We start from the raw sequence: 72,089 nt of genomic DNA on the forward strand, positions 1-72,089 counted from the left end.
CTCGAAATACCCAGGCAAGTTTACGAACCAAACTCCATTTACTGTTGTGTTATAAAAGGATTGTTTTATTATCATTGCATAAATACCATGCTTGCCATGATACGTAGTAATTGAATTTTCGCATAATATAGCGATGTTGTACGATAAGTATATATCGTGAAATGTTTAATTCCGCTATAAGCGTGACATATTATTATAAGACCGAGAGTCGGTCGGGATTTCAAAATAAAAACCCTGGAATCATTCCGATGATATTACGGGATGATCAAAAGTCCATAGTAGTTACGTATTAAGGGACCCAACGTCCACTTACAAAATATTAAACACCTCGAACTTTTATTAAAACGGTTTCCAAAGATCGTATTCCCTCAACTATATTTTATTATTCGAGTAATAACTATCATATACCTACTCATTTATTATGGGAGAAGCATACCCCAACGATTATTTATTTCAAAACCGATTAATCATCAAAGGTTATTAAATTACGTAAACATAAATTAGTTGAGGAATATTATTTTAAATATTCTTTTAAAAGTAAACTCCTTCGAGGTTTAATTATTTATCGATTATCATTTAATTAAATATTATTTATTAAAGGGTTTATTTATGATTTAAAAATCATAAAACCTGATTTAATATACTTTCAAATTTTCAGAAAATCATTCGAATAATTTCAGATCATCGAAGAATAGTATCTCGAATTATTTAAATATTTGAATATAGTTTCAAAAGAAACTCCCCCCTTATTTAATTATCTGTTGATAACGGTCAACTCACATCCTTAGTACTTCCTCCGAAAAATTCGGAAGTACGTATACATATACATATATACACTAATAAAACAAGTTGTTTCTATCGACAAGCAAAACGCTTGGGGGAACTTCGATGTGGTTCGAGTTCTCGAGATATGATAGAATTCTTTTAAAGGACAAGGGAGGGGTAGACTCTGGTACTATGTGTGCTAGATGGACTACCAAAGGTACCCCAGGCGAAGGTACCCTGTGTACTCAGGAACTTGTAAAGTATGTGTATACCCAAAATGGGACACGTAGCCCGAATGCGGCCAGGGTGATAACCGGGATACGAAGGTGTTGTCCTTCTACTAGTAGAAAAGGTTACTGGTATCATATTACGACTGATCATCGTATGCGGTGGCTCCAACGAGTGTCCTATTCTTCCAATTGGAATTGTGATGCAATACCTTAACCCAAGCCTAGGTGTTGGGTTTACTATTAAGGTATTCGCAGGATAATAAAATCCACTAAAGAATTGTTTTCATAAGAAGGTGTGTATCACCAAGGAAAACTATTTTCGAAAAAAACATAATTATCATATATGATGTTTTACGTGAGTTTATCATACAGTCATTTCATACTGTACATTATTATGCTGGGCATTATAGCTCACACTTGTTTTCTTAAATTGACACAACACAATAGTGAATCAAGATGCCTACCATGAGACTCACAGCCAGGAAATGGGTAGGAAATGGTTAGCTGTTCCGTAGGTTGTTTGGTGCTATACCACAGGTAGTCCGAATAAGCTGGATTGGCTTTCAGTTATTTTTAGTTCGACTTATTTATAAGTATGACTTATATAAGGTAATAAATAAGAAACGTATATTCCCCAATAAGACTTAATTACTTTTAGGTTGTAATAATTATCACTTTGTGGCTGATTTACTCTAGTAATGAATTGTTCGTTTCCAAGATAATAAGATGTAAGTGTGTGTGTGTGTGTGATAAGTGTGGGGTCATAAAGTGTGAGTATTTATATAATATGATGTGAGGTATGTGGTTTATAGTAATTTAGATGGCGTGGCCTCCGAGATTTCTGACCCCGGATTTTGGGGCGCCAAAGTTGGTACTTTTGATTTTGATGAGGATGACTTTCCTTGCTCCAAGGCCATTAGTACATAGTTTTTAACTTCCTCATCTTCATCATTATCAGAGTCATCTCAACTCTTTCCCTCTGCAATATAAGCTTTGCTTTGTTATTTCTTCAGAAGAGCTTCATACTTTGCTTTCAGTTCAAGGTAAGCTTTATCTTTCTTTGCTTTCTTGGGTTTACTGTATTCTTTAGCAAAATGGCCTAGTTCATCACAATTAAAGCACCTTACCTTTGATCTGTCAACAGATCCAGTTTTGTAGCCATCTTTGCTATCAGATGCGTACTTCCTTTTCCTTTCCAGTTGTTGTCTTTGTTGAATGATTGTCCTTTACCCTTAAAGAATCTTGGCCTCTTTACTCTAATGTTAGAGAACTTTCTTGCTAGATAGGCCATTGACTGATCAAGCTCATCAAGTTCATCCACGGTGTAGTACTCATCTTTTTCCAATTCCAGAATGACTTATTCCTGTGATTCATTGGTTCTTTGCTCACTTGTTGAGACAACTAAGTCTGGGATCTTGGCTCATCATTAGAGGTCTGACTTTCATTGACAATTAGAGCACTTGAAGCATCTACAACATGCCCTTGACTAGTTGTTAATGATTTTCTTTGAATCATTCTAATTCCTATGTTTTTAAGATTCCATACAGAACTTCCAGAGTTATTTTGCTCAAGTCTCTCCCTTCTCTAATTGCTGAAATTTTCTGTTCTAAATGATCAGGATGTGTAAGCAAAAATTTTAGATTCACTTCTTCAGCTTCGTAGTATTTGTCATGGAGCTGTTAGTCATTTATCAGTTTATTAAACCTTTCAAACACATTAGTGATACTTTCTTTTGGCTTAGCCATGAAGCCCTCATATTGTAAAGTCAGTATCCTTCTTTGATTAGATCTAACTTCCTCAGTTCCTTCACAGAGTATTTCAATCTTTTCCCAGAACTGCTTAGCAGTGTCACAATTGACAATATTATTGTACATTACATTGTCAAGTGACTCTATCAATATCAGCTGTAAACCACTATCCTGGGAAACTTTCTCTTTCTCAGGCTCAGTGTACTCAGAAGGATCTTTTGGAGCATAATGAGCTGGAATGATCATATCACCATATGTAGATTCCTCAACTCTAACCATAGGAGTGAAAGGCCCATTTTTTAGAATCTGAATGTAGAGTGGATTGGCCATCCTGATAAACAGAAACATTTTCTTTTTCCAAATAGTGTAGTTAGCTTTGTCAAAAGTAGGAATTTTGATGTTACTGATTTTCTGTGTATTCATTCTTCCAAGATCTTGAATCTGTTTACTTTCAGATTTTGCTCTGATACCACTTGTTATGTAATGAATTACACACAGAGGGGGTGAATGTGTTTTTGTGTTTTTTATGCTTTCTTGAATCTTTTATGGTTGTGAACAAAGTAAATCAAATCTTGTAGTGATATGTGTTTAGACTGAATTTAAACATACAACAATGACTAACACATATCTTTCAAAATTCACTTAATTTTATATTAAAATTAAGAATGTTTTGCTACAAAATTTCTAGGCTCTTTGTTGATAAAGAGCTTAGCTTCAATCTTGAAAGAGTACAAGATTTTCCTGATCTAAATTGTTACATCTAACAAAGGACCAGTGTTAACTTTATATCATAGTTAACTACTGGTTTACTCAGTATATAATAAGAGATGCTATTCACTTTAGTAAATTGTCACTTATCATTTCCATTTTAGGAAAAGTATATCTTCCATTTCTGGCTTAGCATATCTTTGCATACCGTGTTAATCTTGATCTTCCTTTGTCAGTTAATCTTCACCCTTGATCTTGCACACTCTTCAAGCTACTTTTTGTAGACTTGTCAATCCAACTGGTTAGATTTTCTGTTATTGTTAATCTTGGATATTGAACTGGTCTGCAAATCGTACTTTGAGATTTTACCTCGAGATCTCCAGTTAGGCATATAGAGATCTTGACATCTCGATAAGTATATTGACTTATCGAGATCTCTAATACTCCATAGTTGATTTGACTTGTAGAGGTCTTTGAGTTCTCTATAAGAGAATTTGGCTTATCGAGATCTCTCATCTTCATATCTTCACTTTGGCTTATCGATATCTCTGAGTTGTCTAGTGACTTATTAACTTGTCGATAACTAAGAGTTCTCTAGTCAAATTTAACTTGTTGATAACTCAGAGTTCTCTAGTGAATTTTGGCTTGTCGATATCTCTGAGTTCTCTAGGGAAATTTGACTTATCGATAAATCTGAGTTCTCTAATTGTTAGTCGCTAAACACACGCTAATAATACACGCAAGTATACGTGTTCGCAAGTAATATAGAATTATTTCTAGTTCGTTCCCACAGAGACTGGATTTGTTTACAATGTAATTTATGCACTTATGCACCGATGATATGGTTATTATCCAATGCTAAGACGATAACAATTTGGGTTTCTGATTATAACTAAGAATTTAACTAACAATTATAACTAACAGAGTAAAGAGAGTTATATATTATCTGAGACAAACATGAGATTCTAACTTCATTAAATACTTCATTCAATAGCCTTATTGTTCTTAACCTTAGCATGTAATGGTGATGACACTAATCAGATAACACGAAACTGCTAAACGCCAACTTTCGTTGCACGAATAACATACTACCAGACATCCACAAAAGAGATAGAAGCTGAATAGACACCAATTATATTGAGACCCTATATGTTTAGAATTTGACAACATAAAGGTTTAAAGCACAAGTTATCTATCGTGATTACATAGGGAAGTAATATGGTTAAAATCACCTACGAATCATGCATAACAATAACACGTGAACCTATGCTAGCATGGCAAGTTCTAAATCTTTAAATTTACTGTCGCTTCATTAAAGATTAATACGCTATCTTATAAGTTCGCGACGCTCATAAGACGAATAAGCACAACCAAAACTAGGTTATCATACAATAACCACACATTAAGGTATCGAAATAATTTAACTAAAGAAATCCATAAATAAATCCGCTAGAACCCCACGATAACGAGTAGCCCGTAATCGGACTCATCATCAACGTGGGTTCCGATGAAAGCATGGTATAATAAATGTAGTCTTTATATTGAATAAATAATAAAACCAAGTACGAAACAAGAGTAAGGTTCACGAATAAGAAAACTAGCATCCAAGTTACAACGTAGAACAAAGATTCACAAGTAAAAACAAGATCTTCTTTGTCTTTGTTGAATCGTGCTAACACGGTCTTCTTATGGCTCTCCCTGTGCTCTGGTATATTCGTCTCTAGTAAACGTCCTTTATTTAAGTATATATAGCAGCCCATGCAAGATAGACGTCCTCCAATTGTAAATCAATTAGAATCAGGATTTTGGGATCCCGACCTGGCGTGGCCGCGCGCTTCATCAGCGCTGGCTCTCTGACAAATTGGCGCGGCCGCGCGCTCGACCAACACGGGCGCACCGTGCTTCTGGAAAAACTTCTGATTTTCTTTGATTCCTGATGTAATCGAGTTGGCTTCCGGAGCTTTATTCTTTGGACATCATCCTAACACCATATTAGCACCAAAACAATGCTAATTCACCTGATTCTTAGAATAATGTCTGAAATGCAAAAACACTAGAAAACACATTAAAACACCAACAACTTGAGCACATTTACACCAATTCAAAGCTTTATGGAGCGTAATAAAGTGTCATAAATGCCACTCAACATTAATGAATGTTGACTTGTCGATAACTCTGAGTTCTCTAGTAAAGAATTGACTTTTCGATATATCCAATCTTCATGTCTTCAATTTGGCTTGTCGATATCTCTTAGTTCTCTAGTAGCTTTCCTGAGTTCTCTATAAGTCATTCTGGAGTTCTCGAATGACTTCTCTATAATACTAAATATGTGACTTGTAGAGGTCTTGACTTAGAACATTTTTCCTAAAACAGGTTTATTCTACTCAAAGCTTCTTCATAATTCTTCTGAGGCATGATCTTCTTGATCTTCTTCCAGATAGAATTCTTAGGCTTGATACTATTTAAAGAAGAAGACTCCAGTCTGCTCTTTTGACATTTTTACTGACTTTAAATGTTACAATAAAAAATGCAAACTATGATTACAATACAACTTACCTGGGGTTGTCAATTTGACTTAGTCTTGTTAAAGTACAAGCATGTCTTGCACAACATCGATAACTCAGAGTTCTCTAGTGAAGAAATGACTTGTCAATATCTCCATTCTTCATGTCTTCAAATTGGCTTGTCGATATCTCTGAGTTCTCTAGTAGCTTTTCCTGACTTGTCGATAAGTCATTCTGGAGTTCTCGAATGACTTCTTTATAACCGTTAATCTGTGACTTGTAATTCTTCTGAGGTATGATCTTCTTGATCTTCTTCCATATAGAATTCTTAGGCTTGATACTATTTACAGAAAAAGACTCCAGTCTGCCCTTGAATATTTTTACAGACTTAAGTGGTACAATACAAAATGCAAACTTAGATTATAATACAACTTACTTAGGGTTGTCAATTTGACTTAGTCTTGTTATAGTACAGGCATGTCTTGCACAACACCGTGTTCCTCTGTTTTTCTTCTTTTTGCTCAACTTGTAAGTGTTGCCCAGTAATACTACAATTGTTTAAAGGGGATTGGATACAATTGTATAAGTATTTCGAACAAGTGTAAAAAATATAACAGTTCTTTATATTTCTGATAAAAACTGTTACAAACTCTCTCAAGAAATACTGATGTTCTTGAGAGCTGCTAGGTCGTATAATACTCGAGTTGATTCACTATATGATGACCTAAACTGTGTTTATATAATACACATCTGCTACAAATCAATCTAAGATAAGCATTATCAATTACTAACAGAAAATGATACATATCTTTAACTGAATATATAAAATCCTATTACTCAGAACGTAACAGATATCCATCCCTCAAACTAAGGAACATAATCAATCTTCACAGCTGATAACATGCAAATACTGATGATGCATCAAATCCTGACGACATACTAAATACTGATGACATCTAAAACGCAGTCGGATTCTAAGCTTCTTCTGATCATTGAGAATAGGAACGTAATAATATCCCCCAATTTATGCTTAATGTAATGAAGCACAAATTCCATTCTCAATGATTCCAAAACTAATTACAAAATGTACAAGGAGTAAAGCTTACTTCAATATCCTAAGATAACTGACAGTTGTTTCCAGAAATTTGTTCAACCTTTCTTCCTCCTTGTCTTGAAGGACTTTAACAAGCTTTTTCTTCAACTCTCTCTTTTCTTCAGTATCTTCTCCAAGCTGATAGATGGCTGATCTCAGTTTAGAAATTGAACTTTTATTTAACTCAAGATCGCTAATTAGTATAAAGCTCATACCAACATCTTCATGATCAGGACTGAAGGATAACTGAGGATTATTGAGAAAAAATTTTAGAACTGCAGCTCCCTTTTACATCTTCATTTCTTGACAAGTATAAGTTTTGTACATAGGAACATAATCATCATTATATTTATCTTCTTTGTTCATTACTCTTCTTTTGATACTTTCAAGTATCATAGAAGACCAATTTCTGGTGACATTATTCTCAACTCTAAGAAGATAGTGAATGTATTTCAACTCTGTCACAGTCTTCATCAAGAGTTGCTGCAAGTTAAAACTCTTTACTTTACCATCTCTCAAAAAGTACAGAATCTCCTTTCTGACGTCATCATTGTTTATCTTTCTATATATAATCTTCCCAGCTTCAACTTTTTCAAGATGTGATGGAGTAACTCTTTCACCAAGATTGTCAGTCAGAATATTTGTATCCATTAATTCAGACCTCAGAATTTCTATTCCAGAATGGCCAATACATCCTCTGGTTCCAGTTTTGACAAGCTTCAGCCTTTTATTGTGTTCCACCCAAGAAGGTTTCTTGATGGACTTGTCAACATCTTTCTGTTCTGAAACAGAATCTCCTAGTCCCGCAGACACATATTTAATATGTTTGAACCCTTTAGGATAACTGAATTAACCAACATATTTCCATATTTTATCCTGTTTTATGATAGGGCATAACTTTTAGGTAGATCATAAATCTTCCCTTTTGCTCTATGCCATTGTTCTCTCTCTGAATTTAGAATTCTCTGCATATAATCATTAAATGCTTGATCAGCTTTTCTTCTGTCAATTCTTTCTTGTTCATCAACCTCTGAGTTATGAGAATCAACTACTGTAGTAAGAACCAACTGTTTCAGTGCTTTGACCATTTTTTCATCAGTGTCAAAATTAGCTATTAGATTTTCAGTATCGGGATTTGCTTTATCCTCAGGATTCGTGTCTGCTTCAAGAGTTACATTCTGATTTGTTATATCAGCTTGATCAATGTCATTGGCTGATCTTTTCTTCCTTTGAACAATCAATTCTTCAGTCTTCTGAACTTCTTCTGCTAATTCATGTCCTTGTACAGCAACATAACCTTCTCTAGATAAGACATTCAGAAATGCAGAATCAATTGCAACCATTTGACATGGTTTAGAAGACCTTCATCTTCCTCTAGCTCTTGTAGATCTTCCACCTCTTCTTCCTCTTCCTTTAGAGATGTTGACTTCAGCTTCAATTTGAGCCATTAACTCCTTCTGTTGCATAACTGCTTCTTCAGTTGTTAGATCAGGAAATTCTTCAGTTATCATTCCAAGAGCACTCCTAGCATTCTTTTGCTCAAACTTTTTATCTTTGTAGTACAGAATAATCTCTTCACCTGCTTTCTTGTGTCTGTAAGGGAAGGATAACCCTTTAGCATCTGCTAAGTTAGATATTGTAACATCACCAGTCTCAGGAGCATCATCAGTAGTCTTGTACTTAGCTTCATGAGCACCAGTAGACTTCCCTTGTCCCGAAGAAAAAGACTTTTTAGAGTGTTGAGGTTGTTACGTAGTAGGAACAATTGGAACATTGGTAACTGGATTTTATCATTTTTATCACCATCACCATCAGTATTTTTATCCTTCATCTGAATAGAATCTGGTGTACATTTTGTAGCAACTATCTTCTCCGCCTTTCTGGCATCAGTATTTGAAAGAAGAAAAAACATAGCATCCAGTTTGTCAGCCATAGAAGATACTTCATCTTCCAAAGAAGAAAATCGAGAATCCGTGCTTTATTGAGATTGAACCACAACTTTAATGGCAGTTTTCACACTTGTGAGTTTAGCTGAAGTAGATGAATTAATCATGAATGCATCAATCTTGTCCTTTAAACTAGCATGAGATTTCTTCATATCAGCAAGTTCAGAATGAATTTCTATCACATAAATAGTAGAGGCCTTAAGATGCAATTTTAGATCAGGTGTTTGAATTTCATCATAGGCCCTATGAATATGTTACATACCAACAGCAGATGAGATAAAAGTATTTGCATTTCTCCATTTAAAATCCCATTCATTCTTTTGAAAGTTCTCAACATCAGCATTGTAATAAGAAGGATTTTCACTGAAATGTGAAGAAGAACCAACATTGGACTTCTTAGATGCATTAATAACATCCTTAACCCGAGTTGTTTCAGAAGCATCATCATCACTATCAGAATCAGAACTAGACAGACCCTTAGAAGAATTTGCAGAACTAGGCAGAATTGCTTTGCTTTTAGAGGAATCATTAGCAATAGGTGTCCATTTCTGATGAGATCCTGAAACATAAACAAGGTAACACCTAAATCTCACTTTTCTTTTCAAGTGATCTCATAACTTCTCACACATATATTACATTTTAGAGTAATATTTTTCTCACGGAAGAAATTTTTCAAGTAAAGAAACACTTATAAAATTCTTTTCTCAAAACTACCTCTCCTTTTGCCAGTACCGGAGACTGCCACTCAAAAAAAATTATTTTCTCTCATAATATTTTAACACAGTCTCACAGAAAAGCACAGTCACACATTTCTCAAAGAAATAAGAGATGGCTGAGAGGAGTAGTATGCTTGCCTTATAAATAGAGGTAACCTCAAACAAGAGACTATTTATAATCATACAAACATGAGGAACAATGTGTAAGAGAAGAAGCAATACATGAAGGTGAGTCCTCAAGTGGAAGTAATGATAGTGGAGGAACAAATAACACATCAGGATGCTTTAGCAAGCTAGCAATCAGCAAGGGATCATCAGTAGTAGTTGTTGTAGTGGAAGGATGAACAACATCAGGATTTGATATAACATCAGGATTTGACTTGTCTGGAGGATGAGATATGCCAGCATCAGTACTTTGAAATGATGGTTCTTGTGGGGCCTGAGGAGTATGAGCTACTTCAGTAAGTGTTGGTGAAGGTTCTTGTGTACTCTCCTCAAAAATAGGATCATTGATAACTTCATCCACCTTTGACAATTCATCCTGATGAGCCTTCTTTTCCTTCAGTAGTTGCTCAGAATCAGCAAGAAGATCACCTTGAGCAAAGTCAACAATGATTTGTGCAGCCTCTTGGTCTGCATCTTCCCTTTGAGAAGATGGTTCTTGTATGACTGGATGTGTCACAGTTGCTAAATCTCTTTGAGACTTAGGTTCTTGTGGACTGACATCCATAGCAGAGGACTGAGCCTTGTTCTTCTTACTGATGTACCCAACTAATGCTCCACCTTTTCTTTTCAAGCAGCTCTTTTCAACTTTTTTGTTCACGTCAGTTTCTTTGATCACTGGAATCTTTTTGAACACAGCACTAGCATCAGTAGTTGGCTCATTGGTACCAGTAATGTCAACAGATTCTTCAGGATTTGCAACTGTTGATTTCTTGATCTTTAACCTAGATCCACTGGGCATCTGATCATCAGAATTAGAATCATCATTCATGATCAGTCTTCTCTTCCTTACTGGAAAATATTCTTGTTTCTTCTCACTCTCACTCAATAAGGCTTTTAGAGCTTTCTGTTCAGAATTAACAGATTTATTAACTAGCCTTTTCTTTGTTACAACTGATGCCTTTTGGGAGACATTAGAGGAGGCTAATTTAGGGGATGGATGAGAGTGTTTTTAAGAGAAAAAATGCTTGGGTTAGAAACAAGATGGGTATTATCTTGTCCCACAGCATCAGGAAGTGGTACAAAGGTGCCAGCATCAGGATTTGCAGGCACTTATGTAGGAGTAGCTCTATTTCTTAACAGAAATTGCCTGACCTCTCTAGGCAGGAAAGGAGGTCCTGAAAAGTCATTCTTTTCATCCCTTTTAATGTGATCAGTGATAGCTTTTTCAGAAATTTGAAACACAAGGAGCAATTCATCATTATCAAATTTAGCATTAAGGCATAGAAAATTGAACATCAATTGAAGGAATCTAGTATACCCTATAACTCCTGATGTATCTGCTCTCCTAGAAATTATGAATTGAAGTATAGTATTACCATAGTCAAAATTACCAGAGTAAAGGAGAGAGTACCCAATTTTTAGAGAAGTAGATAGAAGAGCATCAAAAATTGATGTTTTTTTCAAGAAATACCTGTTGATGCAGTCAAAGAAGAAATTCCACTCTCTCTTCATTTTTTTCCTTGTCAACTTGCCAATGGTTGTGATTTCACCTTTATAGCTCAGTGTCCTTAGCATGTCAAACAATTGCTCAGTTGCATAGTTATCAGGAGCACCATCACAAGCAGGAAGTCTCAAGGCTTGAACCGGGACATCAACATTAGCTTCATACCTGCGTCCCTTATATTCAAAATAGAAAGCAGCATTTTTTCATTAACAAGAGTTGTATTCCATACCTGCATTACAGCCTTGTATGATACCTTGGTAGGATTTGTAAGAGCATACCCAATTGGACATTGGAGTAAGAAATCCTGAATATCATGAAAAGATTTTGGAAACTGTTGATGTTTAAGCAGAGCCACATAGTTATTTGTGCCAAAGGTGTTTCCACGAATGATAGCAGTTTGGTTGAAGAATGGTGAAACTTCAAAAGATGGCATGATGTATGTATGAGTTGAGTAAGGATATGGGTGAGTTGTGGAAAGTGATGTTGTATGTATGATGATTTGTGTCACTGAAGTTCTTGTGAGTATATAAGCTTGCAGAGTTAAATTGTGTATAACATACACATATGAAGAAGGAGGCTTATATAATTAGACTTCTAACAGAGGAAAATTACTGAGTAATACGAATAAAAGTGGAGTAAAGTGCGTAATTAGCAACAAAATACGCACAACTTTTTCAAGAATTTACCATGTGAAATTGTTCAATATATAATCCATAATTAATCAATAATTGAATAAGATATTCAATTACATCCTTAAACAACTCAGAAATTATTGAAAAATAATATTCTAAATTAGAGTATGATGACCTGTCGTCAGTATTTGAAATTTCTTACCCTTCAGGATTTGACAGTCTCAGGAATTGTCGACTTCAATTCATCAGTATTTGTCAAAAACGCAACCTCATTAGAATACCACAACTTATTCTCACTAACCATCAAAATATACAGGATAAGTGTATGATTTAGAGATTAACAGGCTACAAACTAGAACAAACACATGCACACACAACTAAATAACAGAGATTGAATCTTGTAAACAAAAAAATCATTAATAGATCAAAAGATTACATTTCATGAAATTTTGATTACATGCATGAGAGATTACAAGAGTATCCTAGTCGAGTAGATAAGAACTTCAGCAGCCTTAGTCTAAGAAGCCTGAAAAAGTTGACTGTGAAGAGAAACAGGAAGAGGATGTTTGTCAGGAGGACTGAGGTGGTGGATGATCAGGACTTCTTCCTGCTTTCAACAAAGAAAAGTGCAAGACGGATGATCTTCTCTTGTTGACGAATGGTGGAGAGATAAAGTGCTCCCTGAAAGCCTAGAAAGTCAGTTGTGGTGACTTCTGGGAGCTGAATCCAAATTTCATTTGGAATAGCGGTTATGTGCCATGAACTTGGCACCCCGCCACGAAAGAGTGTCACCATATTTGTGTCATGGCTTTAAAACCAACCGAAGTTCTCCATTGTTTGAGAGTGAAGGAGATGAAAAATGATGGTAATTAGAGAGTTTTGTGTTTGGGAAGATATGATTAGACTGGATGATGAATGGTGGTTTAAATAACCAAGAGAGAGGGAATATGAAAGGACTAGGGGTTTGGTTAATAATTAACTGGAGAGTTAACTGAATAATTTAACCCAAAAAATCCTAAGTGATACGTGTCTCCCTAGACTGACTTGTAATGATGACAAAGATATATGTATACATGCACACTTAGAAAATTAATTACTTAATTGAACATGTATATAGAGAAATACAACATTAATTCCCAAAATAATATCTCTAAAATGTTTAGGACAACATCAGGAGTTGATCAATTTATATCAGGATTTGATCAAAATAAAAAAAATTATTTGTCCCAACTAACCATACCAAGTTCATTGACAAGCTTTGTAAATGTTACTTCAGGTAATGGCTTTGTGAAGATATCAGCCAGTTGCTGATCAGTAAGAACAAAATGAAGCTCAATTGTCCCTTCCATGATATGCTCTCTTATAAAGTGATATATGATACTGATATGTTTAGTAAGAGAGTGTTGTACTGGATTTCCTGTCATGGCAATAGCACTTTGATTATCACAATAAATAGGAATTTTAGAAAATGATAATCCATAGTCCATGAGTTGGTTCCTCATCCATAATAACTGAGCACAACAGCTTCCAGCTACAATATATTCAGCCTCAGCAGTTGAAGTAGAAATGGATTTATGCTTCTTACTGAACCATAAAACTATTCTTCCTCCCAAAAACTGACAACTTCCAGAGGTACTCTTCCTATCTACCTTGCATCCAGGAAAGTCAGCATCTGAATATCCACACAATCCAAAATCAGCTTCTTTTACATACCATAGACCAAGTGATGTAGTGCCCTTGAGATATCTAAAGATTCTCTTAACTGCAATAAGATGTGGCTCCCTAGGATTTGTCTGAAATCTTGCACACAAACAGGTGGCAAACATAATGGCTGGCCTACTAGCCGTTAGGCATAAGAGGGAACTAATCATACCTCTGTAGTTTGTGGCATCAACTGTTATATCTTCATGTGGATCAAGCTTTGTAGCAGTTGCCATGGGAGTAGTTACAGTTGCACTTTCTTGCATATTAAACCTTTTCAACAGATTTTTCGTGTACTTGGACTGATTAATGTAGATGCCATTATCAGTCTGCTTAATTTGCAATCCCAAGAAATAGCTCATCTCTCCCATCATACTCATTTGATATCTTGATTGCATCAACTTAGAGAATTTATCACACAGTTTTTGATTAGTTGATCCAAAAATGATATCATCCACATAAATTTGAACTAAAAGCAAATCTTTACCTTTATTCAGATAAAATAATGTTATTGTACCTCTTTTGAATTGACTTTCAAGTAGAAATTGATCAAGGGTTTCATACCAAACTCTAGGTGCTTGTTTTAGTCCATAAAGTGCTTTGTCAAGTCTATAAACATAATCAAGAAGTTTGGGATCCACAAAACCTGGTGGTTGTTCAACATAGACTTCTTCTTCAAGCTCTCCATTGAGAAATGCACTCTTGACATCCATCTGAAAGACTTTGAACTTCTTGTGTGCAACATATGCCAAGAAAATTCTGATTGCTTCCAGCCTAGCAACAGGACCAAATGTTTCATCATAGTCAATGTCTTCCTTTTGGGAATATCCTTTAGCCACTAACCTTACCTTGTTTCTGACAATGGTTCCATCAGAATCAGTTTTATTTCTGAAGACCCACTTTATCCCTACAATTGACTTGTTCTTAGGTCTAGGCACCAGCTTCCATACTTCATTCTTTTCAAACTCATTCAACTCTTCTTGCATAGCTATGACCCAATCTGCATCCTTAAGTGCATCTTCTATTTTTTTGGCTCTTCCTTTGAAAGTAAATTGTGGTTCGGACATTCATTTTGAGTTGCACTTCTTGTCTTTAAACCTTCATCAGGATTTCCAATGATCAGATCAGGAGTATGATCTTTGGTCCATTTTCTAGCATGAGGAAATGTCTTTCTTGAGCTAGATGGTCCCCCTGAATCATGTGCCTCATCAAATGCATTTGAGGCTCCCCTGAATCAGTGTTGTTAACTCTTGATGAAGAGTTAGGACTTGACTCATGTTCTTCTGTTGTTGAATCAACATTAGATTCTGAGTGATCAGATTGAGAAGAATCTTGAGTTGACTCTTCAGTGTTAGTACTATCAGTTGAACCTTGTTGTTGTTCCCCCTCAATATGTACAAGTTCATTAATACAATGATCATCTTCGGGATCTAAAGGAGTATCAGGATTTGGATCATCAGTAATTGATAAACCATTAGAGTTTGATGCAGATTCTAACAATGCATTTTCATTTGCAAAGATCAAACTTTCATGAGTCTTCTTCAAAACCAGGAATCTTCTTATCATTAAAAGATACATTGATAGAGATGACTACAGTATTTGTTCTCAGATTGAAAACCTTGTATGCTCTTGATGGTGAGTAACCAACAAAGATTTCTTCATAAGCTTTTGATTCAAATTTTCCTAGCTGATCAGTATGAGTTCTCTGAAACAAAGCACTTACATCCAAACACATGGAGATGTTTGAGACTGGGCTTCTTTTCTTTCAGCATCTAATAAGGAGTAACACCATGCTTGTTTATCAGTGTGATATTATGAGTATAACAGGTTGTGTTTACTGTTTTAGCCCAGAAGTAAGTGGGTAGTTTGGCTTCTTCTAGCAGAGTCCTGCCAGCTTCAATCAAGGTTCTGTTCTTCCTCTCAACAACACCATTTTGTTGAGGTGTCCCAGGAGCTGAGAATTGTTGTTGTATACCTTTGTACTTACATAATTCCTCCATTTTTGAGTTCTTGAACTTAGTGCCATTATCACTTCTCAGTATTTTCACTTTGAAGTTGGTTCCATTTTCAATTTGTTTTACATGATCCAGAAGAATTTCTGGATTTCATCCTTCCTGTGTAGAAAATAAACCCAGGTATATCTAGTGAAATCATCAACAATTACAAGTGTGTACCTTTTCTTGTTGATAGACATTATGTTCACTGGTCCAAAGAGATCCAAGTGTAGCATATGATATGGTTCAGTGATAGAGAATTTTGTTTTACTTTTGAAAGATACTCTTCTTTATTTGGACTTTTGGCAAGCATCACAAAGACCATCAGATGAGTATAGCATATTTGGTAATCCTCTTACTAGCTCCTTCTTGGCAAGTTTATTGATAGAATTGAAGTTGAGATGTGAGAGCTTCTTGTGCCAATTCCAGCTCTCATCTACTGATGCCTTAGAGATAAGGCAAGTAGTTTCTTGCTCAAGACTTTCATGTAGCCTTGCTTCATATATGTTACCATGTCTGTATCCTATCAATACCACTTTCTTTGTCTTGTTATAAACAACTTCACAGTGAGAGTCATAGAATACCACATGATAACCTTTGTTAGTGATTTGACTGATGCTCAGTAGGTTGTGCTTCAGTCCTTCCACTAGAGCTACATAATCTATTACCACCTTTCCAATCACCAAGTTGCCATATCCCAGAGTGTGTCATATATTTCCATCTCCATAAAATACATCTGGGCCAGCCTTCCTCTCAAATTCTGACAGTAGGGATTTATTTCCAATCATGTGTCCTGAACATCCATTATCCAAGACAAGTATATTTTTCATGTTACCCTGCAATCAGAAGAGTGATTAATTAGAAGGATTTTTAAGGACCCGCACTTGTTGGGCCCTCATTTTGGACAACTTAAGTCTTTGTGATTCAGACTTACTTCTGACCCTTTTTTCCTTGTCAGAATTTGTCTTATCAGAAGTAGATTTTGTAGAAATAGAAATATTAATCACATAAGCAAGTATATTGAATTTTGGCAAAGGTTTATAATAATTATAATACAACTTATGATAAGAACAACAAGTGTAAACTGAATGCCAACTACTAACACAATGAAAACAAGGGTTTTGTGGCTTGTAAAATACTGACCTACCCCTAACATCAGACTCTAGAATAACGGTTTTCTTTTTCTTACTCTTTCTACAATAAATAGCAAGATGATTAGTATTACCACAGTTAAGACAAGTTTTTCTAGGAGCATTGGGAACAAACTTATAGTTAGATTCTTTAGAAAGACCTTGCTTACCATTCTTGTTCCTTTTTGGACTTTTTACTTGAGGTTTATCAGTAACCTCAGATAATTTCTTTTTCAATTATCCTTTAGACAAAAGTCCTATGTTCTTTTCTTTCTTAACAGTCTTAATGGTCTCCTTGTTTTCCTCTTTTTGAGTTTTATCATTTACTTTCTTTTCTTGGGAAGCAGAGGTTGAACCCTTATCAAAAGTAGATTTGGGTTCATCAGCTTCTGAAGAAACAAACTTTAAAGGAGTCTTAAGGGTAATTTCATTTTCAGTGTCAACATCTTTAATTCCATCTTTATAGCCAAGACATTCTTTCCGGTTTTTCTTAGAAATTATCTCATGAACCTTTTTGCCTGAATCAGTCCAGACTTTAAGGTTTTTCCTCTTATTTTCTAAGTCTTTTTCCAACATACTGTACCTAGCCTCAAGTATCTTTACTGTATGTTTAGGTTTCTCACATTCTTTTTTAATTTCAATCTGATTTATTAAGTCAAACTCTAACTGATCATTCCTAGATTTTAAGACCTCAATTTCAGTTAACAGTCTATTATTCTCTAGAGTCTTATTCTTAAATTTCCATGGAGAGACTTGAGAATAAATTTCAATTCAAATATATCTTCAGTATCAAGAGAAAAGAAAGATGTTGATACCTTAGAATCAGGAGAAACAGGATTATCAAAACTAGCCATCAGTGCACAGTTTGTTCCTTCATTTTCAGAATCAGTGGAATCCATCCAATCCTTGCTTGATGTAATCAATGTTTTGTTCTTCCCTTTGTCATTCCTTGCCTTTCTGCATTTAGTAGCAAAGTGACCAGGTTTATAACAGTTGTAGCACTTGATCTTTGATCTGTCAACTTCTCCAGCTTTCAAATCCTTTCTTTCTCTTCTTCCAGAAGGCTTCCTTTCTCCTCCAATAAACTTCTTCCTGAGGCTTCTATTCTTCTGAGACTTCCTGAACTGCATCCTCTTGAATCCCTTAACCATCATTGCAGTCATCTGCATGACATTAGAATCTGTCATGTTCTCATCAGTTTCAGAATCATTGTCATCATCAGTATTTGATTCTGCCAGATAGTTCTTTTTCCTTGTAGCTTCAATTTTCTTGTCTTTTGAAGCTTTAGCGTTCACTTTTAAGGCAGCTGATTTTCCCTTGTTGCTTTTCCTCTATTTTCTTTGCTGAACTTCCGAATCATGAGTCTTCAGCATGCCATAGATTTCATCCAGAGTGACTTTTTCCAAATCATATTGATGTCGTATGATTAAAGTCTGAGTCTCTCATTCCTCATTCAAAGCTCTCAGAAACTTGGTGTTTGAATCTTCTAGATCGTACACCTTCCCCACCAAAGATAGGTTGTTAAGTAGAGTGAGAAACCTATCATAGATGTCGGTGAGACTTTCATAAGACTTGGCCTCAAAATGTTCATATTCTTAAATTAGAACAACCCTTCTGTTCTTCTTGATGGTCGTGGTTCCTTGACATTGAGTCTCAAGGGCATCCCAGATCTCCTTGGTAGTCTTGTAGGCTATAACCCTGTTTGACATTACAGAGTCAAGACTGTTATGCAAACTGTTTCTTACCTTTGCATCCTTCAGCACAACAGCTTTCTCTTCTGGTGTCCAATCACTCTTCTCCTTCAACTGAAGGTGTTCATCAACAGTAGGAGTTGAAGGTACCAATTTTGTTGACTTGTAAGGTCCATCTTTGATTACGTCGAGGTAGTCTGGATCTGTAGCTTCCAAGTGCATTAGCATCTTCACCTTCCATGTAGGATATTCAGTCTTTTTCAGAATGGGGATTTTGATACTTTCATACTTGTTTAGAGACATGTTTAGATCGTTTCTGATAGTAAATTATCAGTTCACTCTGATACTAATTGTTTCCCAATTAATACTACAATTGTTTAAGGGGGAATTGGATACAATTGTATAAACATTTCGAACAAGTATAAAAAATATAACAGTTCTTTATATTTCTGATAAAAACTGTTACAAACTCTCTCAAAAAATACTGATGTTCTTGAGAGCTTCTAGGTCGTATAATACTCGAGTTGATTCAATATGTGATGACCTAAACTGTGTTTATATAATACACAACTGCTACAAATCAATCTAAGATATGCATTATCAATTAGTAACATAAAATGATACATATCTTTAACTGAATATTTAAAGTCATATTACTCAGAACGTGACAGATATCCATCCCTCAAACTAACGAACATAATCAATCTTCACAGCTGACCGCCTCCAAATGCTGATGACATGCAAATACTGATGATGCATCAAATCCTGACGACACACCAAATACCGATGACATCTAAAACGCAGTTAGATCTTGAGCTTCTTCTGATCATTGAGAATCAGCACGTAACAGTAAGTCTTCAACTCTTCTATCTTCGCTTATTACTCACGAATTTATCTTTGAATTTCACATGCATAAGTTCTCTATTATTTTCGTTTTTGTCATTTCGTTTGAATTTGATATTGATGTATATTGTTGTTTGCAAAATATGGGTGTTTTTGTGATGTGTTTTGGGTTTTGGGGTTTTTGGGTTAAAAAATTGGTGATTTTCTTTTTCTGGGTTTCTTGTTGTTTTTCTTGATGTTCTTGATGTTCTTGTTGAAAATAAGTGTATGTATTCGTGAAAATAGCATATTTTGGTTTTTGATTCGTGTTTGTAACTGTTTGTGGGTTAGGGTTTTTGGTTATATCCGAGTTGGAGGGTTATACCAGGGTATGTATTATAGTGTGTTTTGTTGTATTGTCTCGTGAACAGTGTGTTTTTGGTTTAGGGTTTATCCCGGGTAAGGGTTGTTTGCAAATTTGACTTGGCTCTTTTTTTGGTTGGGAGGAATAACTTAATCAGAATATTGCTAGTCCGAACTATACATCAAATATTTCTAGTCCGGACTAGCGATGTATAGCCGGATTCGCCTTGCATTGCCGATCCGGATTGGTAGGTTACGAGAGAACAAAAATAACGTGTCAGGTCCGGACCACTTAGTTAAAACATAAAATTGTAGAATTTCAGACTAATTCATATTGATCTTGATAGGTATATGGTTCGGACCAAGGCTCTTGTAAAAAGATATATGTCGTGTTACCCGGGTTCGTCAAGCCAGGAGAGCGATCCTGATTTATTGGAGAGGAATCTGTCCCAGGTCGAGATGGGTAAATCGGTCGCCATTTCGAATGAAATTATTAGTAGGCTCCGGGTAAATTATTACATATTGAATTTAAAAAAAATAATTTTCTCTTATACGAGTAAAACTATGATTTTAAATTTTAAAATAATTATAACAATATGTGAAAATATGTTTATATGACATTTAAAATAGTGAAAAATGTGAAGAAACATGTCACCGAGTGCGCCAAATTAATTTGCTAACTTGCGACTTGCACTGTTTGTTTGTTGTAAACGTGAAGTTAACTAAAGGTTTTGTAAGTGAGAAATGTTATTTTAAGAGTAATTTTCTTATTTTTATTGTAAAGAAATAATGAAAAGATAAAATTGTTCCTACATTCGCAATAAAAAAACTCTTGAAAAATATCATGTTAGGGATAATTTGATAATTTAACATATTTCAATTCTAAAAATAGAAAAATAGTTTTAATATTTTACTTTTTAACTTGATCTGAACAAATCTACATACTTAAGTTGACATTTTGGGTTGTTAGAAACAAGACACTAAAATCCTAGATAAGAAAAAAGCATGTGTACATGTGATAGACAGCTAATAGTCAAACTACAAGTTAGGTATACATCGTTAATGTGAGCAAGTATTAATAGTTATATGCAGTACTGATGAACAATAAGCTAACTCTCTCGAGTCTCTTCTGTTATTCGAGTGATCCATATACAGATATAGTAGTAGTATTTCATGGCTCTCCTCGATTCCAAAAACGTGTCGGAGAATACGGCTGCCGATCAACCCAATGAAAATGATGAAGCTGCAAAAAAACCTCCTCTTCCTAAAGGTGTCACCGATCTTCATAATGCAATTAAAAGGCGCAATAAAGGTAAATGCAATCACTATTTAACTTATTTATGCAGTCATAGATCAGAGGCTTCTTGAAAATGGGAACCGCCTTAGCTAGACTAGAACAGAGACACTGAGATAGTGACGGAAATTATATTTTTATCAAGTTTAAATGTGGATTGTGTATTGTTTTTTCATGACATTAATGGAAAAATCGTGTATTCAAATATAATGATATATATTAGTGTTCTAAAAATTCCCGATTTTTAAAAAAATCACCGACTAATCTCCGATTAATCCTTAAAAAATATTTGGCCGATCTAGTTTTTAAAATCCGATTAATATTTATAAATTATTTTTGAATTAAATATTTCATAATTAATAAGGTAAATATATTAAATATTATTAAAATATTTAAATATATCCGATTTTTATTCCGATTAATCCCTCTGATTAATCCCCGATTTGCCGATTAATCCCTAATCAGTACCTCAACCGATTAGTACCGATTACCAATTTTACGACCATGATATATATATATATATATATATATTTAAATATTAAAAATATACAGTAAGTTATAATTCATTTATTTCGGTTGATCATGCGCATATTATATTTTAAATTTTGTATGCTTTTGTTTAATATTGTAATTAACATCTAGTTGAATTCACTATTTAGCTTTTCTTATTCTTTATTATGCTGGTTTAAATCACGTACGATACACGGGTTCTGTTATTATTTAAATATATTTTAAAAATTCCTTTATTTAATTATATATTTAAATTTAATATATTAATATAAACATATAATAATTATAGATTTATAGTAAAAAAATTAAATGAATTAGGAATGAACTGTGATCGTAGTTTAGTAGGATGAATTTTGATGTACTATAGCGAAATAATGAGACTATATCTAGTAATTTAACAATTTATTAGTTTAACATGTGTATAACATTATTTATTTATTTTTAATAACCAAAATAATAAGATAACCGTTAAATCAAAATATACCTCATTCCAGTATTAAGTAATCTCAGCAATTACCGACCGATTGACTACCAAACTTTTAATGTTTACATATATTATAATATAGTAAATATAAATTAATGTAAATAAATATTTATATTCTAGAGAGCATTCAAATTAATTTGATGTTCGATATTGATAGGGAAGAACATAAATCCTGATTACGTAGTTAATATTGCATTAATTACACATGATTTGGGCTACAAGGCCCAATTAAAAGATGTTTGACATTCAGACCAAAAAGGTTAACACATTGATCAGGCCTGATGGACCAGATCAGGCCTGATGGAACAAAGAAGGCCTAAAATTCTGAATATTAATTAATTTCATAATTAATTAATAAGGGAGAAAAATAGCTATTAAGATAAGTACTAGTGGGGATATAAATCTTTGTAGATTGGCCTCCAAGGAACCTCATGGGATAAGGAATCGGCTTCCTACTTCCTAGGACTCCAAAGTCCATTCTAATTCAGAGACTTGACCACCAAGTCTCCTATACCAAGTCCAATTCGAGGACTCCCAACATCTATATAAGGGGCCTCACCCCACAAATCAGAACTACGGTTTTTGACTTGATCATTGGCAATCAGCAAGGTACGTAGGCATCTTGTTAAGTCAGATTGAGTCACGAAACACAAGAGCAGTCAAATCGAGCCTCGAAGCTCACGTTCCTTAGTAATAAATACAGCAATTATATACCTTAGTTTTTAATCCATAACATTTGGCGCCGTCTATGGGAAAAGCACAACAACAACCATGGCGAGAACACGGAGAACAATTAGAGCTCTTGAGGAAGGAACACCATCGGGGACAACCCAAGTGATTTCGTCAAACGTGGAGATACCTCCTCATTCAACTTATGCAGCTACCCAAGGAGAAGCCCAGATAGAGGCAACTCAACCTCAGCCACAAGGGATGATTCCCTCGGCTATTCAAGGTACGAATCCCCAAGTTCAACAACTACATGCACCTGTGAATTCTCGACCTATCGGGTACGAATATTCAACTGTTGTGACTACTAACCCCCTTATGGGATGCCCCTTTACCACGGGGTTGGAGGAAGTGGACATGCTGGATGGAGTGAAGCACGAGGGCAATCGCCCCCATACATACGAGGTTTGGCTCCTATCCTTGAAGATCAGGAATTTTCTGGTCCTTACACTGAGAGGGGCTCTGAATCTTCGGATGATGAAGTAACCCCAAGAAGGAGACGTTCTGGTAAAGGGCCGATGGCTGATGGTAGCCAACGTCCTCAAAGCACCCAAGGGTCGAATCCCCAAGAAGTGCAGGAAAGGATCAGGGCTCACGAGGCTGAGATTCAAAGGCTGAGGCGCGACTTGGAGCCGCACCAGACCACCAGACCCCCAGTACCTCCTAGGGGGAGAAATCCTCCTCCTATCATAGACCTGGATGGTCCAGTACAGAGAAGGGTTGTTGTCCCAAGGGCTGATCCAAGCAATCTTCTTCCCCTTGGAGATCCTGATGATCCTACTCCGCCCTTCACTGAAGATATAATGAATGCCCATATCTCAAGGAAGTTCAAGATGCCAACTATCAAAGCTTATGATGGCACGGGAGATCCCGCTAATCATGTTAGGACATTCTCTAATGCATTGTTGTTGCAGCCCGTGAATGATGCTATTAAGTGTCGGGCATTTCCTTAAACCCTGTCGGGTATGGCTCAAAGGTGGTATAGTCGTTTACCCCCAAACTCTATTGGGTCGTTCAGAGAATTAAGTCAGGCTTTCATTAAACAGTTCATCAGTGGGAGAGTGCATGAGAAAAGTTCAGCATCCCTCATGAGCATTGTGCATGGAGCAAAGGAATCCTTGAGAGACTACCTTAATCGTTTCACAAAAGAGGCTTTAAAAGTCCCGGACCTTGATGACAAGGTCGCAATGATAGCACTGCAACAAGGAATTAGGGATGAGTTTTTCAAGATATCCTTGGCCAAACGCCCTCCTGAAAGCATGTTGCAGCTCCAGGATAGGGCAGGGAAGTACATTAAGGTGGAAGAGAGCATGAGGAAGACCGTAGTGAGTAATGAGCCCACTGGAGGCAAGAAGCGGAAAACTGATCTGAAGTATATCGCTAAGGATAAGTATCCTAGAACCGAGCAAAACCCTGATTCAACCCCCAAGAAGGGAGGACCTGGGCAAAAGTTCACTGAATACGCTAAGCTGAATGCTTCTAGAAGCCAGATCTTGATGGAAATCGAGAAAGATCGAGATATTCGTTGGCCTAAGCCTTTGAAGGCTAATCCTGCCAAGCTAGATAAGAGCAAGTATTGCAGATTTCACAAAGATGTTGGTCATGACACCGATGAGTGTAGGCAGCTGAAAGATGAAATTGAGTTCCTCATTCGAAAAGGAAGATTGAACAAATACACTGGAGAAGGAGGGGATAGGAGTAATAATGGAAGGAAAAACTTTGAAGATCGTAGGAGGGACCAAAACGATCAGGGGCGGAATCCCCAGCCTAGAAGACCGGTTATAAACGCAATTTTTGGAGGGCCGCGACCTCGAGGGCCTGTGATAAACACGATCTTTGGAGGACCAACTGCTGCTGGATTATGCAGGAACTCCATAAAAGCATATACTAGAGAGGTTATGCATATTGTTGGAGAAGCCCCGAAGAGGGACAGGACAGAAGTGACATTGGCTTTTGATGATTCTGACCTAGAGGGTGTGAAATTTTCTCATGACGACCCGCTGGTCATAACACCGATAATAGGAAATAGCCCGGTCAAGAGAGTTCTTGTGGATAATGGTGCTTCTGTGGATATCTTGCTCCATGACGCCTTTCTAAGGATGGGATATAACGACTCCCAGTTGACCCCAACCGACATGTCGATATATGGATTTGCGGGAGTAGAGTGCCCCGTGGAAGGGATAATCAAGTTGTCAACCACCATAGGTCAGGAACCAAGGCAAGCAACGCAGATGTTGGACTTTGTGGTGGTAAAGGCTAGTTCAACTTATAATGCTATCATGGGGAGAACAGGGATACATGCCTTCAAGGCAGTCCCTTCCTCCTACCATTCAGTTATGAAGTTTCCCACCCGGAATGGGATTGGAGAAGAGAGAGGAGATCAAAAGATGGCTAGAAGCTGTTATGTAGCCTCTTTGAGGGCAGATGGAGTTGGGGGCGGGTTCTTCCTATTGAAGATATGGATATCCGAGAGAATGATGAGAAAAGAGGAAAGCCAGCAGAAGACTTGGTTTCGATTTCTTTAGCCCCCGAGAATCCTGAGAGGATGACTTTCATTGGAGCCACACTCGAGGAGCCCCTTAGAGAGAAGTTGGTGAGATTTTTGCAAGAAAATAGTGATGTGTTTGCATGATCAGCAGCTGATATGCCAGGCATAGATCCAGAACTGATTACTCACAAGTTGAATGTGGACCCAAATCGGAAGACAGTGAAGCAAAAGAAAAGAAACTTTGCCCCGGAAAGACAAGAAGATATAAAACAGGAGGTTGAGAAGCTCTTAGAGGCCGGTTTCATTGAGGAGATATAATTTCCATAATGGTTAGCAAATCCTGTAATGGTGAAGAAGACCAATGGAAAATGGAGGATGTGTATAGACTTCACTGATCTGAATGATGCATGCCCTAAGGACTATTTTCCGTTGCCAAGGATTGATACTTTGATAGATGCCACTGCTGGGCATGAGATGCTGAGCTTCATGGATGGATTTAGTGGATGACATTCCAAAGGTATCATTCATCACTGACTTTGGTGTTTATTGTTATCTTGTTATGGCATTTGGTCTTAAGAATGCAGGAGCCACCTATCAAAGGTTGGTAAATAAAATTTTTAAGGATCTTATTGGCAAGACTATGGAAGTCTATATTGATGACATGTTAGTCAATAGTCTAGTAAAGACTGATCATATAACCCATTTGAGGGAAGCTTTTGAAGTCCTGAGGTACCACAAGATGATGTTAAATCCTACGAAGTGTGCTTTCGGAGTAGGATCTGGAAAATTTTTGGGATTGATGGTCTCCAAGAGAGGGATCGAGGCCAACCCCGATAAAATAAAGGCAATCCTGGACATGGAGCCACCAAAAACTGTCAAGGATGTTCAAAAGCTCACAGGAAGGGTTGTTGCGCTGGGACGATTCATCTCCAAGTCAGGGGACAAGTGCTTGTCGTTCTTCAAGTCCTAAAGAACATTAAGGACTTTGTATGGAGTGAGGAAAACCATAAGGCATTTGAGGAATTGAAGAAATATATGGCCCATGCCCCGTTGTTGGCCAAGCCAGCTTTGAATGAAATTTTATACTTGTACTTAGCGGTTTCAAAGAGTGCCTTGAGCGCTGTATTGGTTAAGGAGTAACTAAAAATCCAGAAACCCGTATACTATGTTAGCAAAATTCTGCATGATGCTGAGTTGAATTATTCAACTATTGAGAAATTTGCTCTAGCCTTGGTAATGGCTTCAAGAAAGTTACGTCTTTACTTTCAGGCTCATCAAATTGAGGTGCTAACAAATCAGCCCCTGAGAAATATCATTCATAGTCCCAAGGCTATTGGAAGGTTGATCAAGTGAGCAATAGAGCTGGGAGAATTCGACATCAAGTACAAGCCACGAACGGCAATAAAAGCCCAGGCATTAGCTGACTTCGTGTTGGAATGTACCATACCCAACCAAGAAGTCGGGGGGCAGGAAGATACCATACCTCAAGACAAGGAAGTTGATAAGGGGGACAAAGAAGAGGATGATAAGGAGAAAGAATATTGGGTTCTCTATTTTGATGGAGCGTCAAAAATAAACTCAAGTGGAGCAGGTTTGGTTTTACAAAGCCCCGATGGGTTCTTGATTGAGTATTCCATGAAATTAGACTTCCCGACCACGAACAATGAGGCAGAATATGATGCTCTGATAGCTGGCATCGGCCTAGCAGGGACACTTAGAGTCAAGAACTTAAAAGTTCGTGGAGATTCAAAGCTGGTCGTATCCCATATAAAGGGAGAGTTTGAGGCAAGGGATGATACGATGGCTAAGTATGTCCGCCTAGTAAGAGCTGTGATGACCCAATTCAGTGAATGCCATGTCGAGCACATTCCAAGGGAGGAAAATGCTAAGGCAGATGCATTATCAAAGTTTGCTTCATCTGAGATAGAAGAAAGTTCGGGAAGTGTATACTTCCGTGTTTTGAAGACACGGAGCATAGATGTTAAGCTTGTAGCTCCTATAGGCCTGGGGACGTCATGGATAGATCCCATTAAGGCCCACATTCAAACCGGTTGGTTGCCAAATGATGCTACTGAAGCAAGGAAGTTAGCTGTTCTAGCACTAAGGTACTCTTTGATAGATGGGATTCTGTATAAAAGATCTTTCGTGGTTCCTCACTTAAGGTGTCTCAGGCCCGATGAGGTACGCTTAGCTCTTGAAAAAATACATGAAGGTATTTATGGGAAACACTTGGCGGGCAGGGCCTTAGCTCATAAGATAACCCGTTTAGGCTTCTATTGGCCAGAAATGAAGGCTGATGCCAAAGAATATGTGAAGAAGTGTGACCGCTGTCAGAAACACGCACCGGTCGTTAGACAACCCCCCGAGATGCTGACCTCTATCAACTCACCCATCCCCTTTGCTATGCGGGGAATGGATATACTTGGGCATTTCCCCATGGCCACGGCACAAAGGAAATTTTTGATTGTAACCATCGATTATTTTACCAAGTGGATTGAAGCCAAGCCCTTGGCCAAAATCACAACTAAGCAGGTTGCACAATTCCTGTGGGAAAATATCATGTGCCGGTATGGAATTCCCCGCATCCTAATCACTGACAATGAAACACAATTCAACAACGAGGAATTCAAGAAGTACTGTGAAGAAAATGAAATTGAGTTACAGTTCACCTTCGTGGCTCACCCGCAAGCCAATGGGCAAGCATAAGTGGCGAATCGAATAATCCTGGATGGACTAAAGAAGAGAATCGAGAAATCGAGGAATAATTTGGTGGATGAGATACTCCCAATACTATGGGCCTATAGGACTTCCTGTAGGATCACGACTGGAGCAACTCCCTTCATGTTAGCATATGGGGCAGAAGCAGTTGTTCCCGTGGAGATATCGTATTCCTCCCCCAAGAATTAAGCTTTAAATGCTGAGGAAAATGAGGAAGGGCAAAGGTTGGCCCCGGATCTAATTGACGAAGTGCGAGATGAGGCACATGCGAAGATAGTGGAATATCAGAAAAAGGCTTCGTTCTGCTACAACCTAAGGGTTAAAGAAAGGTTTTTCAAACAAGGTGACTTAGTCTTGAGGAAGGTAGAAGCTTCTGGTGTAGGAAAGAAAGGGAAGTTTGCCCCAAATTAGGAAGGGCCATACAAGATCAAGAGTGTTCAAGGTAGAGGAACCTACAAGCTGGCTTGTCAAGGTGACAAATAGGTTGAAAAGCACCTTGAAGCTTTGCTTGCTTAGGATTTACATGTGTTAGCTTTATTTTGAAGTTTATTAAGACTTGTGTAAGGGATGAATCCCAATGACTTATGAAATTCAGAAAGTTTTCGAAATATATTTGAAATCTCTATGGCAAGGCAAGTAAACTAAGTGCATGAAATGCAAGCATAAAACCTGATAAATAAAATAGATCAAATAAATATTACAAAAGTTTGATAAATAAAGTCTCGAAAATAAGATAAAGAAAATAAGCCACGCAGGACTGGAAAAGCTCCAAGGAGCTGAGGTGCCCTCGGCGTCCATGTCGTCATCCCCTCCGCTCTCGCTAGAAGTCTCTGTCGTCTCGGAGGAGGAGGAAGAGCTGTCATCCTCAGCAGGCCTGGAAGAAGACTCGGGAGGAGGAAGAAGCGGGTCTTGAGGGATGCGATCCGAGACAACTACTCGGGTACGAAACCTCTGCAACAAGGACTCATCATCAGGGCAGACATAGTCCGCCGGGTTAATATCAAGACAAGCCTCGTTCACGGTCCCAAGGGCCGCGTCCCAACCAATCCTGAAAAACCCTGGAAAGACTGAGTCATCCATTATCCTCATGGACTGGGTAAACTCCTATGAGTCTAGATAGTTATCAATCGCCTTATCTTTCTCCGCCCGAAGCACCACCAGCTCGGCATTAGACTCTCCGAGCTCTTCCTCCTTACGCTTGAACTTCTTCTCTAGAGCAGCATACTTCTTCTGCTGCCTCCTGAGGGCATTGTCGGCCTTGTCAGAAGCCCTCTTCCATGACTCGGCTTGCCTCACAGCGCCTTGAAAATAGGCGTTAGACTGAAATGAAATAATAAATAAAGATGTAAGGCAAGTGAATGCTACAAGTAAGAAGGATAAATTCCAAGAAATAATCATACTGAGGCTAAGGACTGAGCTCCTATGAGCTTGATCCTCTTAAGATCAGGAGTAGCCACCATGTCTGTGAAGTCTTTGGGAGTCACGCCATGGTAGTACCAATCTCAAGCATGTTTCGTGGATCCAACCACGGTATCCCCTCGGCGGAATCCCCATAGAGGCTGGAAGGCGCCTGTAGCAGCAGCAGGAGCAGCAGCAGTAATAGGAGCACTGTGACCCTCAGCTCCCTCAGATGAAGCCTCCCACATGGGCTCCCTGTGTTTCCTTAAGAAGATAGACTCTGTGGCCTTTCCTCGAGTGTTCAGGCCCGCAAGACGAGCTTTCTTTATTCTAGCAGTTTCCTCAACAAGGGGCACGTTATCCTCGTTGATCTCCTTAGCAGCTGCAAAACAAAATAAAAAACAAAATAAGTGGTGTCAATAAGGCATGAAATGAAATAAAATTGAAAAAGGAAGAAAAATACCCTGTTGAGAAACAGAGGATAGCCCCACATGGATGAGGGAGAACTCCTCTAAAAGAGTCCAGCTGGTGGTAGTGCCGTCATCCCGAGTAAGCTCATTATAAATAATAGTTTCCTCGGGGGTTAAGTGAATGGATTTGAGGCTACCATCAATAACCTTCCTGAAGGAAGATCTGAAGAGTGTGCCCTAGTCGCCATTCTCCCACCGTAACCCGACAAAACTATTCCTCTAATTTTGGTTATTATCGGAAATGGAGGCATTTTTAAAGATATGTTTACACTTGGGCCTTTGTTTGACATAGACCCAACCACAATTACCAGAATAACTGTTGTAACATTGAAAAACTTTCCTAAAAATAGCTACAGATAGGGGAAAACCTTTCCTAAGGCAGCAAACCTTAAAACATAAAATGTTCCTCCAAGCGTTTGGAGGAAGCTGACATGGGTTGATTTGTAAATCAGCTAGAAGATGAGGAATGAAGGGGTGAAAAGGGAACCTAAGCCCAGCATCGAGGGCATCTGTATAAATAAAAAGAGTGTCGGGTTTCCGGTGGTAAGTACGGTCACCACCAGAAACTGGAACTAATCTAAGAGGAGGAAGAACGTTATAACGTGCATTTAATTTATCGTAATCTATGTTGTGCCAAGTGTTACAATGGTTAAAAGAATCGAGATGTGCAGTGGAGGGATATTCAACCCCCTAGTGTTAATCATATCGATCAAAGAAATATAGGAAGAGCGGATTTCGATATCCTTACCTCGTTTTGTAGTCGAGTCTATCTTGGCCGCTCTCTCGGAATTCTTGTCAGTCATCAATAAAAAGCTTGAAAAAATTTGGAAACCTTGGAAGAAACTTGGCCGGAAATTTGCTAAAATGAGGAAGGAGGGAGAAGAGGAGAGTGTTTGGAAGCTTGAGGATTGAAATGAGAAGTGTGAAGAAACACACTCCCCCTCAACTCTTATATAGGCACTTGAAAGCCAAATTGGGCCTCAAAAAAGCCCATTTGGGCCCAAAAATGGAAGAATCTGGAATGTTCCAGATTATTTTAGAAAAAAATTAGAAAATTATGGTAAAATCTGGAATAATCTAGAAATTTCAGAATATTCCGGAAGTCAGGCTTAAGAATTTAGGCCCAGCCCAAGTTTGAATGGGCTTTGGATATTAAAACCTGTAAAAAAGCCCATGATAGAAAACATAGGCAAAGGGCCTAGTCCAAAAAAGCCCAGTAAAGGGATTAAGCCCAGAAAAAGGGACCAAAAGTTGGACAGGAGCCAAAAGGAAAAGCCCAGATTTAAGAAATGGGCCCAAGATTAAAACCCACTAAAGGGTTGGCCCAAGAGAATCCAGACCCAGTTAAGAAAAGGCCCAGGGTCAATAATATGTACCCATGAAAAAATCAAGTCCAGGTTTAGGGCAAAGGTCATCCCAATAAGAGGTAAGCCCAAAAAAGGGCCTAATTAATTGGGGAATAAGAGCCCAAATACAAAACCCAGATAAAGGCCCAGGAAAATAGGAATAAAAGGTTAATATCCTGACCCAATTCGATCAGGACTTGCATTACATTCCTAGTCGAATGAGTTGAGGTCGAAATTATGTCGACCAGGGCTGAAGAAAAGGGGTATTTCAACCAGGATTTAAACATATTCGACCAGGAATTGTATAGAAATCCTGATCGAAACTCTTGAGGTCGAAATTGCTTCGACCAGGGCTTAAAAGGATGGCTAATTCGGTCAAGACAAGGAATTCTGACCCAAAATCCTGACCGAAAATTTCCTGCTCGAAAAAAAATATATATATAGGAAAAAATCATGGCCGAAATTCGACCAGGATTCCTACTCGAACCCCTCCTCCTCGAAATTCTTTCGACCAGGGCAGTGAGAAGCCTAATTCGACCAGGATCCTGGTCGAACAGGATTCCTGGTCAAACCAGGTGTAAAAAAAAAGAGGGAGAAAAAATGTTTTCTGAAAAAGAATTTTATATTCTGAATATTCTCAAAAATAAGAAAATTCCTTAAAATATTTTCTGAAAATATTAATATTTTTTAGAAAATAAAGGAAAAATTCCTGGAAATTAAGGATAAATCCCAGAATTGAGGGAAAATCCAGAAAATTAAGGAAAAATCCCAAAATTGAGGGAAAAATCCAGAAAATTAAGGAAAAATCCCATAATTAAGGGAAAAATTCCTGGAAATTAAGAATAAATCCCAGAATTAAGGGAAAAATCCAGAAAATCAAGGAAAAAAATCCTAGAATTCAGGGAAAATTCCTGGAAATTAAGATAATTCCTAAATAAAAAGGGATAAAAGTAAATCGTTGTAAATGTGTAGGTCGCTCCACACTTTACGCAAAAATGATACCCTATAAGGGAACAAATGAATGTAACTTCCGCGAAACCTAGTCACTGTTTCCCAAAAGTTGGGGGGCAAATGATAGGGAAGAACATAAATCTTGATTATGTAGTTAATATTGCATTAATTACACATGATTTGGGCTACAAGGCCCAATTAGAAGATGTATGACATTCAGACCAAAAAGGTTAACACATTGATCATGCCTGATGGACCAGATCAGGCCTGATGGAACAAAGAAGGCCCAAAACCCTGAATATTAATTAATTTTGTAATTAATTAATAAGGGAGAAAAACAGCTATTAAGATAAGTCCTAGTGGGGATATAAATCTTTGTAGATTGGCCTCCAAAGAATCTCATGGGATAAGGAATCGGCTTACTACTTCCTAGGACTCCAAAGTTCATTCTAATTCAGAGACTTGACCACCAAGTCTCCTATACCAAGTCCAATTCGAAGACTCCCAACATCTATATAAGGGACCTCACCCACAAATCAGAACTACGTTTTTTGACTTAATCATTGACCAATAAGGTACATAGTCATCTTGTTAAGGCAGATTGAGTCACGAAACATAAGAGCAGTCAAATCGAGACTCGAAACCCACGTTCCTTAGTAATAAATACAGCAATTATATATCTTAGTTTTTAATTCATAACAGATATAGACATATTATTAAAAATAATTAAATAAAATAATCATTTAATAATATTGATCATGGCTAATGGAACTGCCCCACATTTTCTACAATAGAGATATATAATCCCAATTAAACATCACCCAATACTCGTAAGCTTTTCTTTTCACTAAAGTGACTAGTTAATTTATCATCAAAAACAAGTTTAAATGTCCGATCAAAACCATTATACAAGAAAAGGATTGCCTTAAAAAATATGTGCTTAAACTTCAAAAAGATCAAACATTTTAGATTGAAGTGGCCTCGATTTATCTACCAAAAAAATCTTCATATTTGTTGGTTGAGATTTTTTTTCTTTTTTTTTTACTAATTAATTACATATATATATATATATTAAAAGTCGAACTCCTTAATTCGGCCGGGATTTTGTTCTTTAATAACATGTTTCACCATTTTTACGTTATGAAAAATTATTTTTATTGACTCTTTACCCATAATATTAAAAGAGAATATAATAATTTTTGATAATTAATATAATAATTTTATTTATTATTTTATCCCAGATCAATAATACAATTTTCTTAAATCTTGAGCGATAAATCGTTTATATTATTTTGACCTAACATATTATCAATTGATTTGAATTTTTTTTAGATAGTGTAATAGTATTTTTTTTTATCCGAGTAAATATTTAATATTCACTTCATCCCATTCAATTGTGTACATTTATTTTGGATACGAAATTTAAGAAAAAGAGTAATTTTGTGAAAAAATAGAAAAAGTGGGTAAAATGATAAGACCGATCAATATTTAAATATATGAGTGGGCATAGTGGAAGAAATAATGGTTGTAAGAGGCGTGTATAAGGGTGCATGGTGGAAAAAATAGTATTAATTACTCTTTCCTTAACTTTGTGGTTGTCACATTTGACTTTTGACAAGTCTTAACGAAGTTTATAAAGATTTTATCAATTAATAAAATAAAAAATGAATCACTGAAAAGAATTTTTAATCTACTTTAATATGTAATTTTTAATTTTTTTATTTATCATTAATGGCGAGAGTAGTTAAAGTTAGCGGGGGTAAACTGAGGATGACAATTTTGTGTGATCTAGTACTAAAATTTAATTTTCAAATAAAAATTTGCAGAAGAGGTGCTCCGTGTTCTGGAAGAGGACAAACAGCTTGTAACCTACAATGATGACGGATGGATACCCCTCCACTTAGCCGTATATTACGAATTTGATTCAGTACTCGATATCTTAGTAGAAACGCAACTAGAAATCGGGTACAAACTACCGGATAACGTTTCGATGTCAACACCACTTTGTTTAGCCGTCAAACTTGGAAAAACTTCAACAGCTATAAAACTTCTCCAGTTATTACCGGCTTCTTCTTACTTAGAACGGTCTTTTGGTCTGAATCTACTTCATTTGGCGGCTAAAAATAGCGACAAAGAGATGGTACATTATATTTTAAAGAATTGTCCAGAAGAATATTTAGACAAGATTTTGAACCAAAAGGATGATAGTAGCAATACACCTCTCCATGTATTGGTCAGTCAAGGTTGCTATGTACGTGAGCTCATAAAGCATAACAGAGTTGATAGGATGGCAAAAAATAACCAAAACTGGACTCCTTGGGACACATTATATTCAGAAGACGAAATCATAGGCGATCAGGTTAGTACCCTTGGCTCCTCCTATACAAAGCTAACTGGGACATTCTTATTTTTTTCTATTTATTGTATGTATAAATTTTTTAAAATATATTAAATATAATAAAAAAAAAGTAAAAGAAAGTAATAGATCATAACGATATTTATTATTTAATGTATAAAGTATGTAGAGTTGAGTAGTAGATATAGTCAATTTTCACATTTTAACATTTTTTAGCATATCAACACTTTTGAGATATACAGAATACAAAATGAAAGTATAAAGAAATTGACCAATTATAGGAAAAGCTTTTGTCAAAGACATTTTATTTAGCACAGGAGCATGTTTAAAGGTATTAGGTATTTGTAAAATAAAAGGTATCCCAAATATTTTTGGGTATTGGCCATTTCTATCATAATTTTAGAAAAAATGGCCAAAAATCTCACAATCCGGAAAAATGGTCATTTTTATCACTTAAAAACGCATTTTTTATTTACATTTTTACAAAATACATTTTTATTTACATTAATATTAATTTTAGAATATAAAAATAAATATAAGAAAATAATAAATAAGTGAAATTTTGAAAACGCATCTAAAAGATGCTTTCATAGTGCAATCGCATGATAAACATGCGTATCCCAAACAAACAACGCATAAAAAATATGTGTTACCTTCGAATTTCTGCAGGCCCCGTTCAAGACCCATTAACAAAACCAATGATTTTAGTTGTTTGATAAATGCAAATTTTAGTTGTGTTTGTGTGTGATACCAAGGGTCATTTTTCTAATTTGTGATATTTTGGATCATTTGCTCTAGAATTGTGAGATTAAGGGCCTTTTTCAATATTTTTTCAAATTTTTTTATATGACATGAGACGTGTCAAATTTTAATTTAACGCGCATCATTATATACCTATGATCCCATATTATTAAATAAAATTATTATCTATACATTGACATATCATCATTAGAAAAAAAATTGGGATTCGTAACATCTTTTTTGACAAAATTGATCTATTTTAATCATGTGGGTTAAGGGTAATTACACATGCTCTAATAGCAAGTCCAATGTCTCAACACTCTACATATTTTTAAGGTAGGAGCATCTATCTTATTTTTATTAATAAAAGATTAATTTCCCACATCTTTTTCATTCCCTCGTATTATAATTTAAACATATTATTATCTTAATAATAAAGTAGCATGTTATTGGAGCAATATACAAAACTCATGTCTTGAATTAACATTATTTTTTATTATGTTCATAGGAGTAAGTCCAATATTAAAACTAAAATTACTATAACTATTGTTATAATTTGAAATAAAAAAGTACATTTCATTGTTAAAATAAGATTCACCAATGGTAGTTCCATTTTATCATCAAATATTTACAAAATTAGTAAATTTTTGATTCTCCCTCCTTAATTTCATTTGAAACAAACCAACATATATACTCCCTCCATTTCAATTTCTCTAGTTTGATTTTTTATGATCAAATTGACTCAATTTTGACCGTAAATAAAATCTCATTCATTTATTATTTTAAAAAATTGAACCCCTCACATGAGAAGGTTAATTATGGTTGAATATTATGATAGTAATTTTTAATTATTAATTACTAAAAGAAAATTTCGTAGACTAAACTCATTTTATTAGATGTCTTAGAACAGAAGAGTTATGTAGGACTGATTAATAAATAATAATTCTCTCATTCTTCATTTATAGGTAAGAATTAAACAGGCACTTGACGACACCCAAGCTAATCAGCATTGGATGTTTTGGCGTAGAGGCATCAAAGGGAAACTGAATACACATGAAAGTTTAGTACCCCCAAGTGAACGGACGAAAAAAGATGCTGCATTTAAGAAAGCCAAGAAGTTGTTGATTGCAGAAGAGCGTAAAGAGATGAAAGAAGAGCTTGATCGGTACAGGAGTAGAACCAACACTCAGATTATTGTTACCGCACTCATAACTACAGTGACTTTTACTGTAGGATTTACGATGCCTGGGGGATACCATCAAAGCGGGGAACCTGATCAGGGACTCGTACTTCTTTCGAAAAAGACGGCTTTCAATACATTCATGGTATCAGATGCATTGGCTCTGGCACTGTCATTAACTTCTTTATTTATCTATTTCATTTCTTCTATGTACGAAGATCCTGACCAAGTGGCAAAACTCGATGCTGTTTCAACAGTACTCAACATTGTTTCAGTTATAGCAATGATGTTGACATTCATAGCAGGAACATATGTCGTGCTAGACCAATCACTTGGCCTTGCCATTACTGTTTGTGTCATCTGTTCCATTTTCTTTCTTTCCATTATTGTTCTACTGATCAGGATGATGTATGATCGCGCTAAAGTAGAAAAGCTTAAAGTGTGAATTCGTCTTTTATTGTTTTAAAACAAAAGTCTGAAGTGGTGGGAGTTTGTTTGTCGCTATTTAGAACTTTGTAATGTATTTTTTGTTTTCATAAGTATCTATCTTCATAAATTGGAAGAATCACATGAATATGTAACTCCTGTGTGGTGTGGTAAGAGAATGCCTTTTTCCTTATACATGTCCAGTCAGAGAAGTGTATTTATAACGAAGCCATCATCATTAATTTTGTTCCTTCAAAATTTGATTGTGTGCGAGTTTCTAGCATTTGTGTAGGATACTGAAGAATAAGAATAATCATGATTTGGATGGAGAGAAGGTCGAAGTTGTGAGGATCCATATGTATTTATTATATTATATATCTATAGATTAACAGTTTACTTATTTAGTAGTTTTCTTAATTATAAGTTACCAATTACAAGTTTAAGTTCGATGGAAACTTATATTATACGATATGTAATGTATTCCTGTATAAAGAACTCTATAATTGAGAGTTGAGGCATTGACTGAATGAAAACTTAAAATTGAGAGTAATTCCCTCTACGAATTCAGAGTCCTGACAGAAGTTAAAAGGGGTCTTCCAGAAAATCGGGGTGGTGGTGGTGGTGGTGGTAACCGTTATATGGGAAGAGGTTACTGTGTCAGGGGCAATGGCTTTTCTGGTGAAAATCCTGGATTAGAACGCACTAAGAAATGCAAATGGCACTCGGGCTTTCTCTGAATATGGTACACTGAAAATTTATTAAATGGAAATTTGGATATGGGTGCTGTTACGGTGGTTCTTTAACTCCATAAATTCAGCAATTGAATTAGATCACATAAACTTCATCTAGTTAGGCTTCAATTTTTAAAAATAACCACAGTCGATGCTTTATGGTTCTGGTAATTCACACTGCGGGTCTGGTCATCCTAATTGCTCAACTATTAATTTTGGCGGTAATTACTGATAAAAGGGTACTTTTATGGAGTGTGTACAGTTGCCCTAATTCAATTTGCTTTAAATTGGTGTGCTTCACGTTGTGTCTTATGTGATATTGCCTATATTAAACTGTTTATTTTGGTTGAACGTTTGCCCGTGTCGTTGTGTACAGGAGGACATTATGGGAAACCAAAGTGTTTGTGTCTGGAATCTGGCCCTGGATAAACATGAGTTTAGATCGGGGATGTATATAACAATGTAGGATGTTAGGAAGTGGACTAGACAAAATCATGCTAAAGCCAGGCCATGAAGATATAATAGTGGCATCGAGGTTGTGGAACAAGTCAAATCTGAGTCGCTGACTTTTGTGATATGTGGTTATCAACAGTAGCTACACATTTCATCTTACGGAGATTTGTTCTCTGATAACATATACACTGAGCATGAAGTTTATAAATTGTTCTCTCATAAGATTTGTTCCTCAAATATTTTGTTTAATCCTATATATCAACGTGATTGACTAAAAATAGAGTGACCTCTGAAAATACAAAGAAGACAACATAAACAAAATGTCCAACATTGTATGTCAATTTCTTCGCAAAACAATGCTCACCCTTCCTTTGTCCCTTGTCCTTCTCCATTTCTCTCCTCTCTCCATGAAATTCATTCATTTCTCTCTCTACATTTCTTCTTTTCTCCTCTTCATTTTTCTCATAATAATCCATCAAGTCAAATGTTCATCAATACAATTTATAAAATACACTGATCATAAGTATAGAATAACACTATCAGGTGGCTGCAGGTAGCTGTTCCTCCCTTCATCTACTTGTACTCCCACGTACAACATGTTACATGACACGGCGGAGACTTCTACCGCTGACCACCTTGGATGGCCTTTTGGCAGTCACATCGAAGGCCTCGATCAAGACGACCTTTGCATGGCCGCATATGAAATTTTTTTCACATCATGCCGTTCCTCACCTGGTTTTGGAGGACGTACCACACTTTCATTTCACCCATCTTCTATTGACAATCATGATCATCATGGTATTTTCTCCAGACAGGGGTCCCCCAAGAAGGAATCCGGGGTTGGGATGGCACCCACAAGCAGGATAAAAAGGGCTTTGGGGTTGAAAATGTTGAGGCGTTCAATAACTTCTAGAAGGACTAACTCGTGGGGCTCGAGTCCAGCTTCGCCTCGGGGTTCACCCAGGGAACGTGATGGGTCGGGGAGTCCGGTATTTTCTCAATCCTTGGCGCAGTCTAGGCAGAAACGGCCGCTCACATCTGCAGAGATAATGAGGCAACAAATGAGGGTCACAGAGCAAAGTGATAATAGACTCAGAAAAACGCTCATGAGGACTCTTGTTGGCCAAGTATATATTATGCACACTTTTATATTATTTTTGTTGTTTAAAAATCATAAAAAAGTTACAGTTTCCTATTCAACATAGGTGTGTAATGCATTATTTGAATGTGTTCTAATCATTTTTGGTTGATTTGTATGTAATTAGCCATCTTGATTCCAATTCTTGTTCTGTATTGTTTCTGTGTCTGAAATAATTGCCGCCATGATTTCTTTCTTCTTTCTTTTGTTTTAATGTTGTAAATATGTTGAAGTTTCTTTTTACGCGAGTTGCAGTTGCCTCCTTCAATGTTTTTTAACATAAAAAAAAAAACTGATTACTGACTTTACATCATGTGCATAACATATTTGCAGGTAGGGAGGAGGGCAGAGACCATAATCCTTCCACTAGAGCTGCTTCGACATTTAAAGCCTGCCGAATTCAACAATCCAGTCGAGTACCATGTATGGCAAAAGCGTCAGCTCAAACTTCTTGAGGTAGGGCTACTCCACTACCCTTCTATCCCAATAGAAAAAACAAATGAATTTGCAATGCGTCTTCGTGAAATGATCAATTCTTGTGAAGAAAAACCACTAGACACTGGAAAAAACTCTGAACCAATGAAAGCGTTATGTAATACTATAGTTGCATTAGCATGGAGAAGCCCTGATGGATCAACAACTGATGTGTGTCACTGGGCTGATGGATATCCCCTCAACATACACTTATACATATCTCTTCTCTACTCAGTTTTTGACTTGAAGGATAATACAAGTGTGCTTGATGAGGTTGACGAGCTTCTTGAACTTATGAAGAAGACATGGTCGACATTGGGCATCAATAGGTCCATTCACAACTTGTGTTTTACTTGGGTGCTTTTCGAGCAATATATTGAGACCGGGAAAGTGGAGGGTGATCTTCTTGGAGCTTCACTTGCTATGTTGGCAGAGGTAGCAAATGATGCAAAAAAGGGGGATCGGGAACCTATATACGTGAAGATGTTAGCCCAAGCATTGAGCTCCATGAAAAAATGGTGTGATAAGAGATTGCTTGATTACCATGCTAATTTTAGTAGGGAAAATATAGGGTTGATGGAGAGCATTTTACCACTGGTGTTCTCAGCTTCCAGGATCTTGGAGGAGGATGTCCCGGGCTCTACTTCAACTTTGCAAGATAAAGATACATCTTCGGAGTTAAGTGGGAATAGAGTTGATCTTTATATTAGGTCATCATTAAGACATGCTTTCACAAACGTAAGTTCTTGTTTTTTTTTTTGTGACAACAGAATGTATGTTTGTAATGCAGACATGCCAAATTGCTAAATGTTGATCAGTGTTCATGAACTGTTTAAGTTTTAGAAAGTAAAAAATGTATATAAACCTTTTGCTTCAAGTAGTTAATTGTTTTGTGTATCTTATATGCAGATGCTTGATAACGGAAATGTTAATGTCAATGTGGTTGAAGTAGAAGAAGTTGGCAAAGCTCTTCTTCATATAGCTCAGGCCACAGAGGAATTGGCAAACATGGAGAAGGAAACTTATAGTCATGTGCTAAAGAAGTGGCACCCAATTCCAGCAGGTGTTGCAGTTGTGACACTACACACTTGCTACGGAACCTTACTAAGGCAATACTTATCTGATTCGTCCTCACTTACAAATGAGACGCTTGAAGTTTTGCAAAGGGCTGGAAAGCTTGAAAAGGTTTTAGTTCAGATGGTGGTGGAAGACTCGGTAGAGAGTGAAGATGGCGGCAAAACAATTGTTAGAGAAATGGAACCATATGAAGTTGATTCAATCATAATGAAATCTGTAAGACACTGGGTTCAAGAAAGGTTGAGAGTGGGGAACGAACTTCTCCAAAGAGCTAAAGAAACTGAAGTAAGTACTTGTATTGATTATGAGTTGAAAATTTCTTGTAACAAATGTAATACACATCTGCTGAACATAAAGCCACCAATGATTTGTAAAACTCATGTTCTTGCAACACAAGTTGGAAATGGAGCACATATAGTTGGTCACTAACATATAATTTTTTAGACATGGAATCCAAAATCGAAGAATGAGCCTTATTCACAATCTGTAGCAGAGCTACTGAAACATGCAAAGATAGCACTGGAAGAATTCTTTGAAATTCCAATACCTATGCCTGAGGACTTGGTTATTGACATAGCAGAGGGTTTACAGCACGCATTCCAGGAATACACTACTTTTGCTTCATCTTGTGGTATGAAATGCCACTTCTAAGTTCTGTCTTCACTTGCAACTGATTTACTTTTAAAACAATTATTATTGACATGAAATCAATTGAGGATAATTAGCTTTTAAGTCATATTCTACCAAATTGTAGAATTAATGTTTTAGCATATAATTAACTTAACTCAATATGTGATCGTCTTTCTGAAACAGGATCAAAACAGAGCTATATTCCCACTCTGCCTCCTCTCACACGCTGCAACCGAGACTCGAAGTTCTTCATGTTGTGGAAGAAAGCTGCTCCTTCTTGCACAGCCCCTTCTTGCACTCCCACGGATAATTCAATCAACACAGTTTCTAATGAAGAACGCCATTCTCGGCCTTCAACCAGTCGTGGAACACAACGCATGTACATTCGTCTCAACACCTTGCATTACCTACTTTCACAGCTGCACATGTTCGACAAAACACTTACTTTATCCCCTAAAATAGTCCCCTCAGCAAACAACCGCTTCAACAATCGGAGTCACCAGCTTGGCAATTCCTACTTCGAAGAAACACGAACTGCCATTCAGGCTGCCATACAACATGTCTCAGAAGTTGCAGCCTATCGTCTAATATTCCTTGATTCAAATTCTGTTTTCTACGGGAGCGTATATGTTCATGACATAGAGAATGCACGTATAAAACCAGCTTTGAAGGTTCTCAAGCAAAATCTTACACTTTTAGGGGCAATAGTAACAGACAGAATCCAACCATTGGCGATAAAAGAAGTGATGAAGGCAACTTTTGATGCATATCTTATGATTTTGCTAGCCGGAGGAGGTTCTCGGGCGTTTACTAGGCAAGAACACCCTATGATTGAGGAGGATTTTGATAGCTTAAAGAAAGTTTTTTCCACAGTTGGTGAAGGATTGATCGCGGAAGAGGTAGTGGATAAGGAGTCAGAGACAGTGGAAGGTGTGGTAGGGTTGATGGGACAGTCCACAGAACAGCTTGTGGAAGATTTTAGCATTGTTTTCACTGAGATTAACGGGACAGATGCTGTTGGGGCAGGGCAAAAACTGCCTATCCCACAAACAACCGGAAGATGGGGTAGGTCGGATCCCAATACTATTTTAAGAGTCTTGTGCCATAGAAATGATCAAGCCGCTAACATTTTCTTGAAAAAGACATTCCAATTGTCAAAGAGGAGGTAAAGAGCTTCTTCTTTTTTTCCCAAATGTATAATAAACAAGAATGTAGAAAGGCTTCATTTTTTCATGTACAGTACTGGACTTGAATAACTGTGTAGTTTAGATGATGTTGCAATTTTGAAACCAGTGGCTTCATATACCAATTTGAAACAAGTATATAGTGAACGCTTTACATCTTTCACATAGATGTATAAAATTTATGTCATTTGATCAAATACATGGAAGCATCAACTGAAGGGAAGAGAATTGAAGGCGCAATACACTCCTAATAAACAACATATGTGAAGAAAGTTTTAGGCTATTTAACAAAGTGTAGATGTTATTGTTGCTAACTTTTGCTAAGCTTTCCTTACTAACTTTGTCTAGATCTTCTACTTGAATCCTGATCAGATCTTCTGGATTCCCTCAGTTCTTCTCCAAGCACCTCCATTGAATCCGAAACCTCCGCCTTATATACATAGTACCTACTCACAACTAAGAAGAAGATAAAATTCAAGAAGTTGAGTATTGCAAAAAATGCATAGTAGTAGTCCAGGTGAGAAGCATTGAGGTTATTCAAAATCCACCCTTTGTGTTCATTCTTCTTGGTTATATTCGACACAGTCGTAAGAAGAAAGCTACTAAAGAAACTTCCAATTCCCAAACTAGTTGTTGAATAAGAAGTTCCAAGACTCTTCATACTTTCGGGAGCTTGATCGTAAAAAAATTCAATCTTAGCCACCTCCAAAAATGCATCAGCTGTCCCCATAAGGATAAATTGTGGTAGAAGAATAAATATAGATAATGGAACTTGTTTACCATTGTCGACTACACCATGATCCTTGGCAATACTAAGTCTATACCTTTCCATAAGTGAAGCAACAGTCATGATAACAATGTGGAAGATTATACCTATCCCCATCCTTTGCAGAATAGTTATACCTCTTGGATTATTTGTCCATTTTCGTATAATTTTAACAAAAACTCTGTCATAGAGCACGACACATACAAGCATGGACAATGTAACGAATCCTGCTAAGCTTGCTGGAGGAATTTTAAAGGAGCCGATGTTCCTGTCTAGAGTTGTGCCTTGCTTCACAAAGAGCGTATTTATTTGAGCTATCATCGTGCTTGGAATAATCGTAGCAAATAAAATAGGAATCATGCGCAACATTTGCTTTGTTTCCTCTACTTGTGTCACTGTGCTTAGTGTCCATTCATCTGCTGGGCCTGTTTTCACACAAGCCTTATTGAGGAACCTGCACAAAATTTTAAGAAACCGTATCAAAATTTCAAGTTTTGCAGATACTAGTTTGGATGTTTTATTATAATTAATTTTACGATACTTGATCCAGATCAATGCAAGTTGCATTCGGTTGATTATGGTTGCACATTAATTGCATACCAAAAATGTTCCTTTTTTTGATGTCGATGAGATACTTACCTCAATGAGGGTGTGGAATCAATTCTGAACTTTCCTTTCTTTGTGTACACTTCCAATTCAAGTTCATAAAATTCTTTAGGATCACTTGGAATGGGCACATGCCACTTCTTCAAAGCAGCAACTATAACCTTAACCATTCTAGTAAAAGGGCTTCCTGCAGGCACCTTGTGACGATAAAAACGTGTACCAGTCAAGAAAATCATGATGGAGATAGCAAGGCCTAGCGTAGGAAGTCCATAACCAAGAGTCCATCCTACATTGTCTTGAATATAAACAAGAACAGTGTTTGCAAAGAGGGTTCCAAGAAAAATGCTGAACATCCACCAGTTGAAGAAGGAAAGCTTGTGGGCCTTTTCTTTGGGATCAAAGTCGTCGAATTGGTCTGCGCCTATGGTGGAAATGTTGGGCTTGGTTCCACCAGTTCCAATAGTCAATGTATATAAAGCACCGTAAAACAGTGCTAGTTGCAATGTGGAGGCCTTTTCACAGTTTGAAATGTCAGGGTCCATACATTTGGGAGGTTTTAAACCGGGGATGGAGACTGTGAGAGTCAATACAAACATACCCTGTATGTTCATGTCCAAAATGAATCAGAAAATTTATCTGTCACATTTGAAAGTTAAAATAAAGATATACTAGTATGTTTTATCCAATTTGGAAGCAGGAGCTTAAAAAATATCAAGATTCGGAAAATAAGAGTAGAGAGACGGTTTCGGAAGACATCTGATATAAGCTTCATGCTCAAGTTTTCAACCATTAGGTAATTGTTAATTTATGTTTCGTAAATGGGAATAAATTATGTGATGTGAGAAGATACATCGTTAAGCAGACATCCATCAACTTCGTAAGCGAATAAAAGCCTTTTGTTGAACAGGGTAGTCATGGATTTATGTAAACCATTTAAAAATAGAACTTGACAAAGGACTTTGAAGTAGAAAGGTGAAAGTGTTAGGTACATGCTTATTTGTGAAACGACAAACGTAGCTTTCCTATTAATTTCCTATTTATTTCAATTGAAAAAAAAGGACATCCAGATACATTCGGCATGTTACATGTTTGCGTTGTTTTTAACAATTTAAATTAAATGGGAAACATTTCAATTGGTTGGAGACAACAAAACAAATATGTGTGTGTTATATTCAATACTTTTTTCATTTTATAACACTAGTTCACTTTCGAATAATAACTTAAGTTAGAAAATTTTATTGTTGATACGAAATCGTAAAGCAATGTAACACGATGAATATATAGCTAAAATGTAATCTCTTTTTTTTCCTAACAGAAGGCGAACTCTCGATATCTCGCAGGCCCGCTAAAAATTCAATAACTAAATCAACTTTTTACTGCTTAAGAGCAATTTCTAACGGAGTGCTTGTGTATTCCTTAAAAATAATATAAATAAATAATCCTAGTAATTTAAAATATTTTAGGGTAGGACAATTCCAACAACAATGCTTATTTTAGTTTTTTAATATTATAATAATGATAAATTCAAATCCTATTCATAATTTTTAAAGAAGAGAGAGAAAAAGATGAGAGAAAAGGAGGATAAAAAATGAGGGAAATGAATATTTAATTAATGAATATAAAATAAGGAATGGTTATAAATTCTTCATATTTAAGGAAGAAAAAGTGGATTTTAAGGTTTTAGGAAATTATTAGGATTCTGTTGGAGTGTCAATTTTGATTCAATCCTTAAAATTTTAGATAAGGATCTATTATAAATAAGTCGTTGAAGTTGTTCCTATCTTGTTTTGTCAGCTCCCCATGTAAAGTATAATTGTTTAACAATGATTAGTTTAATGTTGTAAGAGGGACAACATGCAGTGAAGTATATATGAAATTATAGGTTGAGCACCAATAATTTGTGCATCAATTCACGCCTTTCTATTGCATAAGATATGCACATATCCTGACTCATCTACTTGACTCATACACCAAGAAAAGACAACGGAGGAAGACGATATTACATAAAATACATGCATATAGTCGACAGATATCAATGAGTTCTGTATCTTGTTAACAATACTCTGTCATAACATACTCACAAGTTGCACTAGACATGACCATTGGGAGTAGACTATTGGGGTCACCTTCTAGATAAACTATGTCAAATTAATTAATTTGCTCACACAAACAGTTGAATAAGTAAGATGCAGTATAGTACAAGACCTAACATGCAAGTCTTTGTCACTCTTGCCCACACACTTGTGATTTGTTCAAGTTCAACTCCACATGTGTTGAAAAATAACCATTTCTTCTTCTTCATCATAATCCAATTTTAGTAATTCATATAATTTAAATTTGTCATAAATGATATCTTACAACCAGGTAGATGACAGTTGAGTATTCGGGTTTTTCATTAAATAAATGTTAAGAAATTAGTCGTTTTAAAACTCTAAAATGTTAGAGAAATACCTATTTGAGGATGAAGTACTTAGGAAATCGAATATGAATCATCCTGATGACGAGTTAAATATTTGGGTTTTAAATTAAATTAATGTTAATAATGAACTGGTCTTCCTAAAATCTTAGGGTATAAGAGGAGGAACGCTTTTTTCAAGATGAGAGTAGAACTTAGCGTGAGCTTTAATACCATATTAGGTAACCAATTGCTCTAAAACTCCGAGTTATTAGAGAAAGACCCTATAAACCCCTTTTCAGACTCTTATATTAGTAAAATAAATCAAAAAATGAGTAAGAAGGAAGGGAACATACGGAGAGATAGACGGCGGAGGCGATGACGAAAGTCCAGTAGCGGCCGAGATGAGCGTCGGCAATATAGGCACCCAAAACAGGAGTCATCCAGATGGTGCCAACCCAGTTTGTTACATTGTTTGATGCTGTTACTGTGCCCTGGTGCAGCTTCCTCGTCAAGTATAATATCAAATTTGATGATATTCCGTAGTAGGCCATCCTTTCAAATATCTCGTACACTGTTACATTAATATTTTCATTGTCAATTAGTATCAATTGTAGCAATATTAAAGTTTGTATGAATTTACTATTTTTAAAATGTAATTCCCCTGTTCATTTTCTGGCTTCTCTGCATAACTGGCTATAATGCTACTATATAATATCCTTTATTTAAATACAAAAGGGCACAAGTTAGTTGGTACATGACTGCATGATATTGTAGTTGTAACATGAACATAAATGAGGGTAATAAGTTATATTCTTATATTATATAAACATTCTAAATTGAAAAAAAAAAAAAGAACACAGTAGTTATTGTTGCATGGAGGTTGTACCATACTTTCTGAATTGTATACCTACCATGTGCATAGATGCAACTTGCAAGTGATAGTTATGTATACTGCCCAACCACAATTGATATAAAATCTTGCGTGTTAAATTTTGAACTAATTGGAATTTTATCTATTAGTAGTTCATAATCTGACACATCGTTAAATCATAATGTAATATAGAACGCCGGAAGTTGATGAAGAACAAATACACCGGAAATGTAGAGAGAGAGAGAGAGAGAGGATTAACGTACCAACAACAAAAGAACAAGCAGTCCATCCTCCTCTCTGAGATTTTCGAACAGGGTTGCCTCTGAGATCAACAGTTCCATCTTGTGTATAATCATCATGCCCCGTTTCTTCGGCACCCATTCTATTTACTTTTTTTATTTATGTTCTGCTTATATGTATGTGCACGTATCTACACTTCACTTAGCTAAAACTTTTGAGCAGCTAGCTTGGAGAGAAGCGTGTTATCTCTCTGCCAATTAACTGTGAGCTACTCGGCCCTTTTATAGACCCCTCCCATCGCATCAAATCGTATCTTGTAGAAAATAGAAATTCGAATATGTTAAACTGTCTACATACTTTCCACAAATATACTATAAACAACTTTAAGTATACATAGCCCGGTGATAATACAGTATTTTAAATAAAGGTTAGTACGTTGATTTAATAAAAATTAGATCCGCTTGAATTTCACCAAATGTGGGCAATAATTATATTATTGACTTGTTGTCATCAAGTAAATATATAATAATGTAATCGTGTTTGTATATTTGTTTTTTAATTTGTGATCTGATATGAAAATAAAGTAGGGTGAAAAATCAAAATACCCACTATTTGGGGGTTTAGTATCCAACATATTGTTTGGCGGGAGTGGCCGTCCAAAATAACCACTAAACACGCATTATGTACATGCGCACTAATTTTTTTAAAAAATAACAAAAGATGTGCAGTGCACGAATGCGTATTCACTTTTAACTTTTAGTGAATACGCATTCTTGTAATGCATATTTGGTTGATTTTTTTAAAAAAATACGCATGTAAATGATGCGTATTTTATTTTATTTTAAAAAAATTAAGTACGCATGTCCTAAATGCGTATTCAATAAATATTTTGACCTAATTTACCGTCAGAAATAATTTGGACAGTTAAAATTGAAAACTAATATATTTTGGACATTTTTTCAATAAAGTACACGGAACTCTAGTAAGGAATGGAAACTATCAATAATTGAGACCAGGACTTCGAGAAAGCTTAAGCGACTAAGGGGTGACGCTCAAATTAAAATTTGAATTTAAGTAGGGGTTTTGATGGTGGATTACTGTGTTAATTTATCTTATTAGCAATTGTCAAATTTACGTAGAGGTCATAACAGTAAATTTGATAAAGAAAACAACTTAAATTTACTAAAAGATTGTACTCAGATTATTTATTAGCCATCTCCAATAGTTATGATCCAAAAATTCAAATTTGGATCACCAACTGATCCAAATTTCTGAACAACTCCAATAGTGTGATCCAAATTTCTGATTCAAATTAGTTTTTACATATAATAATATATAAATATCATATTAAACGATTTTATCTTAAATTTATCATTTAATCATTTAATCATTATTAACAATTTATATAACTTTTCATAAATTGATTAAATCAAAAAAACATAAAAATATTAAAATTGTGCACTTAATTCACGAAAAACACATTTATTGCAATAATTAATATACAAAATATCTTTGATACACACTAATTTTCCGAATTAGTATATTTTTCCCACAAATGCTCAATTAATGCATCTCTAAGTGCAATACGTGTATCTTTATTTTTTATTTTTAAATTTTAATGAAATTATGTTTTCTCATTATTTTAAGTTTTATTTTGAAGATAAATTTTATTAACTATTAATTATATTCTGTTATTAATTATATAATTAAATAATCAAAAATCAATTCAAAATCTCATAAACTACAAATAACAAAATTATTATTTTATATTAAATTAAATGATCCAAATTTGGATCAGAGTGATCCAAATTATTTTATATTAAATCAAGTGATCCAAAATAATTACGTATTATTTTGTAGGTATTATGTTATTGAAGTATTTAAAATTTCAATATATAAAATTTTAAAAAGTCTTTTCTTCTTTTACAACCTATATGGCGGGTGAAGGGCCTGTAGGAAAGTGAGAGTTATGAATATCAGTTGTATGTGGATGATTTGCTATTGTTTTTTTAATTTTTTCTTGATTTAATAAATATTTTATTATATTTTATTTTAAATTAATAAAATTTATTTTGAAAGTGTTTGATTTCTTAATAAGAAAGAAGTTGAGTGCGCTTATATATCAAGTTGGATTATAATTTATAGAATTTATAGTTATATTAGATACATGATTTATTTTAATTAATTAATATTTGTTTTTTTGAAAAATGTTAACATATTTTTTAGGAAGGTGTTAACCAACCGACCAAACGAAACCATGTTCCGCTTATAATAATATAGGATAAATAAATATCATATTAAATAATTTCATCTTAAATTTATTATTTAATCATTATTAACAATTTATTAAACATTTCATGAATTAGTTAAATCAAAAAAATTAATACACATAAAAATATTAAAATTGTGCACTTAATCCACGAAAAACATATTAATTGCAATAATTAACATACAAAATATTATTGATACACACTAATTTTCCGAATTAGTATATTTTTCCCACAAGTGCTCAGTTAATGCATCTCTAAGTGCAATATGTGCCTCTTTATTTTTATTTTTCTAAAGCGGTCTAGGAATTCTTGGAATCGAGTATTTTCATCGATCGGAATAGTCTCAACTTCTGGATCCGGCACTTTTGACTCTTCAATGCATTTCTATTTAAATTTTAATGAAATTCTGTTTTCTCATTTGTTTTGGTTTAAAAATAAGTTTTGTTAACTATTAATTATACTAGCATAAATCCCGTGCGATGCACGGGTTTTCATTGATATTTTAAATTTTTATCTATCAAGTTATATTATATTTTTAAAATAGTTATATAAATATATAATGATTATAAATTTATAATAAAAATAATAGAATAACACGTGGTCGTAATTTAGTAGAATAAATAGACTATTTCTAGTAGTTTAGCAGATATGTAACAATATTATTTATATTTTTTAATAATAGGATAAGTTGTATTCGTAGTTTAGTAGGATAAGTATACTATATTTAGTAGTAGTTTAATAATTTAGTAGTTTATTAGATATATAACACTATTTATCTATTTTTGTAATAATTAAAATTAGGGAATTATCGTTGAACTAAACCGTTGAACCAAATTATCTCTATTCCGGCTATTATAATATAGTATAGATTTTGTTATTAATTATATAATTAAAAAATTAAAAATTAATTTAAAATCTCATAAATTACAAATAACAAAACTAATATTTTATATTAAAACAAGTGATCCAAATTTCATTGAGTGAATAGTAGTGTTTACTGATCTATTTGGATCTGGATTTATTGGAGGAAAATTTGGAATAATATGTCTCAAATTTGGATGTTTGGACCATTATTAGATTTGTTCTTATTTTTGTTGGACCCAAAATCAACGGTATCCAGATTCCAAATCGATAAGGTTATAATAGTCTTGCGGTCTTTCTAATGTGTATTCAAGTACACACAATAAGCACTAACTCCCATAAGTTTGGTTTATATTTATTGGTGGAGTTGTTGTAAGTGCAGGGGTCATCAACGTTTATAATTAGAGACCAATCAAAATGTACCAAATTTATGGTAGTTAGGATTTATTGTGTAAAGAAGGGCACATATTAGAAAACCAGATAGTCTCGACAGTACATGTTTCTCGATGACAATAACAGCCAAGTTGTTTCAATACCTAACCATATTGTTGCGCCATGTATAATGCTAGGAGTATATAATTGTTGACCATTCACACAGAGCCGGATAATTTATAAACAAGAATTTTGAAACTTTCAAAAACCCAATTATTTTTCAAATTATTTATGTGTAAATATATGTTTAGTAAAATAAAAATATTGTGCAGTACTTTCACGCATATAGGCATAGATTAAAATTTATCATTTATAAATATTCGAGTATTTTATAAAAAAATTATATCTAATTAATAGGTAAAAGAAAGTCTGACATTATACATTTTGGTTGTGAATGACCTTGTATTGCACGTTTTCATGAATATCTAACAAAATGGTAGCCTAATGTATGATTTAGTGCATGTTTGGGAAGTTGGTAAGCGTTTAACAATACTTTGTGGATAATTTAGGAGAATAATTATTTCATCATAAATGGTGAAAATCAAAAAGTGGGATTCACGGTACATTCCCATCTCATTTATGTCACAAATCTCTTCAGTTATATATATCATCATGTTACCATATTAATTTTTATAATTTCCTATTTATATTTTGAGGTATATATAAAAAGTTTCAAATATATATTTAATTTTTTTAAAATGATGATTAGTTATCTTTTAATTTAATTTTAGCCAATTTTAATCATATAAATTTATTTTAATCACAGACCATTATTCCGACCAAACTAAATCAATCGAATTATATTTAATTCTATCTTTTTATTCCGTATCAATAATATAATTTTATTTTTGTCAAGATAAATAACGTATATTATAAAATTTTATCCCGAGATTATTATGTTATTCTTGTTTTTTAATTTTTTCTTCTTTATTTTATCTACACATATTTTAAATTATTAATTCATATAATCTTTAGTTTACTCCCTCCGTCCCAAATTATATATCTTGTTTGACTTTTTGCGGTCAAATTGACCCAATTTTTGAAATTACACCTAGGGGGGTGAATAGTTGATTATGGCTAAGTAGGATTACTTTTAAATTTTACCCGAAAATGGCTTACTGAGATTTTACCAACAGAACTATAATCTGACAATGATAGTAAGCTGATATGACTAAATGCAATGCAGAAAATAATGTGCATGAAAATAAATAGAACACACAAGAATTTTAGCCAGGTTCGACCCCTAAGCCCCTATGGTCTACGTCCTGGTCCCTTACCAACTTGGTAAGAGAATATATTATTGATCAATGAAGGTTACAACTACAAGATATAACAATATATCTCCCTTTATCCCAGCTGCTGATAATGGCTTGCTGAAACCCTGTTTAAGAACCTGCTCTCTAAGTACTATACTACCCCGTAGTACAAACTCCTCTAGCAAGTACCACTAAACCCTTGTTTCCCTAACCAACTTATCCAGCAACTAACAAATACAATTTGAACAATACAAATCAATGATAAAGTTTACAACTCAAACTATAAACTCTCTCTAAGATAAAACACGTGGATATATTTAGAGCTTGAGAGTATTTTGAAATCAATAAAGATCAGGAGTTGTATGTGTTCTTGCTTGCAAAATCGTCTCTATCATAAAAACTGCAAGAAACCAATATATATATAACAATACATTAACATTTGAAAACAGCCTCAACAAATTACAACGGCTAGAATCCAATTCTACCGTGTAAGATCGTTGGGATGGTTTTCCAACGTTCATGTGTACGTTAGATTGAAGAGAAACACAGAAGTCCAACGTTCAGAAAATATCTCTTCAATTTACTAAAGGATAAAACGTTTTAATCAGAAGATAGAAGAAAGAGTTTGAAAGAGAAACAAACTCCTATTCTTTAGGAAATCAATTTGAATAAGTAAAAACGTTTTATAAATGAGCTCTCTATATATCATGCACGTTTATTATATTAGAGAAGTCCTTACAACTGATATATATGAAGATCCTATAAAATCTCCATGAAATTCGACTTCCTTGTTGAATCTGGACTGTGCATCTTGGCTTGCTGTTATTCTGACACTGTTGATCATAGCTTGCTGAAATAGATTACTGTCTTATGATAGCTTGCTGTCATGATACTTAAACAACACTGATATCAAGCTGTTATATCCTGCAAACATTCTCAAATAACAACATAATGGCTTGCTGTGTTGTGATCATCAAAACTAAGGAGTTACAAATTTGACCGAAGATTACACATAATACATTACCAAAAATATTTATAAAAATTATATTATTAGAAAGTCTGTTCAATCTACTTCAATATGTATTTTTAAGTTTTTCAAAATAATAAAATAATGAGTTTATATATATGGTCAAAGTTGAGTCAATTTGACCATAAAAAATCAAACAGACATAAATTGGGACAAAGAGAGTATATTTTAATTTAATTAAGAAAATATAATTTATAAGTTTTAATTTAGCAGACACATTATCAATTTATAAATAATTTATTCATAAAATTATTAAAGCACCCAAATTACTTAAAATTATGATTTTTATATTATTTATATGACAATATTCAACTTTAAATTATAAGTTAAGTTTTGTAACAAAGTTCCCTTTATTTTGTAACAAACTCCAAAACGGGTCCTTGGTACAACGAGGAATGAGAGGAGGGGTGAGGGGAGGGTACTGAATTAAAATGTGAAATTATGGCAGTTGGAACATTGAGCTTATGGGAATTAATTTGCTCCAAGTTACTTGGAGTTAGATGAAACTAGCTCATTCAAATATATTTTTATTATTTTTTTAATTTATATTTATATTATTATTTATAATTTTTTATAATATTAATTTTATTTTTTTATAATTTTTTGTAATTTTGTGCAATAAATCTACAAAATATTGAGAAATATGTCGATGGAAAATTGAATTATTACAGCTAAATTTAGTAAAATAACTCATATTTCCTTTAGAGTATACCAAAATTGATCCTAAAATAATTCGGATAATTATTATTTATGGGCACATATTAATTCATGAGCCCATCATTTTATAAAATTTATTATCAATCAAAATACTTGATATCTATTTTGGAAACTTTTTCATTTCTCTTTTATTATCATATATATTTGAATAGTAATGAAATAATGTAATCCTTTTTATATTTATGATTTGTTAAATTTGTAATCATATTTTATTCAGAATTGTATCGTAATTAATGTTTGAATAAAAGTAGAATGATGTAATAATAATAAAAATTCGTCTAGCTAGTGAAAACAGAGATTTAATCTACTCGTTGATAAACATACTTTTATAATCAAACGTACATGATTCTTTTGAAAATATAGTGATCAAAATTTTGGATAAAAACTCTTTCGCTTATTATTTTTTAGTGATTTAAAATATTATTTTGTTATATAAATTTCAATAATTTGGCTTATATTTTTTATCTTTTTATTTTAGTTATAATATATTTGAATCATAATTGGAAGGAGAAATATTAGAGAAGGATATACAAAAAAGAAGGAAAATTATTTTTTTATTGATAAAATTGATATAAATTATGCATAATGGTGTTTAATAAATTCGACTTGAAAAAGTTATACACATGAGATAAGGTATTATTAAAATATTGCTAACAATTTTTTTTGTCAAATACCTTAAATTTAAATTTAGGACATAAAAGAATTTGTTAGATTTTCTCTAACTTTTAACAAATTCTATTGTAGCAACATATATTACTATTTTATTTGACGCTTAATGAGAAATGTAATTTCAACCAAGATATAATTGTAATTGAACTAAGTTTATTAAGCTGCGTTTTGTAGCGACATTCTAAAATAATATTTCATTTTTTATTTCTTATTTGATCTTTACCATTCTAAAATTATGAATAATAATTAAATATAATAAATCAAAAAGTTTAGAAAACTGTTCTCTCTCTAAATATGTTTATTCCAATAAGTCGCTCTCTCATTATGCACAAATCTAATATCATAAAATTATATTATTTATTAATAAAATATAGTAAATCAAGAATTTTAAAAAATCATTTTTTATGTTTACTCCAATGAGTTATCTCTCATTATTCATATATATAATATTACAAAATTATGATATTTATTAATCAATAATTAATTTAATATTTTTTATATTTAATAATATAAAAATTTGAAAAAATTATAAAAGTAGATTAAAAATTTGAAACGATATGATACAAAAGAGTCAATCCTATTTTCACCATCAGGGGGACCATGGACCATGGTTACCATTTTCACGTTTTATTCTTGGGTAATGGTTGACCTTGGACTAACACAAAGAGTCAGTATCAGTCGTCCTTCCATGCTTAATTTTCAACATTTATTTTATATTGAAAAGACTACTGTTCCTACGCTTTTACGTCTTTCATATCACATCTCACCTCAATGTGCATTTTGTCAAATGAATATATTTTCAACATTTTCTTTTTTATTCTCTTTAAGAATAAGTTAAAAGAATAATTATAGTGTAACAACCACAATTCCACACTATTAATTCTAAATCAAAACTAATAATAAATATAATTATTAAATTATTAAACCGAAATTCTATTACAAAGGTGATTATTACAAAAGCGCAACTAACGGAAGCCCAAAAATCAATCAACTCCAAATCTAAGTCCTAGAACTTGAATGCTATCCAACTTGAACTCTTAGACGAAACCTGAAATTGTAATTAATGAGCTATACAGCTCAGCAAGAAAACAATCGATCCAACTAGTAGGCCAAGTAACGTGAACACATATAACAAAATACGATAATCTATACGATACGATATACGAAACAAACACTTTCGGTACACTTTCATATTCTTATTCGATACACATAGCACATAAACAACAATAATTCAAAATCCATAATCCATGCCACGACCACTACAACCCGGTGATAACGGTCCTAAATTTTCTGAAAACTGTCACTACAATCCGGTGACTACGGTCCTAAGTTCTTATTCGATATTTTCACAAACCATGACACAAATTAAAGATCTCAAATTATCGTCCAGACACCACATATATACAACAATACGTATACTTGTAACACATAATACATTCAAAAATATCATCACTTAGCCCATGTTTTGATAATCAAATATACACATCACACAAGTTTGAAAACACTAGTAAGATCGATCGAAAACTTACTTCCAACTCTGACCAGATTTGAATTTAGCCTTTTTGACCCTCTAAACGACGTTTTCTTGAAAAACATAAACCACGAAAGTTGTAGAGAACGAAAAGAGCTTTCCGAAAAGTCCAGGATCACTGAATTCCGACTTACGATGAATTTTCTACGAATTTTACAAGATTGCTGATTTTTATGGCTAAAAGCCCTACGAATTTTAATAATTGAAACGAGGAAGACGAATATGGTGTATTTATAACATTACAAAACCCTATTTCTTAACCTACAAGTTATCCATATTAGAATTTGATATAAATTTTAGGCCCGTTATTCTAATTCAATTTTAAATTCTAATCTTAATCAAATTTTAATACTTTTTTATTCTATTATTCAATTATTAATCTAATTCTAAAAATTACGGAATATTACATATAATAAATCTAATATACATGAAAAGTCTAATGAAACTATTTGGTGGTCTACAAGTGCTGTCTGTAACTGAAAGTCATTTATCTTAAAAGTTATATTTTCTAAGAAAATTGCAATTATTAAGAAATAGAAAATATATTGTTTATGTGACATATATATGTATACTTATTCATGATAGAAAGTGTAAAGTTATCAAAGAGGAGGTAGGTAAATAATTTAATGAGTATTCAATTTTTCAAGCAGGGGATACCCAGAATACCCCATTTTCCAGTTGTAGCTACCCAAAATACCCAGATGCGCGTGGACTGTCCAAAATACCGACATATTACGCATTATAACAGTATGTATACAACCTTCATTTTTTTTTTGTAAAGAATACGCATGTGTGATATGCGAATTCAGTTTTTGAAAAACAAGGAATACGCATGTCAGACACGCGTATTCACTAAAAATAAAAAACTGAATACACATGTCAGATAAATGGTATTTTGGGCACTAATTTGGGCACTCCGTCTCGCCAAATGGTATTTTGGGCATTAAGCCGTCAAATGATATTTTGGGCACTAAGCTCACAAATGGTGGTTATTTTGGTTTTTCACCCTTTACGGGTTACGTTGACAAATTTGAAAACGTTTTTAGGTTTTACAATCCAACCTAATTAAAGTGATTTTAAATATTTCAACCAAACTCGTAAACTAAAATATCATAACCCAACCCTACCCGTAGTACATAGGTTTGAGTCAGGTTGGGTTGGTTTTCAATATTATATATCATCACTAATTTTAATTTTTAAATAAAATAAAATACGTATAACTTATAATTATACAATACTATTATTTAAATTTGATTAACATTGAAATTTTAGTGAAGTGTATAATGTCGTAAATCATATGCACATAAACAAAATGTAATAATAAATAAAATATATTATATTGTATAATGAACAATTGTATACAATATCTAGATTATATTTAAATATTAAACAAGGCTTAAAGTTAAATTGGGTTGAGTTGATTTGATCGAAAAAATCTTGAATACGTACACAACCTATTTAACGTGGTTTGAAATTTTTTTAATTCAATCAAGTATCGAGTATTTTTTTAATCGATTTAATGGGTCAAAAAGGGAGTGGGGAGGTTGGTTTGATCAGTTTGACCAACCCTTAAGGAAGTTTAATTTCCCTTTTATGAGCAATACTACGTGTCCCGAAATGAAACCCAAATTTATTTTTAAATAATACATAGCGTCTTTTTATTGATGGGGCTCATATGTATGCCCCTCTTTTTATTGATGTGGCTCATATGTATGCCCGAGGGGTCAATTTCATTTAAGAGATATTGACCAATAATATAATGCATGATGATGTGTAAAAATATAATAACTGCAAGTGTATAGTGGTTAATTGTAGCAAATACAGGTTGATCCACAAAGATTAACGAATCTTCAAAACCCTAATATTTAAATCAGACGAACTAGACAATAATATTGGAGAGCAGTTTTAATTAACCTAATTAGCAAATATAACAAATAATATGGAAAACCTAGGAATTCTAATCTGTTAATCAATTACAATTAATATCAACCCGCCCTAAAATTAATTCTCTTTTCTTCACAAATACATATTAATTAACGAGACAAACATATACTGTGAAACGTGTTATATAACAATAAACTATCAAAACTTCAAGGAGTAAGCATAGACTATGAAAAATATATCTGGTAATAATAATATATCAAAATCACCTTTTCAATTAAACAATTAAGCACCAAGAAAAATTATGAGAATCAATAAATAGAAACAAGGAGATATAAAAAATAATTAAATTAACTTCATCTTTATCTTGGGCAAGAGATTTAGCTACGCATAATTTTATTAGATTAAGTAAAATAAACAATATATAATATATTAATACATGCACCTAAGTAATAATAATATTATAGAAAAGAAACTTGCACTTGAATGTTAAACAGATGGTAGAAATTAAGTTTAATCTTAATAAACTAAATCTTGTAATCTAACTTAAATATGTGAATGTAATACACGAATGTAATACACGAAATCATGCAACTGAACTAGACACCGAAGTTGATAATCGAGACATAAGTGAGACAATAAACAAGTAGAGAGCGAAAACAAAGTAGACGCGCATGATAAAGAACGATCAACTTGAACAAAATTAAAGCCGAGAAATACGAGAAATTAACACTAACTTGTATAAATAAAATATTAAAGATTCGAAACAAGCAAGCTACAAATTATAGGTGTCTCAAATACAAGAAAGGAGCCCGATATTTATAGGGAAAATTTTAGGGGTTTGGGCATTTGATTAGAAGTAGGATTCTAAAAGTATCTCCTTGTATTCCTTTTTCTTCTCCAACAAGTATTCTATTTATCTTCCAATTCCTTTGACTTCAAGAATCTTCCTTATTTGCACTTTTTCCAGCTCAAATTCTGATTTTATTATTTTCCTACAAAATAAAATAAAAGAATTTATTTATTAATAAAATTACGTAGACGAACATAAAATAGGTATTAAAAAGATGCTGAATATGGACTTATCAAATGCCCCAACACCTATCTTTTGCTCGTCCTCGAGAAAAATCAAAGAGAAAAATGATAACTAAGAAAAGTCCTATACTCCTTTTCGTAGGCGTGACGGGAAATTTTAGGTTTACCAACCCGTTAAACTCATAGACGATCTATACAAGAGGAGTGTTATCTTCTAAGGGTTTACAGAAGATATGCCCATAAAATCTGTGAAATGATCTAACAAGTGTCCAAACTCTATCAACAATAACATTCATTGGTGTCAACACAAGATTTTTTAGGAAAATACATGCTTTTAAGACTCTTCTAATTATAGCCAAAATGTAGGTATCAACAATCCACTTATATTGACTCTAAAAGTTTACAGAAAATCCCAAGGTGTGTCGTAAAAGTAGGTTTCTGAAGAATCAATTGAGTAAGTACATTTCCTCTTTTTCAACTAATATTGAACGAAATCAATCTCTATCAAAACAACTATTTAGCCAAAATGTACAGTTTAATTTTATAATGGACGATAAGTGGATTTTATATCCACTTGGAACGCTTTATTACTAGTTTAAATTGGTGTTTTGGACCCAAGTTGTTCGTATTTTGATGTGTTTTTGTGTTATTGTATTTCAGGTATCAGTTAAATGAAGAAAGGAGCTTTTAAAGGAAATATGATGAAAAGTGATCAGATTTAGAAGCCAAGACCATTGTCAAGTTGTAGAGAATCTCGTTAGCTTCGCGTGGGCAGTTGAATCGCCTAATTCTGACGAGTAGAACTCAAGTTATGGCCAAAATAAGATTCATCAGAATTTTCCAGAAGCCGCCCACGCGCCCGCGTCAGAAGTGCACACGACCGCATGCCGACACGCGGCCGCGTCAGACCCACACACGACCGCATGCTGATGCGCGGCTGATTTCGATGATTTCGCTAAAAAAGCCTTTTTGAGTGGAATTTGATAATTTTAAGGGTACAGGTCCAGTAGGGGCTTATATATACTTAAAAAAAGGGTTTTCATCAAGGAGAAGACCTAGAAGCACAAAACAACTCCGAGAAAGAAGATCTTGTTTTCTACTTGTGATTCTTTTAAAATAGTTGTAACTTTGGATGCTCGTTTTCATTCTTGTTGAACCTAGACCTTTTTTTATTCGTACTTTGATTATTATTCAGTTTATTAAGACCTTGTTTTATACCATGCTTTCATTGAAACCCATGATGACGATGAGTTCAATTATGGGCTAATCGTTATCATGGGATTCTAGCGGATTTACTTATGGATTTCAGTAATTAATTTGTTTCGATATCTTGGTGTGTGGTGATTGTATGATATCCTAGTATTGGTTGTGCTTATTCATCTTATGTGCGTAGCTAACATATAAAAAAATTGTGTTAATCTCTTCTGAAGTGACAGCGAATTTAGAGATTTAGAACTTGCCATGCTAGCATAGGTTCATGTATTTGTTATGCATGATTCGTAGGTAATTTTAACCATCTTACTTGCCCTATGTAATCACGATAGATAACTTGCGCATTAAACCATTTTGTTTTCAATTCTTATAGACATATAAGGATTAAGCATAATTGGTGTCCACTCAACTTCTATCTCTTTTGTGGATGCTTGGTAGTAGGGTATTCGTACAACGAAAGTTTGCGCTTACTAGTTTCGTGTTATCTGATTAGTGTCATCACCATTACATGCTAAGGTTAAGAATAATAAGACTATTGAATGAAGTATTTAATGAAGTTAGAATCCCATGTTTGTCATATATAGTAATTCAACCTCAATTTTCTTAGTTAATGTTATTTAGTATAATCTCTTAGTTTAATCAAAACCCAATTTGTTATTTGTCTTAGCATTGAGCGATAACCGTACATTATTGCATATGTGCATAAATTGAACTTAACCTAAACCAGTCTCTGTGGGAACGAATCTGGTTTATATCTTATACTACTTGCGAACGCGTATACTTGCGTGAATATTAGCGAGTGTTTTCGCCCTAACAAGTTTTTGGCGCCGCTGCCGGGGACTCGGTGTTAATTTTTAGTTTATGCGCTTGTCATCAGTGGTCGTTAAAGTTCACTGACTCAGATTCTTTTACTTTCACGGTTTATTTGTTTGTGTTTCAGGTACTCATTACAATGGGAGATCCAACAGCACGAACAAAAGCCTTGATGGATTTTTCTCAACCCAAGATCAATGACATTCAATCTAGCATTGTCCGGCCAACTATCATAGCTAATACCTTTGAGATCAAGCCTGGCATAATTCAATGGGTGCAGAATTCAATCCAGTTTGGGGGTTCTCCAACTGAAGATCCCAATATACACATTAAGGATTTCATTGAGATCTACGACACCTTCAAGTTCAACGGTGTTTCTGAAGATGCTGTGAAGCTGAGACTGTTCCCATTCTCTCTGAGGGACAAGGCTAAGAGCTGATTACACTCTCTATCAGCTAGTTCGATTACTACTTGGGAAGATCTTGCTGAGAAGTTTCTTACTAAATTCTTCCATATGGCGAAGACAGCTGCACTCAGAAATGCTATTACTCAATTTGTGCAGCAAACGGAAGAATCGCTATGTGAAGCTTGGGATCGCTACAAGGAGATGCTTAGGAAGTGTCCTCATCATGGAATGCCTGATTGGATGATCATCAATTATTTTTACAATGGGTTGGGAGCACAGTCCAGACCCATGCTCGATGCAGCATCAGGCGGAGCATTATGGGCAAAGAGCTATGAGGAAGCTTATGATCTAATTGAACTGATGGCTGCTAATGAATATCAGTATCCAACCCAGAGATGTCCACAGGGCAAGGTAGCAGGAGTTCTTGAAGTGGATACAGCTACGGCTATCACTGCTCAACTAAAGGCTAACTATGGCGTTAAACAGATAATTAGTGTTTGTGAGCTGTGTGCAGGTCCGCATGTGACGGAGCAATGCGCTATATCTAGTGACTAGGCTCAGTTTGTGAGCAATTTTCAGAGATCGCAGCAACCAGTTCCAGACACTTATCATCCTGACAACTAGAATCATCCTAACTTCAGCTGGAGCAACAATCAGAATGCGAGGAAACATCCGTTCCAGCAGTTTGGAAATAAGCTATTCAAACCTCCTGGTTTTCAACAATAAATTACACTAAAACAACAAACTCTTGGTGCATGTCTATCTTCGAATGAAAATTCTGAATTGGAGGAGTTGCGGCTTATGTGCAAAAACCAGGCTCTTATATGCCAAAGCCAGACTATTTCTATCAAGACTCTGGAGAACCAAATAGGGTAAATTGCTAATGCCTTATTGAATCGACCACTGGGAACGCTTCCTAGTGATACAGAAACAAATCCAGGAAAGAGGGAAGTTGAAGAACAGGTGGACGCCATCACCTTAAGGTCTGGAAAGGTCGCAAGCCCCCAAATTCAGCAAGACGAAGAGCCTGAAAAATCTCAAGTTTCAGAAAATACAGTTGTGGCTGAAGAAGAAGTGCAGAAGGAAGCAGAAGTGGAATCAGGGAAGACTACTATGGAACACACTCCTCCTGAGGGTAATACAGGGGAGAAACAGATCTATTCTCCACCTCCTTTTCCTAAGAGGCTGCAGAAGAAAAAGCTGGATAAGCAGTTTGTGAAGTTTTTGGAGGTGTTCAAGAAACTTCATATCAACATACCTTTCGCTGAAACTCTTGAAAAGATGCCTAGCTATGCGAGGTTTATGAAAGCTATTCTCTCTCGGAAAGTGAAGCTCGATGACTTAGAGACCGTTGCTCTAACGGAGGAATGCAGTTCTGTGCTACAACATAAGTTGCCTCCTAAGCTTAAAGATCCTGGAAGCTTCACTATTCCTTGCACCATCAGAAACTTGTCGTTCGACAAGTGTTTATGTGATTTAGGAGCTAGCATCAATCTGATGCCCTTATCTATCTTCAAGAAGCTTGGTATGCCTGATCCGAAACCAACATACATGTCATTGCAACTAGCTGACCGTTCCATCGCTTAACCACAAGGTATAGTGGAGGATGTCTTGGTCAAGGTAGATAAACTCATCTTCCCTGCTGACTTTGTAATTCTTGACTTTGAGGAGGATAAGAAGATTTCCATTATCTTGGGGAGACCATTCTTAGCTACTGGTCGAACTATGATTGATGTACAAAAAGTGTGACGGTCTCAACCCCGGGTCAGGAGTTGACGTCACTAACAAAATGAAACTATAATTATAATACAACTACTTACTTTATTTCAATATAAACAACTCTTCCACAAGATCTTTTCCAGCTTCAAGTATAATTTAGGTTACAAACTTATTACAAACCAACTAATTCAATAACCTGTCATGACTGTTATTCTTTCTACAGCAACTCACAGACCACACTTCACCAGACACAACTTAATCAGAGGAGCTCGACACAGGAGGAATTGGAAACTGGCCCTTAGCAAAACAGCAACATCCCCTAGGCATCTGAAATGCGGAAATATACCAACACATTTGCAAGAGTGAGCGTCCAACCGCTCAGCAGTACCACTATATGAATACTAACTAAAACAGTTTATAATAAACAATTGTAGGAACAGAAATTATAACTTGTTAGTAGAAAACAAGTAAAACAAGTGTAAACAGATAAACACTGATAAACTGGATCTTTAATAGCTAGCATGCTCTCTAAACATTTTATTAATAGTGCTGTGTAAATAGTAGGGTTAAATTTTAGCATGCTACTTCCATTTTCAAATCATTCGTCCCATCGCAGGACCTATAAAACTAACTGTTCCGTTACGGAAACCATAAAACTTGCCCCATCACAGGACCTATAAAACTTGTTCCTCTCCGGGAACCTCAAAATCGCTTGCTCAGATATAAAAGCATTGGATGATCCCTGGTGAGACAGCTGATCAGGCTATCCTATGAAACTTGTTCCGGAACTCAGAGACTAGCTAGGTCTCTGTCACGCTGGGCTGGTGGTTATAACAGGGTACACAACCACTTCGCCTCTTACGCTAACTTCCAGGCCGTTACGGGCCTTCTGCGCACACTCATCCAATTATCTGATCATTTTTATCCAGTTTTCCAAATCACTTACCTATCTCTTGTCAAAACAGTTATAACACAACATATTTTCCAAAACATTTTCATTTTATTCAAAATTTAGAGATAGGCATTTTCAGAAGTTACTTTTCCCCCAAAACACCAGTTAACAAAACAATTTGAAACCCAGGGGATACGTAACTTAAATCGTTCTGTTCCACTACGAGAATAAAACAACATTATATTCATATATGCTGAACCATACATATATGGACAGGGGTACTTGCCTTAATACGCATTAACACTAATTTCTGACTGGCTTTGCACTGACCGGGATGCTAAGGATTTCAACTGGAACCTACAGGAACCAAAATACCCTAAATTAGACGTCCGAATATGCTTGACTATCCTCACTAACAATCTATCCATACGTTAACAAGCCCGACTTGTAACATTCTCAATATAATAATACACGTATCAATCAGGGCTCACGTCTTCAAAAACCGGTTCGGTGTTCGTTTTCATAAAATAGGTATATTTGTCCTTTTATGGAAGTAGGGTTGTCGATTTCGCAAAGTATTCCATCGCAACACATAATCAGGTTTTGTACAAAATAGCTACATATAACCGATCGACGTTCCGATAGCCATTGGGTATGTAATAACCCCAATTTTTGGAAATTTTTGAAACCCTTATGAATAGTGATTTTGTAGATTATGCTGAATGAGAAAACTTTTCATGCCACACTATGTAGGGGTTCTGTTATTGATCTTCTGGGATATTATTAGTACTCTATGTGGTATATAAGTGTATGTAAAGATCGTCAGAATCCAATTCCGAACACTTTGATTTTTCTCGGAAATCCACTAGATACGGAAAGAATTGAGTATAAGGTAACAGGATAAAAATGATTTAAATTAAAGGATTATAAGAGAGGATCATAAAAGGAATACAATATATTGACAAAGGTTAAGGGAACCTAAGTAATAAGATCCCGGGTATGATCCCTCAAACGATAAACGAAAACGAAAGTTAAGCGAACCGTGTAACAGATCAGCGGTCATTAGGCAAACAATTAGGAAGTTAATCAAAGGGATTAGAGAGGATGATGTCACCCAACCAATGAGAAGAGGACAAGGAGGGAAAGATGACATCATAGCATGACATAAGCATGACATGGGAAGGAAGGAAATGTGGTGGAATATTAACCACACAAAACCAAGGTTAATTTGGTAATTAACCTAAAACAAATCAAATATTCAACCAACCAAAACAAATCAAAACAAAAACACAAAACATTTCATCTTCTCCAAGCTTTACTCTCGGCTTTTTCATTTTCAAGAAGCTAGAATTTTCAAAACTCAAGATCAAGGCTTCCTAAATTGGTAAGATAATTCCCTAGTCATCCTTATGCATAGTTATGGCTATATTATGAGTTTAAGCCTTCAATTCTTTCTCAATCTTCTTCAAGAAATCAATGAAGAAGACAATGAATAGTGACTTCAAGAATTTTAACTTGATTTTCTTGTTTTTCCTTTAAGATCCAAGCTTTCCTAAGACTCCTCAAGGCTTCCTAAGGCTTCCTAGCTACTCCCACCACTTCAAGGAAGGTATATCATCTCCAAACCCTAGATTCCTTTGTATAATAAGATGATTTTGATTGTTATGATGATATAGTAGCTTAATGCTTGTGGTTTAGAGTTTGGGTTGGAGTGGTAGTGAAATGGAATGGTGAATCTTGTTGTTTTGGTTAAAAGAACTTAAGTATAGTTTAAATTCAAGTTTTAGGAGTAAATAAATGGATTATAATGAGTTGGTTTGGGGCTATTGTAATGTATTTTGGATTGAGGTTTGATTTGGTTGTGAATTGGGGTTGAATTGTGATGGTTTTGGAATGGTTTAAATTTGGGAAATCGCGTAAACATAGCCGTCGTAATGTCCGATTTACTTTAGACTGCTTTTGTTCATAAAATTTTTACCCGAGAACACCCTGCTAGATTATGACCATTGCCATGTTTAGATAGTTCATGTTACGAGCTTCGTTTTGATATGTAGTTCGTTCGATTCCGATGCACGGTTTAGGAGAAACGACCGTTTCAAGTAATGGCGTTTCGCGAACGAAACTTTTCCCCTCGCCTTACTTTGAAACATAGGTTAAAGACCTTAAAGGACTAATTGAAGTATGAAACATTTATGTAAGGTGTAATAGGAAGTTGGTAAGATACTCGCGAAGGAATCGCCTTAAAACTCATAATGGTTAAATTATTAAAAATGGTGGAGCCGAGGGTACTCGAGTGACTTAAGAGAATCAGTATGCGCAAAACGAGCGTTAGAGTCTGAGTTGGTTAGAGTATAGATTTACAAGTGACTTTGGTTTAATTCCAACTTACTTGTTGCTTATAGGTTACCAGACTCGTCCCGAGCCATTCGTAACCCCCAGTCGCTCAGGCAAGTTTTCTACCCGTTATAACTGTTGTGGTGATGTATATGTGTATATGCATGATCTTGCGATAAATGCATATTTGTTATTAGCAAATTCTTGCGATATATTGTAGCATGTGATATGGTATATATGCATGCCTGTTTCGTATTCTTGCCATATATATCTGTTGGTTCAGTTGATAATACCTATGCTAGAGAATAACGGTAATTTGCATATACCCTTAGTATAGGGACCCAAAGGTGAAAACATTTTCTAAAACCGGGAGTCGAGGATCCCGAGTAGATTTTATATATATATATTTATATATATATGGTTATATTTTTCATAACTTTTAATCGAATAAGGGTTATTCGATAACTTTATATTATTTATTGAATTTTATTTCGAATATTCATTCGAGGGCTTATGACTCCTTTTATTTGATTAATTGAATATTATTTGAATATTCATTTGAGGATGTATAACTCCTTTATTTTATTTAATGAATATTATTTATAATATTCATTCGAGGTATTATGACTCCGCTTATTACTGAAATATATTCTTTATTTAATTAAAGAATAAGGTGTCAATAATCAAACTTATTTTCGATTATTCAAATAAAGATAGTACTTTCATATAAGTATATCTTTGGTTATTTAATATCCATTTCAAGTATAAGTTTTAAAACTTCTACTTCAATTATTTTTATAAGGATTATCTTTATGAGAATATTATTTAAATAATAATATTCAGATATTTTCTAATATATCGGGACTGATTTATTTTAATAAATCAGCAGTACTCCAAACATTCTTAAAAATGTTTTCGAGTCTTCAAAATGATTTTTAAAGTTAGAGTGGACCCCGAAACTCATTTTTTTATATTTAAGATCTTCCTTTCAAAGGGGATTTAAATACTCGCTCAAAACCTGGGGGATCCAGCTCTGTGGTGCATTTTACATTCACAACGTGGTTGCTGTTTTGAGAAAACTAATGAATTGATTACTTACCCAACGTTCGGGAAGTAAGCCTATCTAATTGAGTCGGCATAAGCGACAGGCCGGGGTACGGTCTATCAAAGTGTAAGTGGCTGGGTGGCAGTCCATCAACGCGTAAGAGGCCGGGTGGCGGTCCAGCACAAGGTCCTTATGTGGCCAGGGTGATGACCGGTGGGGGATTCATCCATCTACTAGTAGAAAAGGTTACTTATTGGTATCTTTGCCTGATCAGCAAGATATCAGGTTTATGCCAAAATTCTTTCCTTTCCAAATTTATTGGATATTGCAATTCTGTTCATACTTTACATGACAGAGGTTTTCAGGAAACGTATGTATATATATAGGTGTACATATATATATCGGGACTTAATGAGGTATATCATAACTTCATTTCCTTCAAAATATTTCAAAGATTGAATCTATTCAAGTCTTATCTTGTAGTCTCATCAGTGTGATGAACTTTTGAAACTAATTATAACTTGAACGGTGGTAGTTCAAGTAGTATTTGGAAAAGATATAAGTATATTGGAGCATCTTGTAACTTCATCTTTTAAACTTATATCTAGTAAATGATTATCTTATGCATGACAAAGATTTTCAGAAAAACGTTGAGACAAGGTTAGATATATGAGATCACCTTGCAACGATATTTTTATACAGTAATACATGGGAACTCTGTGTGTATTATGCATGGAAGAGGACTTCCCATATTTGAAAAGTATATATATATATACTGAATATTTTGCGACTTCATCGCATTAAGATATCAACTTGGTTCATTTCTTTTGACCAAGACTTTCATGAGTACTATGAGAAGGCTCATATATTGTTAATCATTATACATATTATTTTGGTGGGCTTGTTGCTCACCCTTGCTTTCTTCTTTCATCACACAACATCAGATAGACAAGATGAATAGGACCAAGCTCCCAATTCGCGAGCGGATAGGAAACGTTCCGCAGTTTCCTATAGGCATTGATGTCGCTGTAGCTGAGATAGGAACTACCAATAGGCTAGGCTTTCAACTTTTGATGTACCAGATTATGTATATTTATGAATTGTAATAATGGCAAAGAAATGCAAATTTATTCAGAAACCTGTTTAAGGTGTATTGGCATGTAATTGTGGAATAAAACGACTTGTGATTATTTTTGGATATTCATCTCTAAGGCTATAACTTGTGGTGTGTGTGTTTAATGGTGGGGTCACCGTACAGAGTAGTTGATTATTTATTAAGATTGGGTGTTGTTAAGGGAAATGGAACTCGTGACAACCCGGATCCCCGACCCCGGATTTGGGGGTGTTACAGAAGTGGTATCAGAGTGAAGCATTATAAACCTCAGAGATGATGTGACATTAAGATAATAAGTTCACTAAGATAATAAGAACTCTTGCCAAGTTCATAGTCGGACTACCTAACGTAGTACTGACAGTTAAAACCCTTATGGGAACCCTTATAAATATCGTGATAGAAGCGTAGTTCGTTATCATATATGGTAGCGGGACTCCGAACCCTGAGGTTAAGGAGCAACAACGCGATGATGTTTTATTAAGTTATTGGAGATCAGATAATGGATCCGATAGAGCGTCCTAACGCGGGATCGGATGATGTTCATATTGAGGATGTAGCGGTTGAGGATGTTGTCCTAGAAGGGACAGTTGCTGAGGAGAATCCTATGGAGGATCCTGATAAGAATGAATAAAGGACCACTGACGAATTGATGACCATGGTTAGGTCGACTACCGGAGGTAGGATTGGTCGGTCACTACCGGAGGTTCGTTCAAGTTTGTAAAGATAGTAGCCCCCTTTAACGCGGCTTACTCGTAAGACTGAGAAGTTGAATGGATGGAGAAATACGAGAACAACTTTCAAGAACTGAAGCAAAGATTGGTGACGACCCCTATGATGGCGTTGCCGGATGGAAAAGGAGATTTTGTGATGTGTAGTGACGCTTCGCATAAGGAATTAGGGTGCTTCTTATACAGCACAACAAGGTAATCGCGTATGCGTCAAGACAATTAAGGGAATATAAAATTCGATATCCCCACCCATGAGCTTGGGCTCGTGGCAATAGTTTGTCCTAAAGATTGGAGGCACTACTTGTATGGAGAGAATGCGAGAATTACCTAAGCCATAAGTGCTCTAGTACATATTCACGTAGAAAGAGCTCAACATACGCCAGAGGAGGCGGTTAGAGCTAATCAAGGATTACGATTATGAGATTCTTTATCATTCGGGGAAAGCCAATGTGGTGGCTGATGCCCTTAGTAAAAAGGAGTGACCCAAGATGATAATGTCTTTAGAAGAGTTTAAAAGAGATTTTGAGAAAATGGAAATAGAAGTGAAGGTAACCGGAGCCGGTACCGAAAAGCTGTTTGAGATTGCAATACAGCCCGAATTATTGGAAAAGAGCATATTGTGCCAGAAAAAGGTGATGAATGAAGGCAGAGAGCCAACAAATAAATATGAGATTAATACCGAGAAAGATGATAAGGGAATAATAAGGTATTCCTATAGAATTTGGATTCCGAAAGTTCAAGAGCTTAAGGATGAGAACTTAGATGAGAGCCATAGTTTGAGGAATAAGATTTAGGGCAAACCCTGAATGTGATAGTCAGGGAGGTTGCCATCAAGAAAGAAAGAACCCATAACATAATAGAGTGGAAAACAAGGATTTTAACGTATAAGATAACCCCAAGTATGGGAGAAGGATGAAACATTTCAAACTAAGGAAACAGAAAGACGAGTAAGGAAAGGAGACCCGAGACGGTACTCTTATACGGCAATTCATGGACCTGTCTAGACAGAACTTAGACTATTATCCCCAACCACCACCTTGAGGAAACAATGCGGTGAAAAATTCTTTCAGGACCTTTAAGTCGCTAAGCCCTTAGAGTTCCAAGGAACAAGCTGACCCAGTCGAGGCAAGAGCCTGGCTAAAGGAAATATAGGAATCATTTGAGATTCTAAATGATTGACGAATCACAAAAGACTGTTTTATCACTTACCCTCCTAAGAGAGAGGCCACCCGCTGGTGAAAGGCCAAGGAAGGCACGGAGCAAGAGATTATAATAAACTGATTTAAGTTTAGTCAATTGTTTTCAGGAAAGTACTTCCCAAGGTTATGAAGATAGTGTAAAAGCTTTAAAGCCAGAACAAAGGCACACGAGTATGATGAATTATGAATCTAAGTTGTAAAAGTTGTCAAGATTCGTTCTGAGGACACGAATCCAGAATGACGGGATGTCTGAAATCAATGCTTATGTTGTGTTGGTTCATGAAATAATGATAAGAGAAAGGAAAATAAAAAGAAACTGAAGTGGAAAGGAATATAAAGGCAATAGAGTTTGAGGTATGATAAGGGAGTTGGGTATGAGGAAACCCTAAAGACTCGTAGCAATAGAAATAGAAAAGTATGCATTCGTCAGGATGAGGGTGATTCACCATGGGTTAAAATTGATGGTTGAAGGCATAAGAGATACATATATTTTATCTCCTGTAAGTTGGGAGGATTCGAGGAAACCTTGAGATAGTTCGAAGGATAAATAATGAGACGCGGATAGACTGAGGAGACAAGGAAGTAAGAAATTAGGAAAATTGGATGAAGGAAGTGACCTTCAAGAATGTGAAGTGTAAGACCGGTGGCTTGATACCCAGAAAGGGAGACGCCAGGTATGAAAGATATCCCAACATTGAGATGACTGTTGAGATAAACAACAAAAGTAAATAAGGAATTATTAAGAAGAAGTTCATGTTGAACACGACCAATATCTTCCAGAACATCCTTGTTATCGTTACCAGATTAGGCAAGAAAAGCGGATAACCATTGTTATCTTTTGGAGGCCATTTTGATTAACCTCATTTTGTATACAGATGTTATTGTGAAATTAGGCATATACTATCGAGGTGGGAATGATTGAATAAGACACCCTTATCAGGGATATATGACTTGATTTATCCATGGAAGGATGCATGTACCTTTTTAAAGGTGGCATTAAAGATAGAACATCGGTAACTTAAAATGAATCCTAGGGAAATGCATAAAGGTTGGCATTCCACCCTTAATAGGGATAGTATGAGTTTTGACAGTATGAATTGGAAAGAATTAAGGAAACAACAATCTTTAAAGAATTAGTGGAGAAATTTTTCAAAAGTATATAGACAATGATTCTAGTATTAGTATATGGTATTTTGATATGCCCTGTATCTAGGGAATACAGGAGGAACGATTCAAGGATAACCTTAGAGGTTTTACAAGAAGAAAGGTGATAAGTGGCATTTTATACCACTTAGAACGTCTTAAAATGGCTTAAATTGGTGTCCTGAAATCAAGTATTTTGTGTATTTGATGCGTTTTTCTAGTGTTTATGCATTTTAGGGTATTAGTTGCATTTCGGTGGAGGAATCATCAAGAATAAGCCTTGGTATGTGTTCACCATTGCGAGAGGAAAGGAATGGGAAGATTACGGCGAAGAAACGGAGCAAGCTTGGAATTTTTCCAGTAGGGTCCTGCGCGCCCGCGCAGCGATGCTGAGCGGCCGCGCAGCAGCCTGCGCGCCCGCGCAGAAATGCTGAGCG

At 35.1% G+C, this 72,089-nt stretch overlaps 3 protein-coding genes and 1 non-coding gene across 4 annotated transcripts; 2 read left to right on the top strand and 2 right to left on the bottom strand.

The window, feature by feature from the left end:
* The first annotated feature begins 20,706 nt into the window (after positions 1-20,706).
* Positions 20,707-37,048, top strand: LOC141678125 (uncharacterized). The gene is made up of 3 exons (XM_074484366.1): positions 20,707-21,024; positions 33,924-34,456; positions 36,160-37,048. Exons 1-3 carry the CDS (start codon positions 20,886-20,888, stop codon positions 36,817-36,819), a joined length of 1,332 nt encoding a protein of 443 aa, XP_074340467.1. The 5' UTR covers positions 20,707-20,885; the 3' UTR covers positions 36,820-37,048.
* Positions 37,049-38,371: 1,323 nt separating this feature from the next.
* LOC141677532 (protein unc-13 homolog) lies at positions 38,372-42,576 on the top strand. The gene is made up of 5 exons (XM_074483510.1): positions 38,372-39,111; positions 39,456-40,334; positions 40,506-40,958; positions 41,118-41,304; positions 41,487-42,576. The coding sequence occupies exons 1-5, from the start codon at positions 38,581-38,583 to the stop codon at positions 42,470-42,472; spliced, it is 3,036 nt and encodes a 1,011-aa protein (XP_074339611.1). The 5' UTR covers positions 38,372-38,580; the 3' UTR covers positions 42,473-42,576.
* Positions 42,577-42,625: 49 nt separating this feature from the next.
* LOC141677533 (protein NRT1/ PTR FAMILY 5.2-like) lies at positions 42,626-47,666 on the bottom strand. Its single transcript, XM_074483511.1, has 4 exons — positions 47,392-47,666; positions 46,611-46,828; positions 43,893-44,458; positions 42,626-43,707 (listed from the first exon to the last, which is right to left on the bottom strand). The coding sequence occupies exons 1-4, from the start codon at positions 47,507-47,509 to the stop codon at positions 42,822-42,824; spliced, it is 1,788 nt and encodes a 595-aa protein (XP_074339612.1). The 5' UTR covers positions 47,510-47,666; the 3' UTR covers positions 42,626-42,821.
* A 13,935-nt stretch (positions 47,667-61,601) lies between these two features.
* Positions 61,602-61,708, bottom strand: LOC141682020 (small nucleolar RNA R71). The gene has a single exon (XR_012559424.1). It is a non-coding gene; the product is annotated as a small nucleolar RNA R71 (small nucleolar RNA).
* Between the last annotated feature and the right edge of the window lie 10,381 nt (positions 61,709-72,089).

This window comes from Apium graveolens, chromosome 8, assembly GCF_009905375.1.
Source record: "Apium graveolens cultivar Ventura chromosome 8, ASM990537v1, whole genome shotgun sequence".
Taxonomy (NCBI): Eukaryota; Viridiplantae; Streptophyta; class Magnoliopsida; order Apiales; family Apiaceae; genus Apium; species Apium graveolens.

Excerpts from the sequence above, each read along its gene's own strand:
- LOC141678125 (XM_074484366.1), top strand. The coding sequence starts at position 20,886 with ATGGCTCTCCTCGATTCCAAAAACGTGTCGGAGAATACGGCTGCCGAT. Across the intron at positions 21,025-33,923 it reads AATTAAAAGGCGCAATAAAG|AAGAGGTGCTCCGTGTTCTG; the intron begins GTAAATGCAATC and ends AAAAATTTGCAG. Across the intron at positions 34,457-36,159 it reads ACGAAATCATAGGCGATCAG|GTAAGAATTAAACAGGCACT; the intron begins GTTAGTACCCTT and ends CTTCATTTATAG.
- LOC141677532 (XM_074483510.1), top strand. The coding sequence starts at position 38,581 with ATGTTACATGACACGGCGGAGACTTCTACCGCTGACCACCTTGGATGG. Across the intron at positions 40,335-40,505 it reads TAAGACATGCTTTCACAAAC|ATGCTTGATAACGGAAATGT; the intron begins GTAAGTTCTTGT and ends TCTTATATGCAG. Across the intron at positions 41,305-41,486 it reads TACTTTTGCTTCATCTTGTG|GATCAAAACAGAGCTATATT; the intron begins GTATGAAATGCC and ends TTTCTGAAACAG.
- LOC141677533 (XM_074483511.1), bottom strand. The coding sequence starts at position 47,509 with ATGGGTGCCGAAGAAACGGGGCATGATGATTATACACAAGATGGAACT. Across the intron at positions 46,829-47,391 it reads TGCTTGTTCTTTTGTTGTTG|TGTACGAGATATTTGAAAGG; the intron begins GTACGTTAATCC and ends TTAATGTAACAG. Across the intron at positions 43,708-43,892 it reads GATTCCACACCCTCATTGAG|GTTCCTCAATAAGGCTTGTG; the intron begins GTAAGTATCTCA and ends AATTTTGTGCAG.